At 40.4% G+C, this 72,089-nt stretch overlaps 1 protein-coding gene across 1 annotated transcript; it reads right to left on the bottom strand.

Annotated features, from left to right (window-relative positions):
• Positions 1–21,638: 21,638 nt before the first annotated feature.
• Positions 21,639–60,424, bottom strand: GUCA1C (guanylate cyclase activator 1C). Its single transcript, XM_040265678.1, is given in 9 exon segments — positions 21,639–21,773; positions 21,776–21,897; positions 25,489–25,540; positions 36,145–36,199; positions 36,201–36,239; positions 36,241–36,257; positions 60,227–60,311; positions 60,313–60,367; positions 60,370–60,424. Coding segments are annotated over 9 exon segments (615 nt in total).
• Between the last annotated feature and the right edge of the window lie 11,665 nt (positions 60,425–72,089).

The raw sequence follows: 72,089 nt of genomic DNA, 5'->3' as shown, positions 1-72,089 counted from the left end.
AATCCCAGGGACGGGGGAGCCTGGTGGGCTGCTGTCTATGGGGTCGCACAGAGTCGGGCACGACTGAAGTGATTTAGCATTAGCATTAGCAATGAATATCTCTTTCTGTTTCTGCCCACTTCATCAGTTCTACTCTTCTAGCAGCAAATAGCCTCATGGACTTATCTTCCTATCTGGAGAATTCACTGGGCAGTAGGCTCAGTGGGGTCTGTGGTTAGATAAATGTAGATGCAACTTTATTTCAGCGCATACATTTAAGGGATATCCAGCCCTACCTGGGATGGTGGCTGCTGCTCCTGCCTTCTAAAGAAGTGACTGAAAAAAATGAAACAAAGGGAATGTGTAGAAAAGAGAACCCTCATGCACTGTTAGTGGGATTGTAAATTAGTGCAGCCACTATGAGAAACAGTATAGAGGCTCCTCAAAAATTAAAAATACTATATGATTCAGCATTCAATTCTGTATGTTTGCTTATAATAAAAAACTCATTTGAAAAGATATATACACCCCAATGTTCATTGCTGTATTATTAATAACTAAGATAAGCAAGCAACCTGTATCCATTGATATTAATAAAAAAATGTGTATATATATACATATACATACATACACACACAGCTGATCCTAGAACAACATGAGGGTTAAGGGTGCTGACCCTAACTTCAGTTGTCCCTCAGTATTCTTGGTTCTATATCCACATATTTAGTCAACCATAGATTGTGTAGTACTGAAGTATGCATTTGGCAATGAAAAAAGTGTATAAGTGGATTTGCACAGTTCTAACCCATATTGTTCAAGGATCCATAGTACAATGGAGTATTACCCAGCCATTAAGAAAAGAAATCTTGCCATTTGTGACAACATGGTAGATCAAGGGGGTTTTATACTAAGTGAAATAAGTCAAAGACAAATACCATGTGATTTCACTTAAAGTGAAGTGGTTCAGTTGTGTCCGACTCTTTGCGACCCGTGGACTGTAGCCCACCAAGCTCCTCTATCCATGGGATTCTCCAGGCAAGAATACTGGAGTGGGTTGCCATTTCCTTCTCCAGGGGATCTTCCTGACCCAGGGATCAAACCCAGGTCTCCCACATTGTAGGCAGACGCTTTAACCTCTGCACCACCAAGGAAGCCCTTAAATATAAGAATACAGTCTCTCAGAAAACCTCTTATAGAGACACAGAACTTCAGATCCAAGTACTAACATCAAAGATTTCAAGGGAGGAAAGAAAGCCAGGTTGAAAGAAGGGGGAGGAGACAGGGTTGGAGGGGGGTGGCGAAAGGGGTGGCCTTACAGACGTCTCCTGCCACCTACAGATACCCAGGTGTTATGGGACTTTTCCCTGGGCCTCCAGAGAAGGGAGGACTGGAACTCGGCCCCACCAGAAATCAGACCAGACCAGAACCAGAATTCGAGTTCTCTGCCAAGAGGAGGTGATCAGTCTCCAATCCTCAGCTCAGGCTGAGGGCCCTTCGACCAGATTCCTGCATCCAGGTCCGGGGAACTAGAAAAACAGGGAAGGATAGGAAGGGTTAAGGAGAGGAAAGAGAGAGGGAAGGGGAGAGAGGTCAATAAAGTCTCTTGTTCCTTACCAGTCGGGGCACTCTGGCCAGTTGTCCGCATCAGGAGGAGACCAGGGACAAAAGGGTCCCAGTTGCAGTCACTGGGTCTGGTCCATTGGCAGGCAAGCTGGCCCCTGAGTACCCCAAGTGGTCAGGATGTCAATCTCAGTGAAGAAGAATCCCACCAGAGTCACCATTTGTTGCAGGAAGGTGGACCCCTTCCAGGGCCCAAAACGGCTCTTGTCTAACACTCGGAAATGAATTGTCCGAGGAGACAGGTGCTGACAAAGCAAGAGATTTTATTGGGAAAGGGCACCCGGGTGGAGAGCAGTAGGCTAAGGAAACAATGATTTCACTTAAGCAGAATCTAAAAAACAAAACAAAAAAACAGACTTACAGATACAGAGGACAAATAAGTGCTTCCCAGAGGGAAGGGTGGTGGGGGTTTGGGAGAAATAGGTGAAGGAGAGTAAGAGGCACAGACCTTCAGTTATAAAATAGCTAAGTCACGAGGATGCAATTATTAATGTAACAAGGAATGTGGTCAATAATACTGTAACAATTTCATGTGGAATAGATGTTTACTAGACTTGTGGTGATCATTTTGTAATGTGTGCAAATATATACAGCTATTTGACGTCTGAAATTAACATAATATTGTACATCAATTACATAATAAAGGAAAAAACCTTGGTTTTCACTCAGTTGAGAATAATATACTTGTGCATAATCACTTTGTGTCCTAGTTCATGTTAGATTTGGTTAGGAACTTTTTCTTTGAGCTACATGACCATTGGTCTGGTTTTCCTCATGCCTTCTTCAGTCAAAAGTTCATCCTAACAAATCCTAACAAATTGGAGAAAAATAATTGATTTTCTACTATAGTATCTGCATTTTAATGTTTCATGATCCAAAATAAATCACATATTTTTAAATTACTTGATGTGACCTTAATATTTAAATCTCTTCAGTCAGTATAAAAAGGTATAACTAGCTGTTATCACACTAGTTTTGTTGAAATATATTTCTGCCTTAGAAGAATGTAGTTGGAAAATACTGAATGATTTTCAAATTAGGAAACAAGCTGAGAGTGTGTATTTAATGGATAGTCTTAGCCTACATAGAAAAAAAATATATTTCCTAACTTGAATCAGAACAGAGGGCAATGTAGGGAGTTACTAATTTTCATTTGTATAGACACCAATTATTTTACACCAAGAGGTCACTGCATTATCCATGTTATGTTAATTATGTTGGACATTCAATGGTACTGCACGAATTTCACATTTTTCACAACAGGGACTCAGAAGGGTTGCCTAGAGAGAAACAGCAATTTAGAGCTTATGTAGGTATTGCATTTCCAATGCAACTATCTTGATTCTCTGTCTACTCTCCAGCTCCCTGTTTTCCCTTACTTCCAAAAACACACTTTCCTACTACTGGTTATAACTTTGCTCACCTTTCCTAGCCCATCTTATATTAAATTGGAGAATGGATTTCAAAATGATGCAATGCAGTTAAGTCCCCCAAATTCATGGCTGGATCACAGACTACCTTTATAGATTACTTCAGGAAAAATCCAAGTAACAATATTTTGAAATCCAACTATCTTATTTTCAATAGTGTCTTTTCACTGAAAAAATTGCCGTATCTTCTTTATGAAAATTTAATAAATTTTTTGCTAAGCATAAGTATAAACCAAAGAAGTCTCTCCCCCAAATGAACAGTACTGGAAAAAAATTAAAGTGGCCAGTGCTTCAGGTGGTGATTTTATGTCTTTAACTCTTTTTTGTGTAATTGAATTATTTGCAGAAAAGTTTTCCATATCTAAACTTGTATGGATTCTTGATAATGCAACTGATCTGCATGTCTGCATCTTACATAAAATATCTGCCTCATTTTTTGTTACTCAGTTCCAAATAAGCTACTTTTAACTTTCTTGAAGCCATCTTCCTGTAAACATATATCTTATTCCTGAGTTTATCAACTTTAATTATAACTGTAGAAAATGAAGTTTGGATTGGCTTGACAGTAAACTGTTCATATTCAAATTGCCATCACTTACCAGGCTTAATTTTTTGTGTAACCAATATACAAGATTATCATTCAAAATCATGCCAACAAAATGTCTACTATCATCTTTCTAAAGAAACAAATGGTCAGAATAATATTGCCTGAATATTGTGCCTGGTAGGTTTCTAAAACTGCTATTGGAAAGAAATCATACGGAGAAAGCATTACTAGTTATAAAGATGTAATCAAGAATTTGTTTAGGACTACTTTAAATGTTCAAATTAACATATCTGATTTCTGTGAAAAATGATATATTTCAGTAACATTTTGTGTAACCTGGTGGGCTACATCTGAAGGGAAATTATATGTCAAAGGATTTATAATGACATCCAAAGATATGTTACATTTTGGATAGGAAATATGAAAAAGAGTAGAGTTTTGTTCTATCAACTATGAGAGGATTCTGCCATTTCACCCTTTAATAGGCAGAATTCTTAACAAGATACACTGTAAATAATACAAAGCAACATAAATGACATTTGGAAATTTTTTTTCACCATTTTATTTTTCCAACCTCTCTGTAATATTCAACTCAAACCCTGGGAAAAACTGTTTACCTATAGATTCATGTTGTTCATTGAGTTAGGTCTTGGTGACTCCATAGGATAATCATCACCATAGCCTGTGATTAGCCTTAAGGAAAAAAAAAAAAAACTACACACATTTACCCATCTATTACGTTCTATTCCACTTCATTTTTCCAGCGAAACAGGCACTGCAGTCAAAGAGGGAAAGGAAACATTTAAAGATAAAAAGAGAGAGTGAAGAAAGACATACCGAGTCAGTGGCCTCAGGTTTAGCTTCACATATAAGTATGATCTTTTTGTTTATTAATTCAGGAACTATTTTGCAACTACTGCCATTTGCCAGCTGAATGATAACCCTGAGGGTAGAATGGGGGAAATCAATAATTATACAAACAAGTATAAATCAATGACTCTGAAAAAAGACAAACAAGGAATCTTGTTAGGGATTTTGGGGACATTTACTCAAGGATGTATCATTTGAAATGCTGAAGAATAGTACTGGATAAGTAGGAAAAGAAAAAAGAACAGCATCTTTTCTGAGAGAAGTCACAGCAAAGCAAAGGCTGTGTAAGTCAAGGGGAAGCATAGTCTGAAGAGAAGCTGAAACATGACCAAAGTCCCAGTATGGAGAAAGCACAGAGGCAGAACAGCGTGAACTGTGAACTGAGGCTCACAGACAAAGCCAGAAAAAGCAGAGCATCATAAAGCCTCATATGAATGACCCATGGAGCTTTTGAATTCCAATGATGGATAAATTACCTCCATTACACACTGGCCAACTGGGCTTGGAATTCTTTTCACTGGACAATAAGGAATACTGATAAAGAGCTGATCGCCCATACTGCTAATCAGGAAGCAGAGATCTGGAGCAAGAATTTAGATGGTAGAAAAGCCACACAAAACAGTGTGGTTCCAAAAAGTCAATTTTCCATCTCTGTGCTGGTGTTGGGATCTGCCCTTGGGTCATTAAAGTGATGAACAGAACTGATTATCTGAAGAGAAATCTAGAGAAAAGTGATAATACCAAAGTGACTGGTTGGTTTCTCCTAAATAATTTGGAAAGTTATATACAGACAGATTTCAGACCATTACAACAAATAACTCCCTAATAGAGTGACCCAAAGGCTGGGTGGGCTTTCAAGGAGGAAGCCTGTTGCCATGCCTGAGATGTAGAGACTTGACAGATGGATCGGGTGCTTGAAGCTGATATGGTGGGTTGGTATGCAGTAGCTGATCAGTTTTACCACTATGACTTTTTTTTTATTATGCTATGAACATTTATTCTGTTTAATGGACAACATTTGTTGTCTCAGTAGGTGGGAAATAGAATAGAAAAATGACCCTTGTTTGCCAAAAGTCAAGGCAAAGAACCATGAAGGACTCAGACCATAAAATTTTTGTCCTAAACAAACTTTTAGGTATATTTGAATATATATGAGGAGCCAGGCTACACTGTTTACTATTAAAGATTCTTTAGAAAGAACTTAATGTGAAACAAAGTTAGAAATTGAGGATTTCTAAAAATTATCTTTGCCCTATTTCAAATACCTGATCCCTGCCTCTAACCTGGTCCAAATACAACTCAAACCTTGTCAAGGAAGGGGACAGCAAGATCAGGGTAACTCTCTAACACCAAGCCTCCTCCTCCAATTCTTGAGGAGAATTCATGAAGATGCAAGACCCATAATTCCAAGGAGCAGTAAAGAAGACACTTTGTGTGGCTCAAAGTGAGATGGGTATAGTATAATACATTTACTGTTCCCATGAAGCAGTTGAGCATGGCACAGAATCTTCTATGGGGACAAAATGATGTGCTTGGGTGAACCAATAGTTGAAGACCAAAAAGGCAAGAGCACCAGTACACGCAGTTCATTTGTACTAATTAGTTACTACAGGCATCCATTTTGATCGTCTGTGCCTGTGACATTTTATTTTAAATGTTTCTAATGTATTTATAATTATCCTTGATCGCTACAGAAGTCAGCTGGACATATGGCAACACACACCAGATTCCACCCTCCAATATATCAGTGTCACCAGCAAAGCCCATTAACAAATCCTGAGAAATAAAAATAAAATCTGGGTGATAAAGTCTAACCTTTTTCTTTCCTTTGCGCTTAGTCTAGTTTCACTTGCTTATAGGGAGCCATGTGTAGAGGCCTCAAACCCAGCCCTTCAGATCAGGGTCCCTCCTGTAAAATGGCTGCTGTGCCCCACATAGCTCGCAGGGCAAGTGCAGATTCAAGATGGCAGCAGCCGGCCTTGTACACAGACGCTGTAATCACACTGCGACCTAGAGCCTGAGCAGCACAGCTGCGCCAGCCCCATGAGAACCCCATCCTCTCCTTCCCCACCGATGGGATCCCTGCTTTATCAAGTAGACCCCAAGGGCCTTTCTCTGGGTGAATGTGTACTCTGGAGCTTAAGTCTGTCCGTACCTCTCCAGTCTTTTATCAAACTTTGCTCCTGAACCAAACTTTTGTTTCACTTGCTTGAGTGATACTGCACAGAAGGATCCTTGTAGAAGACCAGCTGGAAAGGTTGGTGGTTAGTGTAAGTTCACCTACTACAGGTGAAAGAATGAAAGGGTCTTTAAATGGAGACTACATGTCCATTACTAAGAATGGTAATCTTAAGTCCAGTTACAGAAAATTTATTACATTCTCCACATATCTGACACTGTGGACAAAGTTCATGCATACATCAACACTGTCACAAACAGAAGAGTGTGCGTGTGTAATATCATGTTGCTATTTCATTAGTGACTTTTTTTGTGCAGATTCACTTTCTGAGACATCAATGAGATAGGCAGTGCTAATTCAGGACTCTGTGTACGATGTCCACTATCTAAAACAAAAATCTCTTTCCTCTTAGGAGAGGAAAAATTATCTGAGGGAAAAAAATTTCAAAATATAAACTTATATAAGCAAGAGACAACAAAAATGCTGAATCCAAATCAACTTAAGAATTCTCACTGTAAACTATTCAGGTGGCAAGACTCAGCAAGGATGTTGTTTTTTTACAAACTTTCCACCAACAGCTCAATTCTCATAGGCATCTCAAACCTAATAAACTGATCACTAGAGTAGAACAGCCTAACCATCATCCTTTCCAAAACTGACTGTAGTCACTGTAAGTCAGCCAGCATTGGCAAGTTGTTCCCTGCTTCTGAGCCTGGCTGTCAGAACCATTTCAACTAAAACACAAAGTAGGTACATGCATCTTTTTTGTCCACATCTGGTTGGTCCCTACTGCATACTTCCACAGTTTTTAACTTTGTCTTTCAGTTAAGTGCTAGGGAAGTAAGTGTGGAAACTGGCTGTAGAAGTCAAAATTGGTAGCTGTTTGGTGAGGTTGGTATTTTAGAAGTAAGGGTGGTAGGTGATCAGGGGAGGACAGAAAGTTGCATCCATCAATCCTGCTAATTTTATATCCATGACTTATTCCACCTTTGAAGCCACATTGTTGGGGGCAGAGCTAGGAATAGAATCCAAGTCTTTTGACATCAAATCAATGTTATTTCTATTGCACTAAACTGCCTTTAATCATGTTCAGCAATGTGGGATGTGGAAGTAGCTTTGGGAAGCCTAAGAGAACGGAATCCTCACTCTGCCTGGTACCTTTTTCACCAAATGAATTGAAAATGCAAGAACAGTGGGTAAGACTAACTCAGCTGGTGGCAGATCAGTAAACCTACAAGCAACAAATGCACAGTGAAGAACAGTTCTTATTACAGGGATTAATGTCCAAAGAGGCAGGGGAAGTTGAAAAAAAGCATGTTGTATGTCTGTTTTATTACTCTTACTTTATACCAAATTATCTCTCATGTTTAGTTTCCCTTTCTCCAGAATGCCTCTTTCATATAGATATATTTAAAACTTTAATAGAGATAATACATAATTACAGTCTCCTTTTTCAAAATCTGACACAATCTATCTCTTTCTAGTCTTGAATTTGAAATGAGTCAGGGATTGATGTCAGTATAACACAGAAACTGCTTTGCTTCCTACATGAAATCTTCCATCTTGTTAGTGTTTTGAAGTGATCGAGGCAAGTTTTTTCACAATTCAAGAAAAAACCTTAACAATATAAACCTTAACTGAAAAATAACTTCCCTGGTGGCTCAGACGGTAAAGCGTCTGTCTACAATGTGGGAGACCCGGATTCCATCCCTGGGTTGGGAAGATCCACTGGAGAAGGAAATGGCAATCCACTCTAGTACTATTGCCTGGAAAATCCCATGGACAGAGGAGCCTGGTAGGCTACAGTCCATGGGGTCGCAGAGTCGGACACGACTGAGCGACGTTCCTGTTCCTGTTCCTGTTAACTGAAAAAAAAAAAAAAATTAAACATCTTGTAAGAGTGTCTTCTTTTAGTCAAATAGTGGCTGAACTGCCTCAGTTTCCATACTGTTAAGCTATCTGGTGAGGCTGAGAGTGCAGATAAAGAATCTGTGAAAGATGTATTCTCTCCTTGGTTAAAAAAAGGTGATTGATAAAAGCTACCCTTTCATTTTAATTTTGATGAAGTTGGCCTCTGCCAGAAGCAAATGCTGTCAGGGTTGCACGTACTGATGGAGGAAACCTTAGCTGGGGTTTAAGGCCATTGGGGTCTACTGACTGTGATTGGAGATTTAACTGTTTAGTATTTTCTTACAATTTTTATTGGGTTTTGTACATGTGTGTGTTCTACTTATATACTAGCATTGTTTAATACTTTCCATCTAGCCCTATACTTTCCAAAAGCCTGGTAATTTTTCAAGCACAATTTTTGCAGAACATGTGGCTTTTCAAGAATATACTATTATATACTTTTATAATAGAAAGACTACACAGTCAAAGGCTTTGGTATAGTCTATAAAACAGAGGTAGATATTTTCTGAATTCCCTAGCTTATTCTATGATCCAGCAAATGTTGGTAATTTGATATTTGGTTCCTCTTCCTTTCCTAAATCCAGCTTGGACATCTGCAAGTTGTTGAGTCACAAAATGCTGAAGCCTAGCAAGCAAGATTTTAAGCATGACACTACTAGCATGGGAGATGAGTGCAAGAATCTAAGGCTGAGTGGACCATAATAAGCTGCGGAAAGCTCTTTAAAAGATGGGAATACCAGACCATCTTACCTGTCTCCTGAGAAACCTGTATACGGATCAGGAAGCAACAGTTAGAATCCTGTATGGAACAACTTATTGGTTCAAGATTGAGAAAAGAGTGTGACAGGACTGTCTGTTACCCTGTTAATTCAATCTATATGCTGAGCACATCATAAGAAATGCTGGGCTGGAATCACAATAGGTGGGAGTAACAACAACCTCGGATATGCAGAGGATACCACTTTAACAGCAAAGCAAAAAGAAGCTGGGCTTCTTGAGGGTGAAGGAGGAGAGTGAAAGAGCTGGCTTAAAACTAAATATTAAAAAAACTAAGATCATGGCATCCTGCCCCATTACTTCATGGCAAATAGAGGGGGAAAAGTGGAAGTAGTGACAGATTTCCTTTTCTTAGGCTCTAAAATCGCTGTGAATGGTGACTACAGCCATGAATCAGAAGACATTTGCTTCTTGGCAGGAAAGCTGTGATAAACCTAGACAGTGTGTTGAAAAGCAGATATATTACTCTGCCGATAAAGGTCCGTTATAGCCAAGGCTATGATTATCCCAGTGGTCACTAACAGTTGTGAGAGTTGGGCCGTAAGGAAGGTGGAGTGCTGAAGAATTGATTTCTTCGAAATATGTTGCTGGAGAAGACTCCTAAGAGTTCTTTTACAGCAAGATTATCAAACCAGTCAATCTTAAGGGAAATCAACCCTGAATACTCATTGGAAGGACTGATGCTGAAGCTGAAACTCCAGTATTTTGGTCATCTGATGTGAACAGCTGACTCACTGGAAAAAGTCCCTGATGCTGGGAAAGATTGATGGTAGAAGGAGAAGAGGGCATCAGAGGATGCAATGGCTGGATGGCATCACTGATGCAATGGATATGAACTTGGGCAAACTTCAGGAGATGGTGAGGGTCAAAGAGGCCTGACCTACTACAGTCCATGGGGTCGCAAAGAGTTGGAGACAACTGGGCCACTGAAAACAGTAGAAAGACCACTGTTGCAGGTTAGACTGTCTGGAAAGCAGACTCTGAGATGGGATAGTGTGCAGAATGTTTGTTATGGAGAACCTGTAAACAACACCTGTGGAAAGCAAGGGAAAAGTCAGCTGTGATGCAGGCTGAACAGCCTCGTCTGACCCCACTGAGTTGCTCTGGAGTGGAAGTGATCCTAGGATGCTTATTCCTGGTCTGAAATGGCTAGGGCTTTCTCCCCTGCCCTTTATCAGTTGTTCTGTGTGGGCCATCCCCTCCTACCACCAAAGGTATGACCTTGAATGAGACCACTCTCTGCAGCTGGCACAATTTCAGAAGAAGCTGACAGCTGGAGGTTGTCTAATGATAATATGCTCAGTGACTGGATCAGTAAGTCTTTCCTTGAGGAGGAACCTGGGCAACATCATCATGTCTACCACACCCTGAATTTTAAATAAAACTAGAGACTCCCACTCCCTATACCCCCTTAATTACTGATTCTTTGGAATTTTGTCTTGGTGGCAAAGCATTGAGCTCTGCGTCCACCTCTTTAATGGCTCTTTGATGGTCATGAAATTCGTGTTAAAGGCAAGATATCTCCAAGTACATACATGCATACAAGGTGTTTCAATGTTAGCATTTGGAGTTTAGGAAAGCTTTAGCGCTTCTAGGTGGCACTAGTGGTAAAGAACTCGCCTACCAATGCAAGAGATGTAAGAGACACGGGTTCAGTCCTTGGGTTGGGAAGATCCCCTGGAGGAGGGCATGGCAACCCACTCCAGTATTCTTGCCTGGAGAATCCCATGGACAGAGGAGCCTGGCGGGCCCCAGTTCATAGGGTTGCAAAGAGTCGGACATGACTGAAGTGACTTAGCACACACACAAGAACACGTGCATTGATATTTCTCTGTATATATGGAACCTAGCATATCTCTCGGAGAAGGCAATGGCACCCCACTCCAGTACTCTTGCCTGGAAAATCCCATGGATGGAGGAGCCTGGTAGGCTGCAGTCCATGGGGTTGCTAAGAGTCAGACACGACTGAAAGCGACTTCACTTTCACTTTTCACTTTCATGCATTGGAGAAGGAAATGGTAACCCACTCCAGTGTTCTTGCCTGGAGAATCCCAGGGATGGGGGAGTCTGGTGGGCTGCCGTCTATGGGGTCGCACAGAGCCAGACACAACTGAAGCGACTTAGCAGCAGCAGCAGCAGCGTATCTCTATGATCTATAAAACACACCTTGTTACTGTGAGGACTTTATTCCAGTGGGGAACCCAACTGTAGTGAGTTAGGTTGTCTTATATAAATAATTCCTTTTGCCCAGGTTATATAGGGAGGACTTAGCATCTAGAAGTGGCCCTGAACTTAAATGCGCAGAAAGGCAAAGCAGATCATTTTAACTTGTGAAGCTCTCTTTCTTTGGAATGGAGAGTTGTAAAAATAATTCAGATTAGGTTCATTTGTGGCCTGAGGGGAGAATGAGGCCAAGTACATAGACAATTGGACATGAGATCCAGAGAACTGATATGTTCTTCGAGCCTTGTATTTAGTTGTCTGAATGTTGCGTGAGTAGATTCCCTTTTCTATTAAACACTTGAGCTATTTTGAGCTAGGTTTCTGCTGTTGACTACTGCTTTGGAAATAATCAGCATCCTCTATTCCTAAAGTGGTACAAGTAGGGTCTTCTATTTACTCTAAACCATGATACACATACCTGCTAAAACAGGACTTAGTTTAGAAAACAGAAAGAATGTGCTTTATTTTCTATACCAGATTAAAATTTTGTCAGAAGGGAATAATCCAAGTGGAAAAATATACCCATCAGACCAGACAGTAAATCTGGAGAGATCTAAGCTCTGACCAGTCTTCCCCAATGGCTCAGTGGTAAAGAATCTGCCAGCAATGCGGGAGATCTGGGTTCAACCCCTGGGTTGGGAAGATCCCCTGGAGGGGAAAATGGCAGCCCACTCCAGTATTCTTACCTGGAGAATAACATGGACTGAGGAGCCTGGCAGGGTATAGTCTGAAGGGTCACGAAGAGTGGACATGACTAAAGCAACTGAGCAACGCATGCAAGCTCTGATCAGATGCAGTTTTATTCCACGTGCAGGACCTGGAAAGGAGCTCAGGGAGCATTGATAGAGGAAGACATACACATCTCCTATCTTGCAGCTCATTCTCCCCAGATTGACCTGTAAGTTCAATGTAATTCTAGTGGAAAATCCCAATAGTGATCTTACGCTGACCAGCTGATTTTGCACTGTATATGGGAAAGGGTAAAGAATGCTGAGACAACTGCAAAGAAGAAAGCAGGTACCACATAAAGACTTATTACAACATTGTAGTAATTGAGAGTAAATCATTGAAGGGATAGAGACAGAACAGAGCCATCTATTCTCTTTGTAAACTTTGAGCTAATTTTAGATTTACAGTAAAGTTGTAAAATAGTACAAAAGGAATTATCTTATATCTAGTAGCCCACATCCCCAAATATTACCATTTCATGATTGACTTTTAAAATAAACTTTAAATTTGACATGTTAAATTGTTTTGTTCAAATCTGTGGTGTTTTTTCCTATTATCTGTGACCTTAAAAGCTTTTCTTTGTGTCTGTTAATCAGTAATCAGTTGTATTTTCTCCTTTGCAGATTTTCTCTTGATAACTTTCAATTTTCAGAGTTTGTGTTTTACCTATAAATGTCTGAACTTTTACATTTTAAATACATTGTCACACTGGTACAAATATTTTAATTGTTTATTTTTTAATTTTTGGTCTAATAGTTTAAATTTTTAACTGTTTAAAAATCTGTTCACATTTTGAGAGCCATTTTGCTCTCAATGGTGACATATTCTACTTTTTGAGAATATATTTTTAATTCTAAAAAGAGCCAGAAACCATTCATAGCTAATTCAGGTAACCAGAGTATAGATACACAAATATCATTTTGGTAAGAAAATGAACAAATTGAAAAACAAAAGCATTAGCCAGCTGTGATAATATGATAACATTAAGATTTTCTTGTGTGATCAAGAACCTGCTTAAAAGCCTATTTCAAAAGCATTTTTTAAATGGCAGCATCAGTTGGATTATATGAGCTCATACGGAAGTTAATTTGAAGGATGAAGGAAGAAGTTATTCCCCATTTTGGCTTCCATGACATAATAAAAGGACACAGGGAGTGGAAGAAAGGCTCTGCAGAGAGATTCAGAAGAGCTCTGTTAGCACCAGTCACCATGAAGATGCATAATCATTGGCAAGTATCATATTCCTCCACTCATTCACAAATATTTGTTGAGTGGTTACTATGTGTTGGGCTATGTCTTAAGTGCTGGAGATATGTTAATAAACCAAACAACTGACAATCTCTGGCTTGCAGAATTTGTTTTAATGGGGAGAGGCCAAGAAACGAAATAACCAATGAAATAGTAGGTTAGAAGATAAATTTATTCCATGTACTAGTTAAGTAGACAAGGGGCCTCTGGAGTGTGGGAGTGGAGAGAAAAGATATTTGCAATTTTAGGTAGGTGATCAGAGAAGGCAATGGCACCCTACTCCAGTACTCTTGCCTGGAATTGCAGTCCATGGGGTCACTAAGAGTCAGACACAACTGAGCGACTTCACTTTCAACTTTCTCTTTCATGCGTTGGAGAAGGAAATGGCAACCCACTCCAGCGTTCTTGCCTGGAGAATCCCAGGGACGGGGGAGTCTGGTGGGCTGCCATCTGTGGGGTCGCACAGAGTCAGACACAACTGAAGCAACTTAGCAGTAGCAGCAGCAGGCAGGTGGTCAGGTGGTTATGGAGAAGGTGACAGTCAAGCCTAAAGTTTGAAGCAGGTGACAGAAAAAGCCCGGTTGCTATCTGGAGAAAAGCATACCAGTCAGAGAGAAGAAGAATGTCCCTGGGGAGGGCTGGTGCCTGAGATGTGTTAGGAAGAGAAAGTGGCTACTGTGGCTAAGCAGAGGATGAAAGAGAGAAAGAGCAACAGCAGAGAAGCTGAGAAAGGTGATGGGAGAGAGGAGGGCAGATTACATAAAGGCCTGAAGGCCACTCTGAGAAGAGAATTTTAACGTTCATTTTAAGAGAAAGTAAAGAATCTGCCTGCAATGCAGGAGTCACAGGTTCGATCCCTGAGTCAGGAAAAGATCCCCTGAAGGAGGGCATAGCAACCTACTCCAGTATTCTTACCTGGAGAATCCCATGGACAGAGGAGCCTGGTGGGCTACTGCTTATGGGGTCACAGAACTGGACATGACTGAAGTGGCCTAGCATGCAGCAGAGGCCACACAACATCTGGATTGACATGTTCTGTGTTTTGCTATAGTTGGAGCACTCTGGCTACTCTGTTAAGAAAAGATTTTGGAGGGTCAAGGGTGGGAGCAGAGAGTCTACTCAGGAGGTTGCTCTCATAATCCAGGGATGATGTAGCCTAGAGCAGTTGGTGGTATGGGAGGTGGGAGCTTGGTAGCAAAAGGGTCAAGTTCTGGACATTTTTACACAATATTCTCATACTATTGCCCATAAAATAATTGTAATATCTGAATTCTTAAACTGCTATTTATATTTCTTAAAATGTTCATAAAAGTATAGTGTTATAGAAATGTAAAGTGCATGATCAAAAGGAATGAACATATGTGCTGGAACAGGGACCAAGAGTACAGTCTAACTATAAGACTCTTGTCTGAAAATGTATATGAAGGTTCATTGTCATCTGAAGAGCTTGGACAAAATATTAAGGGTTTGCAGCTGACAGATAACCCATTCCATGTGGGTGTGTTAAAGGTTTTGCCTACCCAAATACTGAATAATTCATAGATGACGATTTTCTCAGACTTCACTAGAAGGGCCAATTAAATATAGCTAGAGGGAAAGCTTTCCTCATAGCTCAGTCAGTAAATAATCCACCTGCAATGCAGGAGATGTGGGTTCGATTCCTGGGTCAGGAAGATCCCCTGGAGAAGGAAATGGCAACCCACTCCAGTATTCTTGTCTGGAAAATCCCATGGACAGAGGAGCCTGGTGGGCTGTCAGCTGCATACCTTTAATAGCTAGAGAACCAAGGGATAAAAATGTCTGGGAAAAGCATATAGTGTCCCTTTTGGCCAGAATGGGATCTATTACCTAAAAAGTAGCCTTAACTCTATATATCTAAGGCCTTGAATATTCTAGAAGTTAGAGGAACAAGCACATACTAAGCATATAGTAGGCCAGGCACTTTGCTAGGTGCTTACATATGGCCTCTTGTGCCATCTTCATAACTCATTGGAGTGTTTTTAATCTCATTTCATGTGTGTGGAAACAGACTCACTGAGGGAAATACCCTGTATTGACAAGGGTAATACAGTTAGTGATGGAGGCAGTAGGTTTAAATTAGTCTGCATACATGCATACAAGACTGATCTTTTTTGCTGTATGTATCATATAAATGAATTATGCAGGACTCCTTGGCTCCAAAGGACTTAAAGGTCAATGCTGGGAGACAGTGTGGATGGATGACCCTGGGGTGGGTCTCTCAGATGTGAGCAGTTGTGGTTTCCATACCTGGTCATGCATTAGAATCACCAGGGATATCAGTGCAGTTCAGTCGCTCAGTCGTGTCCAACTCTTTGCGACCCCATGAACCATGCACGCCAGGCCTCCCTGTCCATCACCAACTCCTAGAGTCCACCCAAACCCATGTCCATTGAGTCGGTGATGCCATCCAACCATCTCATCTCTGTCGTCCCCTTCTCCTCCTGCCCTCAATCTTTCCCAGCATCAGGGTCTTTTCAAATGAGTCAGCTCTTCGCATCAGGTGGCCAAAGTATTAGAGTTTCAACTTCAACATCAGTCCTTCCAATGAACACCCAGGACTGATTTCCTTTAGGATGGACTGGTTGGATCTCCTTGCAGTCCAAGGGACTCTCAAGAGTCTTCAACACCACAGTTCAAAAGCATCAATTCTTCTGTGCACAGCTTTCTTTATAGTCCAACTCTCATATCCATACATGACTACTGGAAAAACTATAGCCCTGACCAGATGGACCTTTGTTGGCAAAGTAATATCTCTGCTTTTTAATATGCTGTCTAGGCTGGTCATAACTTTCTTTTCAAGGAGTAAGTGTCTTTTAATTTCATGGCTGCAATCACCATCTGCAGCAATTTTGGAGCCCAGAAAAATAAAGTCAGCCACTGTTTCCACTGTTTCCCCATCTGTTTGCCATGAAGTGATGGGACTGGATGCCATGATCTTCATTTTCTGAATGTTGAGCTTTAAGCCAACTTTTTCACTCTCCTCTTTCACTTTCATCAAGAGGCTCTTTATTTCTTCTTCACTTTCTGCCATAAGGCTGGTGTCATCTGCATATCTGAGGTTACTGATATTTCTTTCGGCAATCTTGATTTCAGCCTGTGCTTCCTCCAGCCCAGCGTTTCTCATGATGTACTCTGCATAGAAGTTAAATAAGCAGGGTGACAATATACAGCCTTGATGTACCCCTTTTCCTATTTGGAACCAGTCTGTTGTTCCTTGTCCACTTCTAACTGCTGCTTCCTGACCTGCATACAGATTTCTCAAGAGGCAGGTCAGATGGTCTGGTAGTCCCATCTCTTTCAGAATTTTCCACAGTTTATGGTGATCCACACAGTCAAAGGCTTTGGCATAGTCAATAAAGCAGAAATAGATGTGTTTGTGGAATGCAGGTGTCTGCGATGGTACACCAGGGATATAAAAGCATTTATTTTGGAAAAGATATGCAGGTGACTTCTATGTAGGCAGCATGTCACTGGCCCTCCCTTCCATTCGTGGAGAGGATCTCAGAATAAGAGATAGAACAAAAAGTACTTACTGGAAATAGAGCCCATGGGCAGCAACCTGAAATTCATTGGCCATTGAGCCTAAAATGATCTGGGCTTCCTGAGATTTGTGTCAAACAAGTCTTAAATTGTGTTTCTAAACAACGAATCATTTTGAAGGACTGGGGTGTCATTCCCTGCATTATGAAAACTTCATGGAATCATAGAAAACTAGAGTTGGGACTTCAGAGGTTTGCCCCCACCCACACCCCTTTGTGAGCAGAGGGGACTGAGACGCTGAGGAATAAACAACTTGTCCAATGTCATAAGAACCCAGGGCTGAGTCTTAGTCCAGTGCTCTTTCTGCCAAGCAATTCTGCCTCCCGAAATATTTTTCTCAATGCTGTCAGTCATCCTACTGATAAACTTAGCCTTCCCTGGGTTTCATATGAATGTCCAAGTTTTGCCTACCTATGACTGTCCTCACAGACTCTCAATATTGAGAAAGATATTCCCTGGCCACACTGTTTTAATGATTTAGGTTTTTGAAAGCATAAGACCCTAGCTTGGTTTAAATGTCAGGACTTTCCTGTATTTCATTTTCATTTTTAAAGGTTATTTTAATATGAATTTGTTGGGGGGGGGGGGCAGGAAGGGAGTAGAGAAAGCAGGCTCTTTCTTATTGGTTTCTTTAATGCAGCAAACCTTCCTTTAGGCCTCCTCATTTGCCTCTCAGACATAAATTTTAAACAAACCATATTTTCTCATTTAGTCCCCAGTTACATTTATTCCAAAACATTTTGGAAAGAAAAATGAAGGGAATATTTGCCACACCTAAAGGAGCCTGGTGGGCTACAGTCTAAGGGGTCACCAAGGAGTTGGTCACGACTTAGCAACTAAACAACAACCCACTCTCCTGAGCCCTCCACAGCCTACTCTTGTACTTTAAACCTCAGTTCCAGGTCAGTAGCTGCACCTCTAGGGAGATTATCCTCTCTCTGCCAGAAATAACCCAAACAAGGGACAGTAGACACAAGCCACTGACAAGGAGAAAGTAATTGCTCTAGAGCCTGTCATCGCCCTGGACCAGCTGCCACTCAATCTGTTTTCCCTTTTCACTTCCTTTCTTTGTTGATATTGAGCCAAAGAATCAGGCCATCTGCCTTCTGGTGAGTCTTCAACTATGTAGACAGATGTGAGTTATAGGATTTCAGCCTTCTTTAAGGGGAGGGGTCCTTTTTATAAGGTAAAAATTAGATCTTTTAATGCCTTTCATCTCTTAAAATAGTGTTCCTTTCCTTCAAAATGCCAAAAAATTATTTTTTTAAGAAGAAAACATATTGGAATATCTAGGATCTTGTTAGATGGCTGTAACTCTGGTTGGGCTACTGCCCTTTGATGATTTCTGAGGCTGTCACTCCCATTTAATTAAAAGGTACTGAGGTTCTTCACAAACCAGGCCCAACTTGTCATGGGATTCTTTGCTTGAAATTTTACTGTAAAAACCCCTGGGGGGTGGGGAGCAGGAACTGAGGAATTCTGATAAATACAATAAAAATTCAAAATTAAAAAAAATCTTTAGGCAGAAGTCTCTGATTAAAGCTTATCTAAAAGATGAATTTAAATTTAATGAAAGAGATATTTTAAAGTAAAGTAATATGACTTCATATCTCAGTTAGGGCTATTTCCTTGGACTCAGCATCACAATGCTAAGTTGCAGAAGAAATGATGAAGACTAGGACTTTGGAGGAATGTGGTATTAAGAGACAGAGTCCCAAAGAAATAATATGGTTCTGTTTTTCCAGCCTCTTTTTCTACCTCACCTATACATGATTTAATCTAAATCCTTGTATACCTAGATTTCATCTCATCTCCTTAGGACTACCCTCAGCAAACCTATGAAGTAGACATTACTTTATGATGTGTTCTCTTATGACAAGCAACTAGCTTTTTCACATCCTTCAACTGCACCCACAAACCCATTTTCCTAAGAATCTGGCAAGTGTGTGCTCTGTCTGCTCTTCTCACAGATGAGCAAAGCTATACTTTGGAAAGAGAATGGAGTACTGCTCTCACCGTCTCCATAAGCCGTGGGTCAACTTGAGAAGAGGCAGACCCGGAGTGAGTGTTGGGTGTAGTGATGGAACAGAGCTTAGAAATCTACCAGGCAGCATCCAAGGGAAAAACTGAAAGCAAGCCTGGTAAACTAGACAAAGCAGTCATGATTCCAAAGAGGGTGATGAGTGGAAGAGCATCATCCAGGTAGGAGGCAACAGGGAAGCTGGAGACTGGGAAGCCACCTGAGAACTATAGGGTTCAAAACATAAAGTGGGAGATGGGATAAAGCAGAGCACAGATGTTCTTAGGGTCTCTATGGGTAGGGAGGTGTCCTTAAGTGTCTACTTGGCTCACCCTATCTATTACATCTGTGTGGATAATTAAGCTATAAACCCTCAGCTCCAAAACCCATCTTTCCATATTTTACACTGTGATGCAAGGTTGGGGTCCTACTGACTACATTGCTCTCTTGCCAGTTGTTTCCCTGTTATGCTCAACCTGGATATGATATTACCAGGCAGCTATCTGGGAAAATGATACCACTTCTTTGAGTCTCAGCTACCAGGCATAAAGCAGGGATAACAGCCACATCACTGGGCCATCAGTATTAAATGAGCCCGCTCAGCCAATTCCATAGAAAGGACTTAAAACATAGAGAGAAAAGGGCTTCCCAAGTGGCACAGTGATAAAGAATCTACCTGGCAATGCAGGAGATGCAGGTTTGATTCCCTGGGTTGGGAAGATCCCCTGGAGGAGGAAATGGCAACCCACTCCTGTGTTCTTGCCTGGGAAATCCCATGGACAGAGGAGCCTGGCAAGCTGTAGTCAGTGGGGTCACAAAGAGTTGGACATGACTGAGCATGCATACACACAAAAAAAAATATTTTAAATTCTCTGTTTAATAGAAAGAATTGGTTAAGAGGACATTGGAGGACTGGAAAAGTCAAGCAAGACCCTGAAGTAACACAGAAATGGCAAGGAGCAGCTCCCATTCTAGGCAAGGGAAACAAAAGGAAGAGGCTGAGGTTATTAGAACTTAGAAACGTGGAAGCCGGGAACTAGCACCCAGTTTTATGTGGAAAGGTCATTGGGTGCCTCAGAGGAATGTGGTTGAAACAATGAAATCAACTGCCATTGCTGGGATGGGGCTGCTGCTGGGTAAGACTGTAATGATGTTTTCCTTTTCACTTCTACTGCTAGGAAGCTCAGAGTCCAGCAGGTAGCTCACCATCGGCAAATGAGCAGGATTTTGTGGCTTTACAGCTTCAGTGATTTTTCTTGCCTTTCTTTGTCCTTGATCATTCCACTTCAACATATTTCACATTACATTATGTATTTTGTAAACCTCAATCTTCTGAAGATCCTAGAAAATCCACTCCAGTATTCTTACCTGGAGAATTCCATGGACAGAGGAGCCTGATGGGCTACAGTCCCTGGGGTCAAAAAGAGTCAGACACAACTGAGCAACTAGCACTCACTCAGAATATTTCTACCTGCATCTTTATGAGCTTAAACTGCATCTTCATCAATTTGTTCACCTAAGTCTTCCTACCTCCATTTATACTTCATTTCTATTGCTGTGTGCGCCTCATCCATCCCTCTCTATACTTGATCCACATCTGTAACTACAGGGAGACAGGGACAGTCCACTCTTTGTGTGTTTTTAACCCAAATTTGAATATGAAAGCATAATTAGGAAGTTTTTAACGTAAAGACAGCTCACATCTGCTCTTCAGCCTCCACTGTTTGCATAGCCTGGCATTGCCAGAGGTACTAACAGGTCTGTGATATAGAACCCGAAGCTTTAAAAGTTCTAGCCCATCAAGAAATCTCATTCATCATTTCATTTTGGGGGAAAGGATATAAAAAATGAAATGTCAGAGCTATAATGTCAGGACCATTTAAAATGTCAAGTGCTTGTTGTTGCATAGCCTGGCTGTCTGCTGTTCTGATCAAACCTCCAACTGGCATAATAATTACAGATGATGCATCGAATTTTCATGCACAACTGGACCCAGATTTATAACAAATCAGATGGCAACATCCTCATTGCCCAGTCAGAAATTTTCTCCTTTTACTACATAGTTTAAGACTTTTCCTTTGGAGCAGAACATTATTACTGATTCAAGACAGCGTTCAGGGTAAGGAATAAGAAAGAAGGGCAGAAAAAAGAAGTTTTTCAACAGACCAGAACTCAGTCATTTATAATATACAGATGAAACAAGAACCAAGAGGCAGCAAATGCATTTGTCAAATGTGCGTTTAATCTAAGAATGTTAAATTGTTGAGACACTGTCTGAATAATCCAGTTCTGTAAGATGCAGACTAATTTAGGTGGGCAAGAAAACAGACATGCAAGCTCTAGTTTGCACTGATAGCCATGGAGGCAATCCTTCAGTTTAATCATGTTCTAACATGTGGACAGAGGACTGATGTATAAACAGAAGCAACAGTGCTTCTTTTTAGGATCTTTATGAGAGTTCTCTGTGGAACTTAAATGGGGTATTCATAAGCAGATACCAATGATAATAAAAACATATAATCAATAGCAGGTACATGCAGAAAATCACATTTCTTCTCCACTGAGAGTTTTCAATCCACCAAAAGCTGAGTGTTTTGCTTTGCATCCATTCCACAGCTTCTCAACTTTCACTGTCCCTACACCATTCTTGTCAGTTGGTTTAGAAGAAGCCTTTCTCCAGTGTCTGGTTATTTCCCACCACAGATTACTTTCAGTACATTGGAAAAGTCGAAGCTCTTGAAAACAATTTCCAGAAGGCCCTGATCTTTTTCCGTGCCATTGATAAATCCTTCTAAAGTCAATTCTCCCAGAAAATAAGAACAATTAGCAAAAGGCTTTGTCTACACCCCTCACTAACATACTATATATTCACTGGCATTTTTATTGGTATTGTTAGATCCTTTCATCTCAGACTCTTAATTCCTTGAATACCCTTCCATAGAAAGCATTGGATGCTAGGGTTGTTTGGTGAAAATACAGGTGATAATCTCTTTTCAAGTTGAGAACATCAGGTAATATATAATAACTATGTTCACATGTAAATTTTTAACATCTCTATACAGTATTAATTATTTGACCTTCAATACCAAAGAAAGGCAATACCAAAGAATGCTCAAACTACTGCACTACCACACAATTGCACTCATCTCACACACTAGCAAAGTAATGCTCAAAATTATCCAAGCAAGGCTTCAGCAATACGTGAACCATGAACATCCAGATGTTCAAGCTGGTTTTAGAAAAGGCAAAGATTAAATCGCCAACATCTGCTGGATCATCAAAAAAGCAAGAGAGTACCAGAAAAACATCTACTTCTGCTTTATTGACTATGCCAAAGCCTTAGACTGTGTGGATCACAATAAACTGTGGAAAATTCTTAAAGAGTTGGGAATACTAGACCATCTGACCTGCCTCTTGAAAAATCTGTATGCAGGTCAGGAAGCTACAGTTAGAACTGGACATGGAACAACAGACTGGTTCCAAATAGGAAAAGGAGTATGTCAAGGCTGTATATTGTCACCCTGCTTATTTAACTTATATGAAGGAGAAGGCGATGGCAGTACTCCAGTACTCTTGCCTGGAAAATTCTATGGATGGAGGAGCCTGGTAGGCTGCAGTCCATGGGGTCACAAAGAGTTGGACACGACTGAGTGACTTCACTCTCACTTTTCACTTTCATGCATTGGAGAAGGAAATGGCAACCCACTCCAGTGTTCTTGCCTGGAGAATCCCAGGGACGGCGGAGCCTGTTAGGCTGCCGTCTATGGGGTCGCACAGAGTCGGACACGACTGAAGCGACTTAGCAGCAGCAGCAGCAGCAGCAGCAGCAGCAGAATACATCATGAGAAATTCTGGGTTGGAAGAAGCACAAGCTGGAATCAAGATTGCTGGGAGAAATATCAATAACCTCAGATATGCAGATGACACCAGCCTTATGGCAGAAAGTGAAGAGGAACGAAAAAGCCTCTTGATGAAAGTGAAAGAGGAGAGTGAAAATGCTGGCTTCAAGCTCAACATTCAGAAAACTAAGATCTGGTATCCGGTCCCATCACTTCATGAGAAATAGATGGGGAAACGGTGGAAACAGTGTCAGACTTTATTTTTGGGGGCTCCAAAATCACTGCAGATGGTGATTGCAGCCATGAATTTAAAAGATGCTTACTCCTTGGAAGGAAAGTTATGACCAACCTAGACAGCATATTCAAAAGCAGAGACGTTACTTTGCCAACAAAGGTCCATCTAGTGGAGGCTATGGTTTTTCCAGTAGTCATGTATGGATATGAGAGTTGGACTGTAAAGAAAGCTGAAAGCCAAAGAATTGATGCTTTTGAACTGTGGTGTTGGAGAAAACTCTTGAGAGTCCCTTGGACTGCAAGGAGATCCAACCAGTCCATCCTAAAGGAGATCAGTCCTGGGTGCTCATTGGATGGACTGATGTTGAAGCTGAGACTCCAATATTTGGCCACCTGATGTGAAGAGCTGACTCATTGGAAAAGACCCTGATGCTGGGAAAGATTGAGGGTGGGAGTAGAAGGGGACGACAGAGGATGAGATGGTTGGATGGCATCACCGACTCAATGGACATGAGTTTGGGTAAACTCCGGGAGTTAGTGATGGACAGGGAGGTCTGGCATGCTGCAGTCCATGGGGTCGCAAGAGTCGGACACAACTGAGCAACTAAAGTGAACTGAACTGAATCTTGAAGATATGGTCAAGTCATAGGGGCATGAAAACTGCTGATTTCTAAGATCAGAGGGAAATGACTGTTTGCAAGGCTGTTTCTAACATTCTTCTCCCTGAGAAAATGACTTCAAGGACTATCCAAAGCTGTACAGAAGGGTAAACGTTTATTCATTCACTAGTTATGTAGTTCTCTCCTTTTCTGATTTTATATTTCTCATTGTGTCACCTTGACTTAAACCTTAGGTCTACACGGACCAGCTTTTCCAGTTTAGCTACAAAACTATTGACTTATACCCATGTGTACCAGCTGCTGTGTTTTCCACCACCCTCAGCCCACAAGACAGACTTTTCAACACTGGGTGGTGGGGGTGGAGGAGGGGCTCTCTGTCAACTTAAGTCATTTGGATTATACTAATGGGTATACTCAGGTTAAAAAGCACAGATGAATTTCCAAATCTCAAGGAGATTGTACTTAATAGAGTGTGTGTCTTGGTGGAGGTCAGTCAAAGTCAAGTGAAGTTACATTGAGTAACTTACTAGGGAATATGCGCCTGAGGCAGAAAGTCAGTAGGATATTGAAAGCAAGTGTTTAACTGTTCAGTTCAGTTGCTCAGTTGTGTCCGACTCTGTGCAACTCCATGGTCCACAGCACGCCAGGCCTCTCTGTCCATCACCAACTGTACCTGTCCTTTAATGGATGAAGACAAATATCTAACGACCACAATTGTGGCTCAAATACAAACAAGTATAAATCACATTTTTATAAGATCCTTTCCTTTTGGTTTCCATGGCAAAATAAGATTTCTTTAAAGAGAGAAATCTAATCTTTGTTCCTGTATGTTTTCTTATGCCAAAGAAGTCTGTGCAAAATCCCAGTAACAGCAGGTAGGATCAGAATTCCCTATGCATCCTAGGAAAGTGCAACTGTGGAACAAACCAAAGAAAAGGAAGGAAATCTGAAACTCGAAAGGAGAAGTAAGTGTGCAGTGGGGAAGGTCACATGATGTAGTGGTCATAGCGCAGGGGGCCATAAGTAAGAATGTCTCCTTTGCAAAGGGAAAACATAGCTGCTAGGTTTACAACCCAAAAGACTTTTCAGATTTCTAGGGGCTCAGTATGACCGCAAGAGAGGTGGGAGTGGAGATAAGGGAGCTGAAATCTGTTTTGACCACTCAACTGTAATAACACTTCTCCTTTATCACTGTAGGCAATAAGAAGAAGCCATGAGGTCGCAAAGTTGAACAAGACTGAGCAACTAAACACAGGATATAGTAGCATGTGTTAAAAGGCCAAGCAAGTTACTGATGTGGAAATGAGAAAAAAGATGAAATACTTATGGAATTTTAAAAATTTGCAATGTAACTGACATATTACCTTAAGGGGTGCAATATAACTTGATGTAACAAAGTAAGTTTAGCCAATATTTATCACCTTATGTAGTTACAATTTTTCTTGTCACAACTTTTAAGGTTTACTCTTAAGATGGAATTTTTCACTGCTCTTATGCTTTTCAAAATACCTATGAATTCTGCATATTTGCTTTTTTCATGTTATCTAACCCACTTACCAAAAACATTCTCCCTTCCAAATTAAGCCAACCTCTACCAAAAGCAACTTAAATGATATTTACTATTTCTAGCATACTTATTTTGAAGTTTTCCTCACTCTTTTCCTCCTAAAACTGAGCATTCAAACATTCATCAAGCCTTACTACAGTTGCCGTTTCCTCCACTGCATGCCTCTACCAGCATGGCCAGCCAGGGCTGCAAAGATGGAAGGTGCTCAGGAAACCTCAGCTGAGGAATTGCTTTCCTTTATCTGATATTCTCAAACATTACTTCCTGGTCCTCTTTGATTTGTCTGTGGATTTATGCCCAAACAAAGTAAAAGGATGGCTCTGTGTCTCCCTGGAAAGGATTGCCTGTGCAGGTCCAGAAATTTCCTGTCAAAAGATCAACTAGTCAAGAGTCTAAGTTGATGAGAAATGACCAAGCCAGAGCTCATGGGACTCAGGACCTAAAATAAAGCTTTGAGCTTTTACTTTTTGTTTTCTATTTAGAAACACATTAATCTTTGTGGTGCATAATTCAGAAATTGCACAATTTTTATATATTGAAATATACATAATACACAGAATGTATAGCCACATTATATAGGGCTGTTTGAGACCCTGAAGGTGAGTGTTACGGGTGCTTTTCCATCATCACTCATGACCAGGTTCAGTGGTTTTATTGGCAATAGGACAGTGTCCTGTGAATATTTAGTCTTGTTTCTGGAATCTGGTTGTTTTGCTGGTATTTCTGGATCTTGTCTTTCTTCCCATGAATGTCTTAAGCCCCAAACTGCCTCTTCCTTCCAAAATATAAAAATGTACTGAGTATGCCCCTGTTAGCATTTTTTTTCCTCTAAAGAAGTCAGGTTGGTTAGAAAAGAAACCAACCAGTGTCAAGGAATTGCTTTCCAATTCTTTCTAATAAGAACATGAAATTTTGTGCTGGGGCTGGGAAATTAGCAAAGATGGAATTACAGTTTCAGGAGCTGAGAAAAAGTGACACAAGTTCTGTATTCGTTAGCAAGGTGGCACTAGAAGCATTTAGTAGTATTTTATAGCTGAGTGTTATAAAAAAAGCTGCAATTTTTTGTCTCATATAAAGAAACTTGATTTTCCTATTATTTCCTGGTAGTTCCCAGTTTCCCAGTTTGATTCCAGTGTTCCAGTCTAGAAACTGGTCTTTCTGGTGAATCACTCAATAAAAAGTGATTCTTCATGTTCTGTCCCTGTTTTCATTTACCCCAAATTACCTCCTTAATAATGACCCTCTCATTTTCTCTTTGGCTTCATTCTGTTTCTTTTCACTTTCACAGTTTACTATTAGCCTCTTAAGTCTCCTTTATCCCTGGGCTATTTGGTACTTTGTTGTCTGGACAGTTTCTGCACTTGTGGTTGTGAACAAGTGTCTATAAATCTTCCTAAATCGCGTCAAGAATGAGCCCTAAGAGGCACATAGTAGCATGCCGATTGCTATTCTTCCCGAAGTAAAGGCTGCAGAATTCCATGCTTGATCATTTATCCTGACTTGTCTTGCTGTCCCTTGTGTTTTCATTCTTCAGTGATATTGAATGTTGAGCTTCAATTTTCTGTCTTTGTGATTCTCTTCAAAATCTCCTTTCTTAGATGCTTTTGTTCATAATATAAGAATAAGCTAACTTGTTGAGTAATAGCAATGATACATACTCATGGTAAAAAAAAAAAACACTACAGGAAAGTGTAATGAAAGAATCCACCTTTAACCTCTCTCTGTGCCTCATGTCTATTAGTACTTTCCATTGGCAATTAAATTCTGCTAATAGATCTGTATTTATATCTTATGACATCTGTAATGCATATTTGGGCTTCCCAGGTGGCTCAACTATAAAGAATCTGCCTGCCATGCAGGAGACTCTGGTTCAATCCCTGGGTTGGGAAGATCCCCCAGAGAAGAAAATGGCAACCCATTCCAATATTCTTGCCTGGAGAATTCCATGGACAGAGGAGCCTGATGGGCTACAGTTCATGGAGTTGCAAAAGAGTTGGATACAACTTAGTGACTAAACAAACCCATTTTCATATATGTTCATTTCTAAACTTGTCTCTTAGATGCCTTTCTTCCTACAGATAGCAATGTATACTGTGCTTACTCGTTCTTTATTTCCTTTGTTTTCCATGACATCTTATCAGATACTCATTATACAACTATTTATGGAGAACCTATTATGTGCCAGAAAGTGTGAGAGCACAAGAAACACCAAAGTAGATAAAAACCCAGAAATACCTCTTGCCCTCATGGAGCTTATAGCTCTTTGTTGCTTTATTTTCTTAGCACTAAAACTATACCTCTCTTTTGATCTAACTTTGATTTGCTAACTCCCATGATAATTATGTCTGGAATTAAAAATATCTATTCTGTATTTTTCTGTTCCAGCAGAATTGATGTTGGTCATCCTTCTGCAATTTTCAGTTAAATTGGGATTTTTTATATACATCCCTGAAGTTTTCTTTTTCTTTTTTTTGGTTGTATCTGAGTGTGCTGGAGTCTTCTTATCTTTGGCCTCAATATACATTGGATCAGATACAAATGCTGTGTTTGTTGCTTTTTATTTTGAGAAATCAGAAAAAGATATGTTGGCACATGGTCAACACTATTCTGCTACATTTAAACATTTCCATTTCTACCAACACCAATGTTTTTATAACAATGATAACAATACAAGTCTTATTTGAGGTATGTATAACTTATAAAAATGCAAATAGATATTTTCATCTGTGACACTCATTTCCCCTTTAAGTGTGAGTGAAGCCCTGTACCTTCCTCTGTCAAATTCAGGCAAAATCCTTTTATACTTCAAATATCAACCATCTATGTCTTCATTGCTTTCTCTTCCTTGTCCTTTGGTGCACTGGGCTGTCATTGTACAACAATTTTAGCACTTTTATCTTGATGCATGGAATGGCCCAGCTGTCCCTTGAGATGATACAACCACCTCCAATAATTTCCAAATAAGAGCAAATTCTATCAGTTTTAATTCTGTATATGCATTTGCCAAGAAAGAGTGGTTCATTGTTATTACAAAGTGCGACTAGATTGGTATCTTCATTTTATAAAAGCCAATGATATTTAAGATATGAGGTTTTATATTGGAGTAAATGATGTTATTAATTCTGTATGCTGTTCCAGAAACCATAAAGTATCCCCTTTCTTCTGAGTTATTACTATAGGTCAAAAATCCCAGTTCCCTAATTGCCCATGAACTCAGTTATTCCCTGAGCCCAACATCTTCTCTCTTCTAGATTTACACTGTTTTCCAACTCAACTCCATTTCTAGGCCCTTTCCAACCACACTCACCATTTTACCAGTTTCTTTGTTCTTGAGGAGATTACATAAATGTAAATGACTGCTGCATAATTTTCTGTTTTCTGGAACATGTTATCTGTCTCTTCAAACTGAGCCTCTTAAGGATACCACCATCCTCTCATACTTCTTTATGGGAAGTCACTTTTTCCTATACCCCCTCCATCCCTCACCAGCACTACAAGCAGGAGTCATAGATATTTTCAAACATTCTTGACTTGTCCGTTTGAAATTCACTTATGATGCTAAGTCTTAAAGTATTCATGATGTTCCATCTACTTTCAGAACACTCACCCTCTGATCAACTATTTTGACCCTGAGTTGAATGGTTTATCCCTCGCTACTCCAATCCTTGCCACCCTGCAGCACCTCTAGGATTAAAGTCTACAACAAAGAAACAATCTCCAGCATTTCTCCTGCTTGATGATTACCATTTCAGGTACATATTTCAAATCAAGTTTTTCACTGGCCTCATCAGGTCCTCCACTTTCCATTTTTTCTGGTTCTTTTCTAACTTCACTATTCAGAAAACGAAGATCATGGCATTTGGTCCCATCACTTCATGGGAAATAGATGGGGAAACAGTGGAAACAGTGTCAGACTTCATTCTGGGGGGCTCCAAAATCACTGCAGATGGTGACTGCAGCCATGAAATTAAAAGACTCTTACTCCTTGGAAGAAAAGTTATGACCAACCTAGATAGTATATTCAAAAGCAGAGACATTACTTTGCCAACAAAGGTCCATCTAGTCAAGGCTATGGTTTTTCCAGTGGTCATGTATGGATGTGAGAGTTGGACTGTGAAGAAGGCTGAACGCCGAAGAATTGATGCTGGTGAATTGTGGTGTTGAAGACTCTTGAGAGTCCTTTGGCCTGCAAGGAGATCCAACCAGTCCATTCTGAAGGAGATCGGCCCTGGGATTTCTTTGGAGGGAATGATGCTAAAGCTGAAACTCCAGTACTTTGGCCACCTCATGCGAAGAATTGACTCATTGGAAAAGACTCTGATGCTGGGAGGGATTGGGGCAGGAGGAGAAGGGGACGACTGAGGATGAGATGACTGGATGGCATCACGGACTCGATGGACATGAGTCTGCGTGAACTCTGGGAGTTGGTGATGGACAGGGAGGCCTGGCGTGCTGCAATTCATGGGGTGGGAAAGAGTCGGACATGACTGAGTGACTGAACTGAACTGCACTGAAGCTTCCTTAGCAACTCTGGGCAATCTGAATCTGTTCCTTGCAGCTTTCACATGTACTGACTTACTTTATTCTCCATCCATGTAGACTTATATAAAGTGATGACACCAAGTGGCTTTGATCTTAGTAAACCAGTAAGTCAGCATATTCACTTGAGACTAAGAGGTAGATGCAGGACTGGGTCCTTAGAGGAAACTCTTTGCTCTTGATACATTTTCAAGTTGTTTTTCTGAGAATTTTTATACTCTTGCCCAAATGTTTGGATTGCTCATGGCGGTGCTTTCATTTGGCGGTGCTTTCATTTGAACTCTCTCCCAGCCTCCTCCTCTTCATGTCCTGCAGAGTAAGCAGCCGCGTCTAAGCAAACTGCTACGTTCAACATGAGCCTCTACTGCCCTCTAGTGTTCACTACAAGTGATCCGTGGTGGGTAGGTTGATTCTGTGGAATGATGACAAACATAGTTCTCAATCCCTTATATCTATTCCCTCCCCTGATCCCCTTTTAACATCTCTTACTAACATATTTTCCACAATTCCAAACTTACTTTTTCAAGATCATTCCTTTTGGGGATTTGGTGTAATCCCCCTCCCTTCTCTTGGAATGTCTGTGTTGTGTCTTCTTGTTCCTGCCTCTGAAGAAATGCAACTTTTCTGAGATAAAGAGGAAACCAGGTTTTAGGGTAGAAAGAACAGATGAACAAGTGAGCAGCCAGTATAAATACGGAAAGAGCAGAAATGGAGGCAAGTGTGGACAACTCTTTCCAGAAGTGTATGGTCAAGGAGAAGGTATGGATAGAAGATGGCATAATTGAAGTTAGGAGGGAAAACTTAAGTTTATTCATAATTTGATGAGAAGCCTCCAGTAGAAAGAAATTCAGCCCTAAAACATATCCAAAAACAAACAGCAGAGAGTCCTTCATCCCCTACTCTCCCACTTTTTCCCCTTTTTATCTCCCTTCACCCTTTGTATTTACAAAGTATCAGTCACTGTGCATTGACTATAAATATGGTCAATATGGGCTTCCCTGGCAGCTTAGATGGTAAAGAATCTGCCTGCAAAGTGGGACACCCAGGTTCAATCCTTGGGTTGGGAAGATTCCCTGGAGAGGACCTTGGCAACTCACTCCAGTATTCTTGCCTGGAGAATCTCATGGATAGAGGAGCCTGGCGAGCTACAGTCCATGGGGTCAGTATGCTGCTGCTAAGTCGCTTCAGTCGTGTCCAACTCTGTGTGACCCCATAGATGGCAGCCCACCAGGCTCCCCTGTCCCTGGGATTCTCCAGGCAAGAACACTGGAGTGGGTTGCCATTTCCTTTTCCAATGCATGTAAGTGAAAAGTGAAAGTGAAGTCGCTCAGTCGTGTCCAACTCTTGGTGAACCCATGAACTGCAGCCCACCAGGCTCCTCTATCCATGAGATTTTCCAGGCAAGAGTACTGGTTGGGGTGCCATTGCCTTCTCCGTGGGGTCAGTATATATTCAGTCAAATTGTATCAGCTGCAAAACATTGCGCTGGTCAAATTATGAAGCCCAATGTTGAAGCTGAAACTCCAATACTTTGGCCCCCAGATGTGAAAAGCGGACTCATTTGAAAAGACCCAGATGCTAGGAAAGATTGAGGGCAGGAAAAGGGGACAACAGAGGATGAGATGGTGGATGGCATCAACGACTCAATGGACATGGGTTTGGGTAGACTGCGGCAGTTGGTGATGGATAGGGAGGCCTGGCGTGCTGTGGTTCATGAGGTTGCAAAGAGTCAGACACGACTGAGTGACTGAACTGAACTGAAGTGATATCATAAGTACGTTTTCCTGAAAGGTTCATGGTTTTGTCTCAATCATCTGTCTCCTACTCAATAAGGAAAGTGAGCCTGAGGTGAAGGGCTATTTTATCACTGTTTACATCTTTTACATAACACCAATGTGTTAAACTCTTCAGGACTCAAAGTTTGCTGGCGGTTGAAGACTTGCACTTTCTGCAAACTAAATCTAAGTTCAACTCTTCTGGAAGCAAATTCATTTTGCAACATTTCTTACCTCAGTGTGACAAAATTGAGGGAATTGTTTATTTCAGGTTTGCCATCCAACCTGTTTTCAGTTCAAAAACAAATAAAAAGATTGCATGTCAGTTCTGGGTAATGAGACTTGGAAATTAAATGAACTGAGTTTAGTCTAAGGTATTATTTTACACAGAACAAAGGGATCCACTCAACATACTAAGTAACAAAAGATACTAACAGCCCAGTGGAGAAAATATCACAGTGGTTTTGGATCCAGAAAAGACAGTTTTCTCAAGTTTTAGACTTATCTTTGATCTTATGATGAACATAAAAGGGTGTTCTATAAGCATCTAATGCTTTCTCACTGGCTTCTACCACTGGTATGTTTGTTTTTTTGTGTGTGTGCCTTTTGCAGAGCTATCAACTGGGAAGACAGATATGCATGCCTTGGAAGGATCTTGAATTCCTCTCAGTCTGCCAGCATCTTTTCATCATAAAAGCTGTCAGGGGACATAAGGAAAAAGACATATCCAGATTTCCTAGAGGGATGATTTAACCACTCTCCCTCCCCCGACTCTTGCCCCAGGTGACTAAATTAAATGACCCATGTTGGATGTAGAAATTAATAAAATTAGAGAATGGATTAGTCATCTGGGAATTCGAATGTAACTATCTTGATTGAACAGGAGAATCTTTAGAAAAACTGTTGGCAACATTTCAGTTAGAGGTATGTCAAATAGGACTGTCTCTTGCTGCTTCCCAAACATTACTAATCTCAGATCCTAGGAATAATCACAGTTAACAGTGGCGGAGCACCACTCTTGGCCTTAGCAAGCCGAGATCTCAGTTAAATAATACTTAGTGCAATGATTAAGATACATGTAGCCAGTCTCCTATTAGATGAACATTTAGGATTTCTCAGTTGTCTTGACAGAGACCCCAGAAGCCTCAAAACTTTGGCGAGGCATCCAGTATTCCCACATCCTGAAGTGATATTCGACTGCATGTGTAAGTCACAGTAAGAGATGATGAGATTTTTAGAATTTGTCCATCACCCAACTCCAGGCAACATAAGTGGGAATGAAGGTTTGACTGGAAGATTAAGGCCTAAGGGGATAATAATTTGGAAGTTGTCAGATGCCTCCTGTTTTCCCTCTTCTTCGAGGAGAAGCAAGGAAGTGGGGGGGGGGCGGCAAAGAGGCATGGTTTGTTTTCTTTCCTTCCTCCTTTAGTACATCTGTTTCTCCCCCACCTTGCTAAGCCCTTTCTCTGACCTCTCTGTGAGCTGGAGGGAGGAAGAGATAAAAGGAGAGCAAGAGAGCTTTGACTTGGCAGATACCATCATGTTTACAGTTGCAGAGTTCTCTGGATAGCAGACGTTTAAAGCCCATTCCTTCTCTGAAGCCTCCCACCCCCTGTTCATTACTGAGACTCTCCTGCAACTCCCTAGACATGAATTCATGTACTTTGATTCTAGCCCTTGAGGCTCCTTCTTTAGAAACCCAGTTCTAAACATCTGCACCACTGACATTTTGGACTCGAGGATTCTTTCTTGTCCTGTGTCATCCTATGCCTGGGTAGAATGTCTAACATCATCCCTGGTCTCTAAACAATAGACAGTAGCAGCACCACACCCTCCCCCATTCTCCAGTTGAGAATCAATTGTCTCCAGACTTTGCCAGCTGTCCCCTGAGGGAGGAGAGTAAAATCCACTCCTGGCTGAGAACCACTCTCCACCTCTCTTCTCCTGAGGATTCCTCGCTTCTCCAAGTGACTCAGCTGGACAAGATCCAAGAAAGCTCTCTACCAGCTTCCCCTCTCAGTGACCGATATCTGATCCAAGGAAAAACACAAGCATTTTTGGTCCCAGCAGATTGCAGGAATGCAGACATATTCTGAACTTTACCCCAGTACTCTGTTGCCATGGAATGCTTCTTTAGATTTCTCAGTTATGACTGGAACAGTGTGTTCCCTAAACTCCAGGGCACATCCACATCTTACCTGGTCTCCTTAAAACCTCATGCAATTGACATGAGGGCTCTTACATGAGAAATCCTCTCCAATAATCCTCCCAAGCCCTCACCTTGACCATTTTATACACTTGAAGTGTGATTAAGATGTAACTACTTCCTTAACTACTAGTAAATTCTGCCTATACTAGTACTTCCTTCAAATCTTAATGCTACCTGGGCTGAATTTCATTTTAACATCCTGCTATGTATTGGCAAAAATTACGCAGTATGTATTACTTCTTACCTTTGTGTTTTTCTTCACTTATAATTATGTAGAATGTATGTTTGTAGACCACTGATTTTTTATAATTATATATTTCATTGCATTAAAAGTTTTCCTCCTTTAGATTTTTTTAATGTGTACTATTTTAAATGATTCTGGGATGTAAATCAGAACTTTATCTTTGGCAAAATTGTTTTTCCTGATGAAAAGTAACTGACTCTAAAACTGAAGAGAAATTTTAGTCTGTTATGCAGACCACATTTTCAGGAATGTTCTATCAATTTATGCTCCCTCCACAGTGCCTTTACCAGAATTATATCTTACTATTTTTAACACTTTATTAATCAGAGACAAATAGCATCTAATTATTAATTTCTCCTCTTGCTAATTATTTCAGTTTGCCTATTTTCATTTTGTTCTTTCTAAACATTTTAGGGAAAAACTCAAATTAGCTATTTTTCTTTCCTTGGCTCACTAACTTAAGTTATACATTTCAACTAATGAAAATCTATGTAAACTTTACTGTAAGATTTAGAACAACAACAACAAAAAGTTAATCCTTTTGCTCTTCCTAGTTCTTTTGCAAATCTGACCCCCTACCTCCCCTGGGGAAAAAAAAAAGTGGATCATGTGCAAAATTTTGTGCTTGATTCTAAGAGGGGCCAAGGATTCCCAAAGGCCATAGATCCATAGACCCCAGGATACAAACGTCATGACTGGAGCATTGCTTTGAGGCACCCCTAGTATTTGTATGCCATATTATATACTTAGTCTTTTTTAAAATAGGTATATTTAAGATGTTATTTAAAAATTTATACTGGGTTGGGCACTTTATAGAACATTTTAGATTCCCAGTTTTGTATTGCAACATGTAAAAAGTATGCAGAATTTCTGAATTTTAACATTACAAAGTTCAATTACAAAATATCTTGGTACTCTTTTTGATGAGATTCAAGTAGAAGCAATATTAGTATTATCATACTCTTGAATTCTTCCCATGTGTTAATATTTACTAAATAGTGTAACAGCTTTGTTGAAATAGTCATTATAGTTCTACCCAATGATTTTTCCTCACAATTTTCCTTATACCATGCATTATGTGACTCAGCTTCATCTATAAATGGGAGAATTTGGACCATATCATCTCTGTGACATCTGATCCTAGTTCCGACATTCACAAATTCAGTGTATAATATTCATAATGTTTATTTTGCTTCATATCTTTATTCAGGCACAATGCCCCACTCAGTCACTTTTACTTGGGATACATTTCATCTCATACCATTATAATCACTATCCTCACTCCATTAGCAGAGAGTGGGGGTTAAGACTTACAAAGGGAGTCCTTGAATTTCAGAAATGGAAAGATCTGAGTTCCCTGAGCGATCTATTAGAAAACACTTTAGTCAAGTTTCAGAAAGATTCATTCCTTAGGACATTTATTCTTCATCCATGTCTCTTGCTATATAAACCACCTTATATTTCAGCTGCTCCCCATGAGACTTTCTGCACCGAGGCAGAGAAAAAGGTAAGTTGTTGTCATTCAGTCACTAAATTGTGTCCGACTCTCTGTGACTACATGGACTGCAACACCCCAGGCTCCCTTGTCCTTCATTATCTTCCAGAGTTTGCTCAAATTCATGTTCATTGAGTCAGTGATGCCATCTAACCATTTTATCTCTCTGCTGCCCCCTTCTATTGCCTTCAATCTTTCCCAGTGTCATTTCCCAAAGACAAGTTGGCCCTTTGCATCAGGTAGCCAACCTACGTTTATTTTTCATTCTCAATACCCTTCTAAATTTGTAAACTTCAGAGTGGACTGCACCTAGAAGAAAATGCTGATATGCAGTTGCACATTCAGTAACCAACAGGATAGAGACTGACATTGCTTCAGCCATTCTAAATACATGTCCCAAGAATAGCCAACCACATAGGGAACCGTCACTGACTCCACTGGGAGGAAGATGGTGCTAACTTTAGAATGTCCTCCTGCAAAGGATGCCTTACTACTTCACTTACCACACAGATGTTCCCTTTAGTCAACAGAACCATTTCCAACTACATCATATTGCTCAAAATACCACTTAATTTTTGCTTCATTTTTCTTGTACTACTGGATTTACAGCAGCAATAAACTCTTAAGTCAATAAATCCATCCTATGGAAAGCAAGGTAGAAAGGGAAATAAATATTTAAGAAGACCAATTATTTTTTATTTGGGAAGTCATCATTCATGAGCAGGGCCTTCAGTACAATAGAATACAACTCATGAGATTTTGGCATGAAACTATTCCCTGGCACTTCATTAAAAAGAACTGGTGTAAGGTGTATAGAGATAAGTAATTATAAATAAGTGGGTACATTTTCAGAGAAAAGGTACACTTTTTCTTTTCTTTGGCCAAGCGCAGCAGGTGGGATCTTAGTTCCCTAACCAGAGATTGGACCTGTACCCTGCTGCAGTGGATGCATGGAGTCTTAACCACTGGAACACCAGGAAAGTTCTGAAAATGTTTACTTCCTAAGACAAAAGAGAGTCTGAAATGCCATGATGGAAGGCTGAGTTCTCACAGAGAACACCCTACCTTGGTTTATTCTGAATACCTTCAGGTTTTTGCCTCCACTCAGGGAGAAGACCAGGTACCAATTTTCAATTACAGGGAAACATCCAGTACGTAGCTAAATTCCATACTGTTTTAGAGAAACTGGTTGAAGTTTTTTGAACTGCTAATCTGCAGGATTCCTTTTAATCCCATCATTTTCAGTATGAATCAAAATTAATTTTTTTTAGATTTTGTTGTGTTCAATCTTAGAAAAGATTAAGGGTTGCAAGTTTAGGTTGTTCCCCTCATCCTGTTTTAAATTGATAAAAACATTCTCAGTTGAAAAACAGCCTGTGCCATTCTTAGAATCATATACTTCAAACCTTGCTCAGCCAAATGCTCAACTATTTTAAGAAAGGTGGCCAGCTCTAGGGGAGCTGTCTGACCATTCTGCTTTCCCATGTGCTTTCAGCTGCTGATGGGCAGCATCTTCAGCCCAGGAAAAGATGCTATCTGCTGATTTTCTTTGGAATATTTGGGATGTCAAATTCTATCTACAAAAACAGGATGTTGCAAAGTATCCTTTTTCCTTGGAAATAAGGGACTTTAGGGTTACTAGTCTATAAAGTGATATGTTTTGAGTCTTTAAGGCTTGAGACATAATTCTACCAAGTTTCAGAAAAGTGAGAACCCACCAGCGTTTATGGATGTAAAGCAAAGCCTGTTTGGCTGGTTAATGGCTTTTTTGAGATTCCCACATTAAAAAAAATTTTTTTTTCAAGTTAATTCAGTCATTTTTATTATTGATTTTACAATGTTGTTTTATTTTCTGCTGTACAACAAGTTGAATCGACCATAAGTATACATATATCCCCTCCCACTTGGGCCTCCCTTCCACCTCCCATCTTACCTCACCAGGTTGTCACAGAGTGCCAGGTTGGGCACCCTATGTTATTTAGCAGCTTCCCACTAGGAAAAAAAAATGGTATTGATGCATCCATTTTCAGGCAAGGAATGGAGAGAACAGACTTAGGAACATAGGGAAGGAAAGGACAGGACAAACTGAGAAAGGAGCAGTGACATATATACAATATCATGGTTGGAGGCTTTTAAGTTTTGGGTTTTTTTAAAGACAACATCTCAGATATTGTAAGCTAGTATGTTAATCACTATAGCATTTCTTCAAAATGTATTATACTTTAAAGTTTTACTGTGGATAGTCAGAAAAAGAAAATATTTAAAAATCATTTCACTACCTTTAGGTTATTAGATTTTTTTTTTTTAATGGCAGGCATCTTTATCCCATCAGTAGTGAATGTCTATAAGAGAGAATACTTCTGCTAACAGATGGGTGTGGTAGAAGTGTCCTAAAAGAAGTCAGCTCAAATGTACCCAAAACATTAAGTGGTTTTACCTTTCCTCCACCTGCTTTTCCTACTGCTCACTTCCACTTCACTTGTTAATCCCTAGCAGAGCTATGGCCGAGACAAGGGAAATTATTAGAGAGTTGAAATGTAAGGTGACATCAAGGTATCATCTCCAGATTTGGTGGCACACAACCGTTATTTTTCAGAAGCAGGACTGGCAGGTGTGGAGGATAGAAGGTGGGTGATACAGTGTCTAACCACAGGTGCATCTGCTTCTAAGTCTTGTTCCTGTGTCTCCAGGGCTGACCAATCGATACAGCCATTTCCTGGGTAGTTATTGTGTATATTTACCAAAAGGTCACAGAAGCATCTTCCCTGTGAAGACAGAGCTGGTTTGTTATAAGGTGGATACTCCAGTATTTCCATAAAACTTTATATTTTATATTTTGTGATGACTCGTTTTACGAGTTTTGCTTCAGTGATCATAATTTTCAGTGTCAACTGGGCATGATGGATGACAACAAGGTAGACTGAACAGTGTTGTCTTTAGAACATTTGGTATTTTATGATAAGGCACAGTGGGTAGCTGGTCCTAACACATTTTCTTATTCAGGCTTCTAAAGCTCTAGGCAACCTCTACCAGGAGACAAGCAAAAGTATTTTCACTGTGTGGTTTTAAAATGGGCAGTTTTGCTCATCTACGGCCAAAGTCGATGGTTATGGGTGAGGAGACCTTTTACTTAAACAAGTGCAGCCTCTTTCAAAGGCTCCTGCAAGCAAAACATTTCCTGTTTTCATTGGAGCATTCTGTTATGTAGTTAGGCAAATTAATCCTCACAACCTGCAGTCAGATATCCCTTTCCAATTTTCATCCCATTAAGATTTTGTATAAATTTGCATTGGTGAGACAATTCTGGAGAATGTAATTTAATAGTTTGTGTTCATCTTGGAGATGGCTTTAAGTAAAATGCTTGTTCTGTAAAAAAGAACAAAACTTGTCTTCAATTGATCTATAGATTTAGGATGGGTGAGAGGGGAAAAAGGACCTACAGAAAAGGCAAGATATTTCTCCAAATGTGACTAGGAGTCATGCAATAGAGAATGTCCAAACCAGCTTTTCTTTTGGGCAATCCAAAGGAAAAGTTGTATTTCTGTGGTTGAACTATGGGAGCCCCCATGGCACATAGAACTGTATGAAGAAGTCTGACATTGGCCTTGAACCAGAATGGGGTTCATAAATTCTATGTCAGAATCAAGTATGGACCTCAAAATACAGATTCCTAGACACTAACATGACCAACAGCATCAAAACCACTTGGGATGGAGTCCAAGAACCTGCAGTTTAAGATGTTCTACAGGTGATATCTTACATATCTTAAGATTTGGGAATTACAGACCTACGCTGTTTTTCTTATCCATGTCTATCTTTGTAGACAATATTACTATCTAACAGTTTTCCAAGTGGCTCTGTAATGGTGGCTTACTCTCACACGAATTTATAAACCTTTATTCAGACTAATTAGAAAAATTATGACCCACAAGGTGCAGCCTCAGAATGAGTCATGAGTACAGTCTAGCCAAAAATTAATTTCAAAATAACAGCAAGCCTTTCATTTCTGGAACGTGACTTGCAAGACATTTATAGGTTTCTGCCCAACACCCCCTTCCTTGCCCATCTGCTCCTCCACGTGTATACTGATGCTCCATCTTCAGCGGTCTCCACTGCCCCATTCCTTCACATGCCTGCCCTACCATGAGAACATTTCATTCTTTTATTCCAATTTCTCATAATTCTGAATCACAAAACTCTAAAAAGTGAGTTTGGTAAGGGAAGGATCTTCTTTTGAGGTTGAAGGGTGGGTTGGAAATTGGATGAAGACAAAGCCATCTGGTGAGCCTCAGGAGAGTTTGAGAGCCTGTACAGTTTTACTCCACAAACATTTATAGATTTATACATCATCTTCTTAGGATGGAGCAGATTACAGGGAAGAGTTAAATGGGGGTCAAGATATGGAAGCATAAATTTCTGTTTCTTAAGGGAGTTTGGTTCCATTACTATGTTGTTTTGTAGAGGGTATTCAAATGAGGGGAAGAGAAATACATGGAAACTTAAGCTTTCTCATGGTCTCTCTAAAATGTGTGTGCCTCAGAAACTAAGGCACAGTTTTTACATCTATAAAGAAAGTTTAAGAAAAAGATTTTCCCCCAGGAGGTGAAATTTTAGAAGTATATGATAAAAACAAGGGAAACAAAGTCATGTAGTACAACTTCTGCTCAACAGAAAATACTCAGGTGGACTATGATCTCCAGGTGGTATTCACGACTTGCCATAAATCAGTTGTTTTAAAAGTAGGATCAATTTGAAATGAAGGTAGAAAGTTAAAGCTGATTCGCACATGAAAATAACTGATTTATTATTAAGTAAAAGAACAGCCATTAGTATATTTTAGGAAACAGTACGGGGGAGGCCCACATCCCAAGCCCCGTGCTGGTCTCTCTCCATGCATTCTCTCTCATTCTAACAGCAGCCTTCCAGGTAGCATTATTCTTATTTTACAGAAGAGAAAACTGATTTTCAGAGTTTAAATAAAGCAGCAAAACTGGGATGTGGGTGGATCAAAGATTTAAGATCTAGTCAGCCTTACTTGGATTTCCCCAGTGGCTCAGTGGTAAAGAATCCACTGCAATGTAGGAAACGCAGGAGATGTGGGTTTGATCCCTGCACTGGGAAGATCCCCTGGAAAAGGAAATGGCAACCCACTCCAGTATTCTTGCCTGGAGAATCCCATGGACAGAGGAGCCTGGTGGGCTACAGCTGTGGACTCACAGAGTCAGACACGACTGAAGCAACCAAGCACGAGCTTACTCTAAGACTTTCTTTCATATCATGCAATATTGCCCTCAATTTATTAAAACTGAATTCTCTTTCTGGAATAGATGGGACAGGTTCAATGCAGTGGGTTGTTGTGGACTTCTATATGTGAACAACTTGGTTGTGCAAGTGTATAAGGTAAGGTAACTCAGTGTCTGAAGATGCTGTTTCCTTCAGACCTGGTACTGCCCAAGGTAAAGCTGGCCATGTCTTCTAAGCCATTTAACCTCAGGGAGACTTGAGCCTCTACTGTGGGCCCTCCCTCACTCTGCCACTATAGCCACCTGGCTAAGCAGGATAGGCGGTGTTCATCCTCCTTTCAGCCCCTTCCTGCATCCAGGTCTGATGAACACTTCTGTCCATTTTGGAATTCTTGGCTCCTCCCTCCTGGCCTACAGTTTAGCCTCCAGTACCCTACAGACAACAGGGCCTTCCCAGGTGGCTCAGTGTAAAGAATCTGCCTGCCAGTGCAGGAGACACAGGTTCAATCCCTGGGTCGGGAAGATCTCTGGAGAAAGAAATGGCAACTCACTCCAGTATTCTTGCCTGGAGAATTCCATGGACAGAAGAGCCTGGCAGGCTACAGTCTATGGTGTCACAGAGAATCGCACATGACTGAGTGAGCACGCACATATATGTACCCCCATAGACGACAGCCTCTCATTGCTTATGGCTTCCCCCAGGGATATTCTCCCTCCAGGAGTGCCAATGAGTTGAATCAGTACACGCATTAGTTCTCTTCCAGCTGACCCTGTTTAGTCCTCACCCCTGCTCTTGCCTAGGAAACTAGAGCCTTCCTTTATGACTGTGGAGTTGCTCCTTGCTTTTGCTCATCATTTCCCCCTGTTTGGGGCCTCCCACCTGCATTAAAACTCTCACTCCTCCATTCTCCCCACCTTCTAAAGTGAAAGTGAAGTCGCTCAGTCACGTACGACTCTTTGTGACCCCATGGACTGTAGCCTGCACCAGGCTTCTCCATCCATGGGGTTTTCCAGGCAAGAGTACTGGAGTGGATTGCCATTTCCTTCTCCAGAGTATCTTCCTGACCCAGGGATCGAACCCAGGTCTTCTGCCTTGCAGGCAGATGCTTTACTCTCTGAGCCAGCAGGGAAACTTCTGAAGCTTTTGGGTAAAATCTCACTGTCCGTATCATCTGAGAGGTTCAATATGGTCCCGTCACTCTCTTTGCTTCAGTGATCTTGAGATACAGATATTGAAATTTATCTTACTGTATTTCAGAGACATTCTCTTCAGGGTTTTGTCCCAATGACAGAACCATGAATTTATGAGCTGGATAATATTACAAAAATTTGGCTTCATTTCATTGATTCAAAATCATGAAATTTCAGCTCTGGAAACAGTCCTTCATTTCAGATGATAAATGAGCTGGACTAGTAATAACAATCATGACAGCAGTGACAGTTGTTGGTGTGATGTAATCCTTGTTATACATTTAGGACTAGGATTGTGCTTTACACATATGGGCTCATTTAACCCTAACAAGGCCCTAACAGTATTAACCAAGAAGTACAACATCTGAGTTCCAGTAACATTACATGGAAATATAAATGACTTATTATAACTAGCTATATAGCCACAGCTGAGTGGGCTTCCCAGATGGCACCAGTGGTAAAGAACCTGCTTACCAAAGCACAAGATGCAAGAGATAGAGGTTCAATCCCTGGGTCAGGAAGTTCCCCTGGAGAAGGGCATGGCAACCCACTCCAGTATTCTTGCCTGGAGAATCCCATGTAGCCTGGCAGGTACGGTTCATGGGGTCGCAAAAAGTCAGACCCAACTGAAGCAACTCAGCATGCGCACATACACCCTCGTAGTCAGGAAAATAATCCAAATCCAGCAAAAATCCAAACTTTTAGCCCAGATTAAGACTCATTTCCTCCCACAGCATTGACTTTCTACTATTTTTCACAGAATCACTATCTAAGAAATTCGTGAATCGTCACAGTCCCTAACCTGGAGACATTGAGATGTTTTCATTCTTTTACATGTGACACTTCAGTGACATTTTGCCAGCTGTGGCAGGTCAGTAGCAGCATATAAATTGAAATTTCTGCTTGAAAATGGTTCCTCAGATGGTCAGAAGGAAACCCAGAGAGCAAGTGATAAGCACATTACATAGTGAATCAACAACTGTCAGTGATACTTAATTGGCATTTTAGGAACTGAAAAGAAAGTAGGTAATAAGCGCTATACCTGTGAATGCTTTAAAAAATACTTTTGTGAATTTTTTAAATCTGTAAGAGAAACCTGATGTTCAGCATTTATGACCTAGCTCATTTTCACCTACTGACTTCTAACAGCAAACAAAACCTCTTTCAGCCATGGAATTAATTGCTGGAACATCCTGAGGAGGCTCACCTCTCTAAAATGAAAATATGCTGGCCTGGGAAATGGATTCTATAATGTGATTGTTACACAAATCAGACTCAGTTGTTCTTGACTTGGCCATGACTGTACAAGATTCAAAGATTCTGGGACAAAGGTCTTCTCAAACTAGCTCCTTGTGTTCATTCTCTTCCTGGATATTCAGGAGCTGACCATCTGCCCCTAGAAAGCCACCAACTCAGTGTGCCCTGCCCACCATATCTTGGAAGCTGGTCTCATATGCACTTCATGGAAGGCAAGACCATTGTCCAGGTTTGATCACTCCTGGAGCTAAGTATGGAAGACCCATGACAGACTATAATAGCTGCCTTTTGCAAGGAACTTCAAGTAGCTAATGTGAGTTTCTTATCAGCATCAGTCTCCTTAAACCATATTAAAATAGATAAAATCTAGGCTCACCCTAATTCAGTCAGCCTGTCTCCCAAGACTGCATTATTTCTCCTGGAAGAGAAATATGCCAGCAAATGTGGAAAACTCAGCAGTGGCCACAGGACTGGAAAAGATCAGTTTTCATTCCAATCCCAAAGAAAGGCAATGTCAAAGAATGCTCAAACTACCACACAATTGCACTCATCTCACATGCTAGTAAAGGAATGTTCAAAATTCTCCAAGCCAGGCTTCAGCAATACGTGAACCATGAACACCCAGATGTTCAAGCTGGATTTACAAAAGGCAGAGGAACCAGAGATCAAATTGCCAACATCTGCTGGATCATGGAAAAAGCAAGAGAGTTCCAGAAAAACATCTATTTCTGCTTTCTTGACTATGCCAAAGCCTTTGACTGTGTGGATCACAATAAACTGTGGAAAATTCTCAAAAAGATGGGAATACCAGACCACCTGACCTGCCTCTTGAGAAACCTATATACAGGTCAGGAAGCAACATTTAGAACTGGACATGATACAGACTGGTTCCAAATAGGAAAAGGAGTACATCAAAGCTGTATATTGTCACCCTGCTTATTTAACTTCTATGCAGAGTACATCATGAGAAACGCTAGGCTGGAAGAAGCACAAGCTGGAATCAAGATTGCCAGGAGAAATATCAATAACCTCAGATATGCAGATGATACCACCCTTATGGCAGAAAATGAAGAGGAACTAAAAAGCCTCTTGATGAAAGTGAAAGAGGAGAGTGAAAAAGCTGGCCTAAAGCTCAACATTCAGAAAATGAAGATCATGGAATCTGGTCCCATCACTTCATAGGAATTAGATGGAGAAACAGTGGAAACAGTGTCAGACTTTATTTTTTGGGCTCCCAAATCACTGCAGATGGTGATTGCAGCCATGAAATTAAAAGACACTTACTCCTTGGAAGGAAAGTTATGACCAACCTAGATAGCATACTCAAAAGCAGAGACATTACTTTGCCAACAAAGGTCCATCTAGTCAAGCCTATGCTTTTTCCAGTAGTTATGTATGGATGTGAGAGTTGGACTGTGAAGAAAGCTGAGCGCTGAAGAATTGATGCTTTTGAACTGTGGTGTTGAAGAAGACTCTTGAGAGTCCCTTGGACTGCAAGGAGATCCAACCAGTCTATTCTAAGGGAGATCAGTCCTGGGTGTTCTTTGGAAGGAATGATGCTAAAGCTGAAACTCCAGTACTGTGGCCACCTCATGTGAAGAGTTGACTCATTGGAAAATACTCTGATGCTGGGAGGGATTGGGGGCAGGAGGAGAAGGGGACAACAGAGGATGAGATGGCTGGATGGCATCACTGACTCAATGCATGTGAGTTTGAGTGAACTCCGGGAGTTTTGATGAACAGGGAGGCCTGGCGTGCTGCAATTCATGGGGTCGCACAGAGTCGGACACGACTGAGCGACTGAACTGAACTGAAGTCACTTCAGTCGTGTCCGACTCTGTGCGACCCCATAAACAGCAGCTCACCAGGCCCCCCTGTCCCTGGGATCCTCCAGGCAAGAACACTGGAGTTGGTTGCCATTTCCTTCTCCAATGCATGAAAGTGAAGAGTGAAAGTGAATTCACCCAGTCTTGTCCTATTCTTAGCGACCCCATGGACTGTAGCCTACCAGGCTCCTCCATCCATGGATTTTCCAGGCAAGAGTACTGGAGTGGGGTGCCATTGCCTTCTCCTCGTTAATGACTAGGCGAGGCAATAGGGGATGCACACAATGGCAGACTAGATGGTGAAAGTATGTAGTATATTCCAGGCATTTTTTATTCTTACTGTAATTGTAACTAAAAGGTCAGGGGAATTGCTTCTGAATTATTAGTTTGGGACCCAGAATCCCCCATTTGTATGTATCTATGGTACACGGTTCTTTGGTGGGGGCAGAAATTGGCTGAGAAACCAGTTTTCTGTCACTTTGTGTTTTTTTTGGTATAACAGTGCTGGCTACACATTTGAATCATCTAACAGCATAAACAATTTTGATTTAGTTGGACTGAGGTGGAGACTCAGTCCCTGGTATTAACATCCCCAGGTGCTTCTGTTCAGAATCAAACTTGTGTCTACTCGCCTGCACACAGTAGAGCTGATCTACTGATGCCGGGTTGTGGTGAAGGAAAGTGCAGAGTTTGTTTGCAAGGCTGATCAGGGAGTATTAGCCTCTAACACTCAAAAGACCCCAACTCCCCAGTGGTTTCACGGAAAGGTTTACTAAAGACAGGGTGAGCGAGAGGTAGCCAGGAGTCAGCATCAACTTTCTGGTTCCAACCAATTTGGGATCTAAGGGCTTGTGGTCAGCATGCAGTTTAACTTCTTCCACCTGCTGGGGGTTTCAGTATCTGCAAACAGCTCAAGGGTATGGAGACTCAGGAAGAACTAAAGATCCTTGATTGTGTTTAATGGCTAAGCTATTGTTACTGTCTTTCTTGGTTGTTTTCCTTTGTTTCTGCATTTTCTCACTTTTCTGATTAAATTTGCTCTTTGGAATTTGGGGAAGGCCTCAGAAGCTAAGTTTTCTATAAGCAGAGGCCATGAGGTGCTCTTTCCTGGGAAGGTCCCATAGGGTCCTACTCAGTTGCACTTTAGTCATTTAGCCAGAATTGAGATCCAGCAGGTTTTGTTAAAATATGAGTTACAACAGCTTAAATCTACTTCAGCAGGTATAGTTTAATGGGTGAAAGTCTGAGAGGCTCAGCCAAAATGTTGACAATTGGTATATATGAAAATGCTTTGTAAATTATGAAGTGCTAAACAAATGAGAGTGTTTATTAATCCCCAGCAAATGCTTCCTAAGAATGCCTATGTCGTAGTTCTGAAGTCAGTAGCCTTGGTCTTTTCACCCTTAAGAGATTGTGGCCTAATTGTTTACAGTCTAATAAATGGTCATGTTTCAAGTAAGTATGTCTTATGAATAGTGGCAGTAATTGCGGTCACCTTATTATAGGCCAGACAACCAGATACAGTGTTATAGGTTGCAGGTCAGCCAGGGGAGTAATGATCAGCAGCAATTATGACAACAGTTAAAAGCCAGGTTGCTTGCTGCAATTTTTAAGAGCTCTCGCATGAAGAGAGACTAAGAACTCAGCCGGCCAAAGGTCACTTCTGAATTTAGAGTAGAGCTAGGGCTTCCTTTCAGGTATCCTGGGTTAGACAAGACAGTAAAACCGCAGATGATTCCCATGTAATTAATTGCATTCTGTGACTGGCTATCATTGCATGGAGACAGTGTTGCCCCAAACAGCACAAATGAATGTCTGATGCACTCAGATCAATAAAAGACAAGAAATTGCAGGAAAGCAACCTCTGTACCTCTAGGCATATCTCATTTGGGAATATAATTTGAGCTCTATAACAAGAAGAGAATCTCTGTGGAGGCTGAGGTCAGTGTTAACTGCATTTTACCGGCTTCCCAGGTGGTGCTACTGGTAAAGAACCCACCTGCCAATGCAAGAGATGCGGGATACTCAGCTTTGATCCCTGGGTCAGGAATATCCCCTTCAAGGCGACATGGTAACCCACACCAGTATTCTTGCCTGGAAAACCCCACGGACAGAGGAGCCTGGCAGACTATAGTCCATGGAGTCGCAAAGAGTAAGACAATGCTAAAGTGACTTAGCATGCACACCTGCATTTTATAGATAAGCATACCCTCCTTTGTAAGCTGTATTACATGTTTTTTCAAAGTTTTCTCCCACATTATCACATAAGCACAGTGATAATATAGGCAGGATAGGTTTTGTCTGTTTGGGAATTTAACACTAACACAGGTCATGAGCCTAGTCCAAGAGTCACACAGCAGTAAGGGTCAGAGTGGGGTCAGAGTCCTGCAATCCCACCCCCTCCCCGGTGCTGCTGATGGAAGAGATTCACAGAAGGGCTCACTGAGCATAGTCAGGACTTTTGATATTAAAGCAAAGATTTGAATTGTATACATATTATTGGTAAACTCTCACATTGTGATCATTCAGCCCCACAGCTTGCCCTTTGTCCTGTTTTCTTCCTGTAGACAGGTTAATCACCCAGGTTTCTCAGAATTCCTCACTATTCCCTCACTCTTGAATCCCAGGATTTGTTTGAGGTTGCATAATCTGAGAACTTGTGTTGGCTGTTTTATCCTAGTGTTCTGATTATCTTTACTGATGACTGTTGATCTGGCTCAAACCACCACTCTATAGTTTTAGAACAGAGACAAAACAGAATACACACCACATTGAAATGGTTTCCCTCATTCTTTAGCTTATGGATTTGACTACTTTAGCCCTGCATATCAGGAGTTAGGCATTAGAGAAAAGATGTTTTCCTGTGCCCAAATAGCTCATTAAGTTCCCTTAAGAAAGTTCCCATCCCATGATCCTTACTTGTAAGATAGATTCACTGCTAGCCTAGAAAGTTTTCATGTAAACAGAGATGAGAGGTAAAGTAAAAGTAACTGCTAACAACTTGAATTTTTGCCGGAGCTCTGTGATCCAGCTCTTCTGAGTAAGAGGGAAAAGGTGATGCTTTCCTTTGAGGAGGGGGTGGTGCTCCAAGAGGTCTGCAATCCCCTTCCTCCTTTTACTAGAAGGCCTTCCCACTCCCCCTTTTTCCTTAGAAGAGAAGCCTGAATTAGGATAGTTCTTTAGGATGTTAGCCCACCCTTTTCTTCAACTGTTGACTTTTTGAAAACTCACCATTCCTTGCCTCAACATCTTATCTCCTAACTTCTTGCAGTGGGAAAGGCCTACGAACTTTGACTCGGTAACAGTTTAAATTCCAAATTCAAAGAAACTCTTCTACCTCCCTTGTAAGACCTTGGTCTTACAGGAGACAAAGCTTCTAACAAGTCTTTTAGGCTCATTTCCCACTCCCCCCACATTCCTTCTGTCCCAGCAGTCAGGCTTCTGTTAGCTCACTTCCATTACCCTACTAGATAACAGCTCCGTCCCTGCCCTTAAGAAGGTATCTGACAAAAGATCTCTTTCAGAGAAACTTAGATTCAGTTTAAGAGCTGAAAATGGCACTCTGCTTGGAGGGCACCACTATGGTTTATTTTGCCCTAAGCACAGCAAGCCATGATGCCTAGATTTGAGGCAAACAGAATTATTTGCAGCAAGAGAGCAGAACAAAGAGACAGAAACACAGAGCTCAAATCTTTCTTTCGAAGGCCAGAGAAGCACGTCATTGGTCTGGGATGTGAGGAGTGTGGGAAAGTAGGGACAGGTGAGTGGGAAAAAGTGCGTCATCATCGTTCTGTACAGGCGTAACTAGGCTCGGGCCTCTACACCTTCAAAAGGTCACTGAGCGGATACTTACACATGCCAAGTTGGAGGGTCAGTGGTCCTCGCTAGTCTTAATGGCTCAGCTTGAACCAGGCACATCTGACTCCAAGAACCTGGACAACAACTCAGGCAAACATCTTATTGTTGAGGCTACATGCGCCTCGGAGGACATGCAAGTTTTAAAATGATCTTGATTAGAGAAGGCAGGTGAAGTGGATTTAGCCTAAGCTTTCATACCCAGGTGCCTAGGTGTGGCCCTGAGGGCTATGCATTGCCCTTCACACGTGTTACAGCAGCAACAAGAATGCAGACCAGGAGCCACAGGGATTGAGGGCTGGCTTTCTGCTTTGAGTTTCTCCAGGCAAATCACCCCTGGCATTTAGGTGCTTTGCGTGCCTCATTTCTCAGCCATGATGTTAGAATCAGTGTAGTCCCAGAAATTGACTGGCTGTCTGCACGGAGCACAAGGTGGAGGTGAGGTGCCTGGAGGGTGTGCTCCCCAGTCATGCTCCCACAGTAACCCTCTACTTTAGCGAGGTCCTCACTGACCCATCTCTCTTCTACCTTACACTTTAAGTTGAACTGTTTTCTTTGATGAAATACTCAACTATTTTGTAAGAGGTGGGAAATACCAGAGTAATTTAGAGGGCAACCTTTGGTGTCAGACTGTCAGCATTCCAATTCTGCTGTGTAGTTTTAGGCAAGTTACTTAGCCTCTCTGTGCTTCAGTGTCCTGATCTGTAAAATGGGAATGATAAAAATAGTACCTGCTCTTGTGTTACTGTTGTGAGAATTTTATAAAATAATAAAGTGTTTTAAGACAGTAACTTGTACAGAAATGTTCAGTAAGCATTAGCTTTTATTAGCATAATTCAATCTTTTCATTTCTTTGAAGATCTCAAAATGCCTCCACAAAATCTTTCCTAACTCTACAACTTGGTTTTCAATGCATTTTCTGATCTCAGTAAATGTACCTTGAATAGCACAGCCCTGCTATAGTTTACTGTATTATATTGACTTATTTTCATCTTAAGGCATTTCATTTTGACATGACTTTTATCCACTAGATTATCAACTCTTTCAGGGCACAGAAATCATGCCTTCTACCTACTTACTCACCCCCACCTCCACAACCCTCCAAAACTTGAGTGTGATTTTTCTCCTGTTAATTGAACTACTGGGAAAGAATTGAAGAGCTCTCTGGCCCTTCCGGTCAGGTTGCCTAAGAATAGGCTGGACAAGTTTTAAAAGCAGCCCTATAGTCCCAAGACCCATCATGAACCATGAAGCTAGAGAGTAAGTATAATGCTTTTCTTTCAATCTTTGATTCTTTATTCACTAACTTTTATTTTTATGAGGATGCATTTGTCATCTGGCTAGATTGTAAACGCCTTTGAGGACAGGGACCAATTACCACTCATCTTTGTGCCTATCTTCCTTACATCACGCCTCCCAGGAGGTCAATAAAATATTTGCAAATAGAGTGAGTTAATAATATGGTGTATTAAGGATGTGACTTTGCTCCAGGTAATCCCTTCCATCATTCAGCCCTCCCATGTTCAGTAAAGACATTCACTGCCTGAGAGATAAGACAGTGCAGCAGAAAAGCAGAAATCAAGAGGTCATTCTTAGCTCTTGAGTTTCAACTTTTAAGCCATTTGGGATTCAAAGCATAAAATTTATGCCATAAACAAAAGATTTGGAAGAACACATAATTAGAGTTAGTTTCTCTGGTTTCTCCTAGCTACTCTCAAGTTAAATAAGAATTCCATAGGCAGGGGAAGTGACAAATAGGGAAGGAAAGGAGAGTTGCAAGACAGTGGGAAGAAAGGCACTTCTCTGTGAGGGTGCAGATTAGTTGGAAGGGTAGAGGAGAGACACATCAGGTGCAGTTGGCAGAGGTAAGGGTAGAAGCAATAAGAATAAAGGAACAAAGTAGGTGATTAAATGTTGATGATTAATAGTTAAAATCATTAGGGGATTGTAAATAGAAAATGTATGAGTTGTTGTTCAGTTGCTCAGTTGTGTCCAACTCTTTGCAACGCCATGGGCTGCAGCATGCCAGGCTTCCCTGTTCACTATCTCTCTGAGTTTGCTCAAACTCATGTCTATTGAGTCAGTGATGCCATCTAACCATCTCATCCTCTGTCATTCCCTTCTCTTGCCCTCAGTCTTTCCCAGCATCAGGGTCTTTTCCAATGAGTTGGCTCTTTGCATCAGGGTGGCCAAAGCATTGGAGTTTCAGCTCTATCCCCAGTCCTTCCAATATCCAATAATCAATATTCAGGTTGATTTCTTTTAGGACTGACTAGTTTGATCTCCTTGCTATCCCAGGGACTCTCAAGAGTCTTCCCCAGCACCACAGTTTGAAAGCATCAATTCTTCAGTGCTTAGCCTTTTTTATGGTCCAACTCTCACATCCATACATAACTACTGGAAGGACCTTTGTCGGCAAAGTGATGTCTCTGTTTTTTAATACCTGTAAGTTAATGATCATTCAAGAAAGAAAGTTTGCTTAATCACAAAACCAAGCAGGCTTGCTCAGCAACAGAATCATGTAACCTAACCAAGAGACATGACCCCAAACAATAAAACAATTGTAGCATGAGGCCCAAACCCTGCCCAGTGAGCTCAGTAAATCAGGACATATTCTCAGCACACATAAAAACTCCTAGAGGAGAACATAGGCAAAACAGTCTCCGACATAAATCACAGCAGGGTCCTCTATGATCCACCTCCCAGAATACTGGAAATAAAAGCAAAAATAAACAAATGGGATCTAATTAAAATTAAAAGCTTCTGCACAACAAAGGAAACTATAAGTAAGGTGAAAAGACAGCCTTCTGAATGGGAGAAAACAATAGCAAATGAAGCAACTGACAAACAACTAATCTCAAAAATATACAAGCAACTTATGCAGCTCAACTCCAGAAAAATAAGCGACCCAATCAAAAAATGGGCCAAAGAACTAAATAGGCATTTCTCCAAAGAAGACTACGGATGGCTAACAAACACATGAAAAGATGCTCAACATCACTCATTATTAGAGAAATGCAAATCAAGACCACAATGAGGTACCATTTCACACCAGTCATAATGGCTGCGATCCAAAAGTCTACAAGCAATAAATGCTGGAGAGGATGTGGAGAAAAGGGAACCCTCCTACACTGTTGGTGGGAATGCAAACTAGTACAGCCACTATGGAAAACAGTGTGGAGATTCCTTAAAAAATTGCAAACAGAACTGCCTTATGATCCAGCAATCCCACTGCTGGGCATACACACCGAGGAAACCAGAATTGAAAAAGACACATGTACCCCAATGTTCATTGCAGCACTGTTTATAATAGCCAGGACGTGGAAACAACCTAGATGTCCATCAGCAGATGAATGGATAAGAAAGCTGTGGTACGTATACACAATGGAGTATTACTCAGCCATTAAAAAGAATACATTTGAATCAGTTCTAATGAGGTGGATGAAACTGGAGCCAATTATACAGAGTGAAGTAAACCAGAAAGAAAAACACCAATACAGTATCCTGACACATATATATGGAACTTAGAAAGATGGTAATGATGACCCTGTATGCGAGACAGCAAAAGAGACACAGATGTTTAGAACGGACTTTTGGACTGTGAGGGAGAGGGAGAGGGTGGGATGATTTGGGAGAATGGCATTGAAACATGTATACTATCATGTAAGAAACGAAGCGCCAGTCTATGTTCAATACAAGATACAGGATGCTTGGGGCTGGTGCATGGGGATGATCCAGAGAGATGATATGGGGTGGGAGGTGGGAGGGGGATTCAGGATTGGGAGCTCGTATACACCCGTGGTGGATTCATGTCAATGTATGGCAAAACCAATACAGTATTGTAAAGTAAAATAAAGTATAAATAAAATTAAAAAAAATAATAATTTGTGAACCTAGCTTGACCATATAGGGACAAGAAAACTCCCCTGCTCAGGAGGAGAAGCTGATGATGAAAGAGTAATGTCCACTCAAGAATGATGAAGAAGGTCTTCTCCCCTCCCCACTTTCTTTGATTACAAACATGTAAGTCATGAAGCACTCAAGACAGCACCCTCTCACTTTAGTCTAATAAATCACTTGTCTATGACTTTTCTTCCAGCTAAATTCTTTCTGTGCCGAAACACAAATGACCAGAGCTCTTCAGAGCCCCTGAAATGCTACCTAATAGTTTCAGAAGCACTTGTGATTTACTGGGTAGAACACATTGAGCTTGGGAGGAAGGGCTGTGAGGAGTGTTCGGCCAGACAATCCTGAGCCAGCCTAACAGGCCTCCGTGGCTAAGAGTAGAGACGAGCTAAGGGAGAGAATACGACACAGCAGGCCTAGCCGTGTGGAGACAGTGACCTTCTACGTGAAGCAGGAGATGAGGAGAGATTCTGTCTCAGCAAACACAAGGGTGGGACAGATGCTCCTCTGCCCTCTGTTAATTCCTTGAGTTTTAGAGGCACCCTTGGGGTTCATAGGCAACCCTGAAAAGTTGAGGGAGAAATCTCCTAGGTAAAACAGGGACTGAAAATAGAACTTAATTATGGAAAACTAAAGCAACATGTTTCAAATGCCTGAGTGTGTGAGCTGAAATTCTTACCAGCTACACAAATAAAAAATACATTTACAATTTGTGAGATAATTGAGATAATCACTCTAGTTGATCACTAGGTTAAAATTTGGAAGACACAGTAGCCCTCCTTGGTGTAAATATGGGGAAAAGAGGGGAAGGTGAAGGAGAGAGAGAGGAATGGAAAGAGGTCCATGTATAAAAGGCTACTAGAGTTGTCACTTCCCTTGTTATTTTATTCAGTGACTCAGTAAATGTTTGTTCAACATCCACTTTATGCCACTGTGCTTGGTGCTTCATCTCGGGAAATATGTGGGCCTTAAAGGGGATGATTCATTTTTCATTTTTATTCTTCATATTTCTGCACTTTTGTTTCATTAGGATGAATACATGCATCATTTGCATCTAAAAAGAGAACAGTGAAATGAAGTAGAGCAAACTGCCGCTGTAGCATGAAGAAAGCAGTGCAGCTGGAATGAAAGGAGCACAGGAGAATAGCAGTGCAAGCTCTCCTTCATTGCCAGGCTCTGCCTGGACCTCAGCAGAGCAGAAGTATTAAGAAGTTCAGTGTCACCCACGCTGGATGCTTAGATCCCAGGGTGCAGGTTCATGTCTAGTCTAGGAGGCAGTTTCCAGGGAACTGGGCATTTTGCATCCACCTCCAGGTGAAGCATGTGGATACTCAGGTAAGAACAGTGCAGCCGTGTCCACTTTCACAGCCTCTTAGGAACTGATAGCCAGCAATAACATTTTTCACGATGTTTTTGGAATACTGGTGCTGGCCTAGACCCAGCTCAAATGCTCATCAGCCTTCCATCATCTTTTGCTTTGGCAGGGAGTTGTTAGATAAACACTCATTCTCCCTAGCAAATCAGTGGTGTACATGTGGGGAAGGAGGTGGCCCTGGTCAGTCCTTGGAGCCCACTTAACTTCAAGTCCTGCTGTCTCACCCTATGTGGGTTTATTACATGATTTTACTGTGTTGTATATTTTAATGGAGACTTCATGTTTTGATGAAGTTACTCACTACCAAGTTTGGGTCAGGCTGAAGCTAAAGTTCTAGTAGTTTGGCCACCTGATGAGAAGAGCCAACTCATTGGAAAAGACCCTGATGCTAGAGAAAATTGAAGGCAAAAGGAGAAGGGGGAGGCAGAGGATAGATGGCTTGATAGTATCACTGACTCAATGGACATCAATTTGAGCAAACTCCAGGAGATAGTGAAGGATAGAGGAGCCTGGTGTGCTGCAGTCCATGGGGTTGCAAAGAGTCTGACATGACTTAGCAACTGAACACCACCACCCTCAGCTTCAAATCCACAGGATTTCCATAATGGAAGGGACAATTCCTAGTGGTAGAAATGAAGGCATCTATATCGTGCCTTGAGAAACAGACCTTAGTTTGGAGGAGAGCAATTTCTATCACTGACCTCACCTACAAAGATTGGCTAATATAATAATACCTTTATTCCATTTCTTTTTGTTATAAAATTTTAAAAATCTTTTAAAATTTTTATCATGTATATCATACATGTACATATCTAAAATTAAAAGCCTTATACTTTAAAACTTTGAACTTTTTGTTTTTTTCCTAGCCTTTTATTTACATGTTTACAATTGAGATACTTATTCTGCTTATGTCTTGATTTATCAGTGTTAGACTTTATTTACTTCCTGTTATAGAAAATGACAAGGATTTAACTCTATGACTCTTCTACCCATCCCAGTGGTGTGCTGGAGTACCTGCTGGTAGGGGCTGACAGTTAAATTTTCAGAAAATTTGCAAGCCAAGTATTAAATGATTGTTAGCTTGAAATTGGCCAGGGTGGGCATACTTATACCATGGAAACCAGCAAATGTTACCAGGGCTATTTCCCCTGAGAACACTAATTGTTAACATTTCCCAGTATACCACTAGTCTTCCTCATTACTCTCAACAATTGTAGATTAATATAAAAGTCAGAAGTTTCATTTTAGTGACTCTGGTAAATTTTGTTCTCTACATAGCCCATTGTTATACTAAAATTCAATCCCTGGGTTGGGAAAATCCCCTGGAGGAGGAAATGGCAACCCACTCCAGTATTCTTGCTGGGAAATCCCATGGACAGAGAAGCCTGGCGGGCTACAGTTCATGGGGCCGTAGAGTCAGACACAACTTAGCGACTGAACCGCAAAATTTTTACTGAGTGTCAAATATCAGCCTACAATGGAGTGTGATTAGCCAAAGGAATAAACTTAAAACTCTAAATTTCACAATCTATTTACTCTAAGCACTATTCTAATAGGCTTGAGTACAAGCCAAAGCCAGTCAGAAATGGCAGGGGAGAAAAATATTGGAAGCTTTTTAGTGTAACAATCAGAAAGCTGGGTATGGTATGTTTGACAGCAGGGAAAGGGGCAGAAAAGCAAACACAACAAAAGCATGTACTTTCAGGATTTCTGACATTATGAAACGTAGCCACAGCAACTTTAGTAGGCGTACGTACTTCTTGGCATTTCCTAAATGTAACATCAATGTTCATAATAATGGCTAATATCAAGAAAATGTTTACCAGCACTTTGAGGAAGTAGGAGTCTTCTAGAACGATTTCCATCCAGAATAGTAAAACTGCAGAGGAGCGCCATTGAAAGAGTAAATCCTCTGGGTTTCTGGACAGCTGATAGTTTTATTGATCTAATTAAATATATGGCTTTTTGTTTTCCTATGCATAACTGCATATCATTTCTTGCTATCACGTGATAATGAGCAATTCTTACTCTTCTCATTTTATGACTTGATATTATGTTGAGATCCCCACAACTTTTGTGGCATTAATCATCACTGAGTAGGTTTACTTGCTTCCTAAGCAAAATGGTATCGTTATGGTAAACCATAAAAAGAGAAAGAAATCATAAATATCTTTATGATAAATCAATAAAGGACAGAAATGGTACGGATCTAACAGAAGCAGAAGACATTAAGAAGAGGTGGCAAGAATACACAGAAGAACTATGCAAAAAAGATCTTCATGACCCAGATAATCACGATGGTGTGATCACTCATCTAGAGCCAGACATCCTGGAATGTGAAGTCAAGTGGGCCTTAGGAAGTATCACTACAAACAAAGCTAGTGGAGATGATGGAATTCCAGTTGAGCTATTTCAAATCGTAAAAGATGATGCTGTGAAAGTGCTGCACTCAATATGCCAGCAAATTTGGAAAACTCAGCAGTGGCCACAGGACTGGAAAAGATCAGTTTTCATTCCAATCCCAAAGAAAGGCAATGCCAAAGAACATTCAAACTACTGCACAATTGCACTCATCTCACATGCTAGCAAAGTAATGCTCAAAATTCTCCAAGACAGGCTTCAGCAATATGTGAACCAGGAACTTCCAGATGTTCAAGCTGGATTTAGAAAAGGCAGAGGAACCAGACATCAAATTGCCATCATCCATTGGATCAAAGAAAAAGCAAGAGAGTTCCAGAAAAACATCTACTTTTGCTTTATTGACTACACCAAAGCCTTTGGCTTTGTGGATCAAAACAAACTATGGGAAATTCTTCAAGAGATGGGAATACCAGACCACCTGACCTGCCTCTTGAGAAATCTGTATGCAGGTCAATAAGCCACAGTTAGAACTGGACATGGAACAACCTGGCTCCAAATTAGGAAAGGAGTACATCAATGCTTATTTAACTTGTCACCCTGCTTATTTAACTTATACACAGAGTACATCATGTGAAATGCTGGGCTGGCAAACTGGAATCAAGATTGCTGGGAGAAATATCAAACCTTAGATACGCAGATAGCACCACCCTTATGGCAGAAAGTGAAGAACTAAAGAGCCTCTTGATGAAAGTGAAAGAGGAGAGTGAAAAAGTTGGCTTCAAACTCAACATTCAGCAAACTAAGATCATGGGAATGATCATGGCATCTGGTCCCATCACTTCATGGCAAATGGGTGGGGAAACAATGGAAAGAGTGACAGACTTTATCTTTTTGGGCTCCAAAATCACTGTAGATGGTGACTACAGCCATGAAATTAAAAGAAGCTTACTCCTTGGAAGAAAAGTTATGACCAACCTAGATAGCATATTCAAAAGCAGAGACATTACTTTGCTGACTAAGGTCCATCTAGACAAGGCTATGTTTTTTCCTGTGGTCATGTATGGATGTGAGAGTTGGAATGTGAAGAAGGCTGAGCACCGAAGAATTGATGCTTTTGAACTGTGGTGCTGGAGAAGACTCTTGAGAGTCCCTTGGACTGCAAGGAGATCCAACCAGTCCATTCTGAAGGAGATCAGCCCTGGGATTTCTTTGGAAGGAATGATGCTAAAGCTGAAACTCCAGTACTTTGGCCACCTCAAGCGAAGAGTTGACTCATTGGAAAAGACTCTGATGCTGGGAGGGATTGGGGGCAGGAGGAGAAGGGGATGGCAGAGGATGAGATGGCTGGATGGCATCACCGACTTGTTGGATGTGAGTCTGAGTGAACTCCGGGAGTTGGTGATGGACAAGGAGGCCTGGCGTGCTGTGATTCATGGGGTAGCAAAGAGTCGGACACGACTGAGCGACTGAACTGAACTGAACTGAGCAACTGAACTGAACCGATGATAAATCATGAAGAGTAGAACTTCCAAGTCATTTCAGTTGAGCTCTGATATGGCTGTCCCACAACTGTCAGTGACAGGATTCTCACTCTAGTGGCACACACATCCCAGACACTTTGGCGACTGTCTGCCTCTGCTTCCTTGACACCATGTTCTTGTTCTTGCATAGAAACCTCTGACACCCACAGTCCTTTCACAAACACAGGGCTGACAGCAAAATTGCTGGTCTGGGACATAACATCAACACCTTTGAAAAATAACTAAAGTACTTGATACTTGATAGCTTATTTTCTAAACTCTCAGGAATACTCTCCACAGAGTCTGAAAAGCTAGTCTGTAGCAGTAGACTTCCATTGGGAAGCTCACAGCAGGCACAGGGAGTAGGTCAGCAACAGCCACATGAATTAGACACAGAGAATGATGGGGGGTGGGCGCATGAAGCAGCATGCAGAGAAAGGCATAACATAGGCAGAGGCAAAGAGACACAACATAACAGTGTGCACAACAGGCTGTTACAACAAAAATACCATAGACAGGAAGGTCTAAACAAAAATGTATTCCTCACAGTTCTTAGGCTGGAAAGTCCAAGATCAAAGGAATAGGCAGATTCAGTGTCTCCTGAGGGCCCATTTCCTGGTTTGTAGCCAACTGTCTTCTCACCACGTCCACCTATGGAGAAATGGGCTGAGAGCTCTCTGGGGCCTCTCTATAAGGGATCCCACTCATGAAGGCTCTGCCCTCATGATATAATCACCCCCAAGATCCCTCACCTCCAAATACCATCACACTGGGGTCTGGGGTTTCAATATAGGATTTGAGAAGGGATTATAAAATTCAGTCTATAGCATATCAAAACCCTTTTTCATAGTTAAGAACAAAAGCAGAATCTGCCTCATTTTCCTACTGATTTGTAAGCTCCTTGGGGGTAGAGCTCGGTTTGCTTCCATCTACACTAAATTAAATTAATGAGGAAGAAAACACTGTCATGATAAGCATGTCATGTCATTAATGCATATTTGAAAACAAAGAACAAAGGACAAAAATGTCCTAAAAAAAACTCTGTTTCTGACATTGCCACAAAAACTCCCAAATTCCTGGCTGTTACATCTAAGTCATCTGTTTTTTGTGTTTTTTTGGCTTAAAAGCTCTAAAAGCTGTATTTGATTCCATACATCCTAATGGACAGCCAGTAGCTTTAACTGTACTGAGTTAATTATCCCTTCTTTATCTTCTGTTATCATGCACAGTCTTCTAAAGTCATCTATTTTTCTATGAGTAGTATTTTCCCTTGCCTTTTATTCTAGATGGAATCAGTACATTTGAAATATACAAATCTATAGGCAAAACAACTGAAATGTACAAGTAAAAGCAGATAGGAAGAATTTAGCCCAGTATTTCAGATTGTTACTTTTTTGTCTTATTTTTCCTATCCTATGCTTTCCTCATTTTTCTATTTTTAAGACATATAATTAAATATGCAGTATCTCTTCAGGAATGCGTAAATTTGACACAATAGTTGAGTAACAATCTTTAGAAACTAACATTTATCTGAATTTAAAACTGTATTTTTTTTTTCTGGCTTTCCCCAAAGTAAATTGGTCAGACATGAAAAAAAGGAAAGGATTATGAAGCATTCTAACTTTTGATTTGAGTATGAACAACATGTTGGCTAATTTGTATTGATTTTATCTGCCAATCCAGATGCAATCACACTTTTAAAAGTAGGTTCCTGTAATTTGCTTTTCTATAAAATGTCACCAATGCATTAAATTCTTTGAAAACAGTCTTTGTAAATCAATCTGCACTTATTAGATTTGTTTAAACGATAGCATTAGAATTCCATGCCGAGATTTAATTTGGTTTTAAAATAATTCCCCACATGCAGAACATTTCCAAGGGCGGAGAGGCTAGTTCCCAATTATTTTCATGCCGGCAGTGCTAAATGTGTTTAATGACTCACTTGCCTATAAGCTGCGGGTTCTCTGAAGACCTCACAATTCGGTGGAACACACATATTTTGCCTCAGGCTATTTTATTTATTGAAAAAAGGAGGAAATGCAGAACCATACCCAAAGGATAAGCAAAAGTTCTTACCTTGTTCTAGTCCATGGTATTGCAGAATTGATCAGCATGTCGACTGACTTTTTGATTCAGACCTTGCAGACCCAAGCATGTCGAGCTCAGGCAGTGTTTGCAGACTGGATGGGTATTCCATTGTAAGTTTTCTGTACCACAGGTCTCATTAGCAGGAACTGCTGTCTCATCACCCACTACAGATTTGCTTGTCCCCATCCTGATTCACAGTCTATAGCTTTTTCTCTATTTTCATGTAAGGTCTTTCTGAATTTAGTCTCTCACACTTCACTAAAACTTGAGGTTAACATATGCTCCTAGAAAGCTCCTCTAAACCTCTTACAGCTATAGGCTAAATATGAATAGAAAGCCAGTGAGATTAATTCATCTGTACAATTTTAAGACCAAGGTCATCGGTTAGTATCTGATGGGATTGTTGCTTACTACCATTCAGATAAATACTTTTCTGTAAAGGACAGAGACAATATTTTAGAGGGTAATCCTTGCCATATTGTTAGCCATAAATTATACCTATATTTGGAGAAAGAAATGGCAACCTACTTCAGTATTCTAGCGTGGAAAATTCCATGGACAGAGGAGCCTAGAGGACACAGTCCACGGGGTCACAAAGAGTCAGACATGATTGAGCATGTATACACACACACACACACACCCCTACATTACTGAGTAGTGCAGTGGGGCTTAATGGAAGGAACTTACAATCAGGAAGTGTGGGTTCTAGGCTTTATTCACCACTTAGTAACTACATAGAACTATTACTTCGGTAAGACTCAAGTTTCTCATCAGTAAAATAGTATCAAGGGTATTCTCCTTCTCGACTGTGAGAGAGACTGCTGAGGGACGGCTGAGGCCTGGCACAGGCTGGGAAGTCACTTTCAGTTTTCTACCAGTGCTCAGGGAGCACGAGTGGTAAAAGGGCCCACCTGCCCAGGCAGGAGACGAAAGAGACTCGGGTTTGACCCCTGGGTCAGGCAGATCCCTTGGAGGAGAAAATAGCATCCCACTCCAGTATTCTTGTCTGGAGAATCTCATGGACAGAGGAATGTGGTGGGTTACAGTTCACGGGTGACAAAGAGTTGGACACAACTAAGCGACTTAGCACACAGCACGTTTTCCTTCTCATGTCTGAATATTGTGAAGATAAATTTAGATGAAGAATGTGTTTTAAGCCATGGAAAAATGAAACATTCTGGGTATTGTTAAAATGAAAGAAATTCTATGTACAAAAGAGGGAAATAAGTAAAGAATAAGTGGTAAGAGGAGTTGTAGGTGTGATAGCTGTAAAGTGTAGTCCGCAGAAAAAGGAAGATATTGAGCTGTGTCTTCCAGCATTGTACTTGCCACTGCCTCTACCCCCTTTTCTGTTCTTGTCTCTTTTGTCTCTCAAACCTGCATCTACCGTACTCTCTGCTGCTAGTTTTATCCCACTCTGGTCCCTGAGCTTATCTGGTCCCAGTCAAGCCCAAATTGCCAGTGGACTTCAAAGCTGAGCCAATGGGCCTAAAAACTGTACCCAAGGTCTAATAATGGAAGTGAATTGTCTCTGTGGTCCCCAAGCCATCTTGCTACAATCCGTATTTAAGAGTAACAGAATTACATTCTTTCCTCCTAGAGTCATCTGGTACCAAGATGAATCTCCTCCCCTAAACTTACTCCCCTTTATTTCCCCAGTCCCCATGCTGACTCAGTTCATAAGTCTAGTCACTGCTTTAGTCTCTATCCCTTAGTCTTCACTATAAAACCCCTCTGGAGCCTAAATGAACTGCCTTGACAGGAACAGGGAGGTTATGATTAATTTTCTTTCAAACACATCGATGTAGACTTTCAACAGAAAATTTCTAGTTTATAATTAGAGTTAGATAATAGGTGTTCAATAAAGTCATGGAAATTTAGGACTTATTCATTTGGAAGTATTACTTGAAACCATTAGAGTAGCTGAGATTTCTTATGCTGAGTAAAAAGAGAAGTTGAGATACTGAGGACTCAGCCCTGAGGATTATTCAGTTAGGAAATATGAGGAATACTCTGTTAAAATTTTCAAAAACCATTCTCTAAAGAAGTCCCCCACTTCAGACTCTTTCTAAATGTCTGCCAGAAAAATGCTCAGAGGCACTGACTTCTTCTCACCATTAACATTTATTAATCACCAATTCTTAGATCAAAGGAAGAATGGACACTGATGATGGCAGAGGAAGATAATGAAGTTTAAGGGGCCAAGAATATCCCTTATGGAAGGAAAACTTTGGATAGATCAAGAATGTAAGGACCTGAGATCCAGAAACTGTGCTTAGTCAGACCAATTATGCTTTTTAAAAAATCTGTATAATGATTACTTGAGATAAAAAGAATTATTACACTGGATATAACATTTATATCTAAAAATCTTGCTATATAAAACATTATCCAGTCAAAAGATAAAGGGGAAAAACATTTCATTTATAATGGGCCATATAATAAATCTAATTAATTACAATAAATATAACTATAATATGCTAGATGTAGTTGAAGAAAAATTTTAAATTCTAATATAGGTTACTAGTGAAGAAGACTTGAACATAACAGAAAAGCCTATTTGGTCTTGAGTAGAAAGATATTAACCTATAATGTTACTACAAATACAACAAAATACCAATAAAATTTGAGGGGTAGTGAATGAAAACCTAATTCTCATTCTAAGTTTGAATGAATGAGAATTGCACATGCAAGGATACAAAGGAATATTTCAAAGAATAAAATTATTAACTAGCCCTAGCAAAACAATGGAGAAGGCAATGGCACCCCACTCCAGTACTCTTGCCTGGAAAATCCCATGGACGGAGGAGCCTGGTGGGTTGCAGTCCATGGGGTCGCTAAGAGTCGGGCATGACTGAGCGACTTCACTTTCACTTTTCACTTTCATGCACTGGAGATGGAAATGGCAACCCACTCCAGTATTCTTGCCTGGAGAATCCCAGGGATGGGGGAGCCTGGTGGGCTGCCATCTATGGGGTCGCACAGAGTCGGACATGACTGAAGCGACTTAGCAGCAGCAGCAAAACAACATGGATCCAACAAGAAAATAAAAGATGAAATGATCAACAGAGAAAATAGAAAATTTTTGTTTTTTAGAACTCAGCTCAAATACAAATAGAAAATTAATGTGCAGTAATATGGTATTGCAGATCACTGGGGAAAAGATTGATTATTCATTTGTTAATTCTGGTTCATTATTATGGCTATCTTGAAACATACACAACAAAGTCAGATTTCTAACTTACCCCTTACATCAAAATAAATTCTAGATTAATCAAAGATTTAGCAATATGATTATCAAAGTTATTAGAGAAAGCAAGGTAAACTTTCTTTATAATGTTAGCATTGAAAAGTACTCTCTAAATATGACTAAAAACTCAGAAGCCATAAATGATATTAATCCAAAAATCTCACATGACTCACAACACCATAAAAAATGAAAAACTGAAAAACTGTGATATTTGTGATATACATCATATAAAAATATATAAAAATATAAAATATTTAATAGAAACATAAATATAGCTCCTATAGATTAGCAGGGAAATACAGCCAAGTTGAACAATGAACAAAGGCCAAATTCTAAAATTCAAATGAATTCTAACCACAAAAAAGTGCTCAGTTTTACTTATAAGAAATGTGTATTAAAGCTACAAGTATATATCACTTTCAGCTATTGATTAACAACATAAGAGAGTTTGATAATTCATGTGAAGATGGGAGGAAATAGGCATTCATATATTGTTGGGGGTGTTTATTAATACAATTTTTATGAAGTGCTATTAGGCAATATATAAAATTTACATATACTCTGACCCAACAATTCATCTTCTGAAATTTTATTTAACAAGTACAATTGTACACATGTGAAATGAACATATTTATAAGAATGTTCACTGTTGTGTGCATGTAAATCCAAAAGGATGAGAAAATATAAATGTGGAAAAAAGAGTGAATACTAACAATGAGATATCAGAAAGGGAATATAAAAAAAATCCCTTTTAAAATTGCATCAAAAAATATTTAGGAATAAACTTGATCAAGGAGGTGAAAGATTTATATGCTAAGAACTCTAAAATATTAATAAAGGAAACTAAAGATGATTCAAAGAAATGGAAAGATATTCCATGCACTTGGATTGGAAGAATTAACATTGTTAAAGTGGCTACACTACCCAAAGGAATGTACAGATTTAACACCATCCTTATCAAATTACCCATTACATTTTTCACAGAACTAGAATAATCCTAAAATTTATACGGAACAATAAAAGACCCAGAATTGGCAAAGCATTCCTAAAGAAAAAGAAGAAAGTAGGAGGCATAACCTCACAGATTCAGACAATACTACAAAGCTACAGTAATCAAAACAGTGTGGGACTGGCACAAAAACAGACATATGGATCAATGGAACAGAATAGACAGCCCAGAAATAAGCCCAACCATTTACAGTCAATTAACCTTTGACAAAGGAGGCAAGAATATACAATGGAGAAAAGACACTCTTCAGAAAGTGGTGCTGGGAAAGTTGAATGGCTACATGTCAATAAATGCAGTTAGAACACACCCTCACACCATACACAGAAATAAATTCAAAATGGCTTAAAGACTTAAATATAAGACATGAGACAATACAACTTCTAGAAGAAAACATAAGCAAAACATTCTCTGATACAAATCTTACCAATGTTTTCTGAGGTCAGAATCCAGATGCAGTAGAAATAAAAGCAAAAATAAACAAATGAGACCTAATCATAGTTATAAGCTTTTGCAGAGCAAAGTGAAGTCACTCAGTTGTGTTTGACTCTGCAACTCCATGGACTGTAGCCCACCACACTCCTCCATTCATGGGATTTTCCCGGCAAGAGTACTGGAGTGAGTTGCCATTTCTTTCTCCAGAGGATCCTCCTGACCCAGGGATTGAACCCAGGTCTCCCGCATTGCAGGCAGACGCTTTACTGTCTGAGCCATCAGGGAGTTCTTTGCAGAGGAAAGGAAATCATAAACAAAACAAAAAGAAAACCTACGGACTGGGAGAAAATATCTGCAAATTATGTGACCAACAATGGCTTAATTTCCAAAATATACAAACAGCTCATACAACTCAACAACAGCAAAAAAATTAACCAATCAAAAAATGGGCAGAAGACCTAAAGAGACATTTATCCAAAGAAGAAATACAGATAGCAGTAGGCATATGAAAAGATACTTAATATCACTGATTATTAGAGATATGCAAATCAAAACTACAATGAAGTACCACCTCACACCAGTCAGAACAGCCCACTACTAAAGAACGAATGCTGGAGAGGGTGTGGAGAAAAGGGACTCCTCCTACACTGCTGGAGGGAATGTAAATTGGTGCAGCCATTATGGAAAACAGAATGGAGATTCCTTAAAAAAAACTAAAAATAGAATTGCCATATGATCCAACAATCCCATTCCTGGGCATATATTCGGACAAAACTATAATTCAAAAAGATACACACACCTTCGTGTTAACAGCAGCACTGTTTACAATAGCCAAGCCATGGAATCAACCTGTTTATCAACAGATGACTGGACAAAGAAGATGTGCTACAAATATACACAATATTACTCAGCCATAAAAGGATGCAACAAGGCCAACTGTAGCAACATGGATGGACCAAGAGACTATCATACTAAGCAAAGGAAGTGAGAAAGAGAAGGACAGATACCACGTATCCCTTATAGGTGGGATCTGAAATATGAATTTACCTATGAAATAGAAACAGACTTACAGACATACAGAACAGATTTATGGTTGCCAAGGGAGGAGAGGGGTGGGGAAGGAATGAACTGGGAGTTTGAGATTAACAAATGCTAACTATTATATATATGTATAACTGAATCACTTTGCTGTACACTAGAAACTAATAAAACATTGTATATCAACTATACTTTTAATAAAATTAATTGAAAAAGAATGAAAAGCACAAGCCTTATAAAAGAGAAAAAAAGAAAAATGTAAATGTCTCTCATAAAATGTATATTTACATAAAATAAATTTTGGTGTACCTATAGAATGGAATAATAAGGAGCAGTTTAAAGATGAGATAGTCCTACATGTACTAATTCTGATATGGAATGATCTTGAAGATAAATTAAGTGCCTCTCGTCTCTGCTCTATTCCATCGTAGTTGTTCAGGCGGAGGGAGTGAAAATGGCAACATAAATTAAGTGGGAAAAAAAGCAACAGCATTTTTGGATGCTATTACATCCGTATTTATATCCATATAATAATTTATAAAGTTTTATATACATTGACTGATTTTGGATGAATTCATAAGTAACTGTTAAAAGCTGCCTCTTAAGAAGAGTAATTAAGTAGCTACAGACAAGAATGTGGTAAAAACTTTCACCATATTCCATTTCACCTGTTTTCGGTTTTATACTAGTGGGCTTCCCTGGTGGCTCAGAGGGTAAAGCATCTGTCTGCAATGCAGGAGACCCGGGTTCAATCCCTGGGTTGAGAAGGTCCACTGGAGAAGGAAACGGCAGCCCACTCCAGTATTTTTGCCTGGAAAATCCCATGGACAGCGGAGCCTGGTAGGCTACCATCCGTGGAGTCACAAAGAGTCGGACGCGACTGAGCAATTGTACTATATATGTGTACATAAAAATAAAATTATACAGTTACACAAACTATTAAATGTTTTATTGCTTTTATCCAAAGTTGCAAACATTTCTAAACAAAAGTTATCAAGGAACATGTACAATTCTTACATACATGTGTAATATGTATTCACATTATACCTAGAAGATTATTTCTTTCTGTAACTCAATAATAAAATTATCATATAAAATATATCTCAAAGTTGTTTTGGGAATGTATATTACCTGCTTTACTGAGTGCTGGCTGTAGTGGAGAAGGGGTATAATGTCTTTCTTTTTCAACTGAAGTTTCATAAGGAGGTGATTCTGTAGTCCTTTGAGTATTGCTCTTAAGAACCATGCTTTTTACAATCTTTTTAGTGGAAACAAAATATAAGCCTAAAAGACATATCTTTCTTAGTAGCTCACATGAGAATTAGAGAACTCTGGAAATGGTTTCTGAAAGAACAGGAATAGTTACAGAACAGAACTGGTAAGTATGCAAATTATAACTCAGTCTCCATTTTTAAAATACAAAATTTTCTTACCATTAAACAAGATGAACTTTACAATAACAAGAACAGAGGAGATTTCTCTTTTAAAAAAATCTTCCTTTTTTTCTTATTAGCATTTTTAAAAACGGAATGCCTTTTCTGACTTCTAATTTTGAGAAATATTTTTCTTTTTTTCTAAAAGGAGACGATGCCCTGTATCTGTAGTCACTTTATTTACAAAAGCCTTCTGAAAAAGGAGATTATCTTCTTTCAGCAAAGCTTCTAAATAAGCATCAATCTGCTCCAGGTCTCCGGGTGGACCACCCTGGAAAAGAGAAGCAGCAGTCACAACTGGGGAAGAAGCTACAGGGTTGAGCCCGGTCGTCTGGGTGACCTTGGACCAGTCTTCCCTACAAATCATGTAGTAACAAAACCCAGTTTGCATCTGAATAATGCTTTTAACCTTTTGAAATGATTTTGCATTTAATCTCATTTTATGTTCACAAGTGGTTAGGACCTTGGATCTTTTTCTTCTTCTTCTTCTGTAGTGGAGGTTGTTTAACTGTGGTCTTTTTTTTTCCCCCTTTGATTTAATTACTTGTCATATTCCTAAAGCCCCTACTCATCTCATTTTTGTCTGTGTGTGTGTGTTATAGGCTCTCCTCTTCCATCTTAAAATTCATGAATTTTGAGCCTTAGAGGCAAAACAGATGGGTAGGCAAACTCTGACTTCTCTGTTTCTCCTTTTTTCTCTGCAGCATCTTTCCCCATAGCCTTGGGCTTACTGCCCTGATCTGTCCCCCTTTCCCTTTCTCTGCCTCTTTCTCTCAGTACTCTATTGGGGTAATCTCAAGCTCTCCTTTCCTGAGTTTCTTGATCCATGAACAGTTGGACAAATGCTCCCTCTTTCCCTAAATCTTAGTCCCCCAGGCCCAACCATGGGATCAACTTGCTCTCCAACTGAGCTCATGGATAGGAGAATTTTTAGGAAGGACTTTTCAGAAATAATCCTGATGTTATCACTGTTTCCAAGTATCTGGCACTACGGTAGTTTCTCCATCCCTCATCTGGTTCCATTAAATGTGTTGTTTGCTTTGTTCCTTTTGCCCTAGATTTGTTCAGTCCTCTAACAGTCTGCACTTTACTGCATTCCAGCTTTGTAACTAGGACCTTGTTTCTGCAGATGGGTTTCCATGATGCTGATATTCACTAGGATTTCAAAATATTCACAGACCCTGAGGCAAGCCCTGTGTGACCCTTTCTGACACTAACAGCTCTCAACCTGTTCAGTCTGGTCTAATTCCCCGGCTCCTGCTTTCTACCCAGCAGGCCAGACTTCCTCCTAGGACTCCAGGTTGGTTCTTGTCCTCAGCTTCTTCATGAGTAGCCCCAACAGACTGCTCCAGGTCCATTTAACCTCTCGTCTCTGCTCTATTCCATCGTAGTTGCTCAGGCAGAGGCAGTGAAAATGGCAATTTCAGCTAGGGAAAGCAGGAGTCCTTTGAGTACCTCTCCAATGATACTGGATAAAGCATTTCACATTATGTGGCTAAAGCCCTTCACCTCTTTACTAAAGTTTGTGAATAAAACAAATTAAGTTAGAGATGATATAATTACTTTGGTTACTTTGAGGAAACCCAGGGTCTGACACAGAAAGAAGAGTAAACTACTATTCTTTCATTAATTTTTCCTAGCTGAACAGATTTGCTATTATGAGACCCAATAGTTTTTATGAACTTTCTTGATAGAGAGCCATATTCTATTACTGTGATGAAGAACTTTGGTCTCTATAGTTTTTCTTGTTAGTGAAACAACAGGCATCACTGAACCCTACCATGTGTGGACCTGGTTCACCAGCAAGGCCGTGCTCCAGGCCGAACTCTCTGTGGGAGACAGCTCCTGCCTTCTCACCCTGCATGGCCCAGGAAGGACTTCATCTCCTGTCCCAGACTCAGGGCCGATGTCAGAATTTTCTGTGCAGCCCAGGACAATTTTCTCCCCCTTCAGACCCTGTTCCGTATATTTTTAAAGCAGGTTTTATGATATCTAAGGATCTTCCAGGTTACCATAACAATGATCTGAGCCAGAGGCTGGCTGTGAAGCAGCCCCGAGAGCGTGCCGGTGTCTACCCACAGTGTTGGGGAAGCAACATGATCTGCGGTGCTGAGTGTGCGATGCCAAGTTGCTCCAGACACAGACCTGCCCCAAGGGCTTCCACAAAGCTCTCTGAGCCCCTCTTAGGGATCTTTCCTAGGAGTCCCACTCAACAACCTTTGTTTACACCCCAAGAAAAGCTGAGCAACACAGACATAGTTCCTGGGCTCACTGCTGATTTCGCAATTTATTTTTTTAGCATCTACAGAGAGACTTTTTCAACATTGGCTATATATATTTGAATTTTTGATAGATTCTCCCCAGCATTTCTGTATACTGTAATCAAAGACAGACTGTTCCTTACTGACCCAATCTATCACAGAAGCCCAATTCTTTATGTATTTAAATATATAAAAAACAAGAGGAACAGTAATTCATACTTACATGATATTTCCTGATTTCTCTAACCTTGCTTCTAACATTAGAAAAGTCTATTTTTTAACCTATATATTAGGATAAAAATTAAAATCTTTTGTTGCCTGAAAAAATTTTTTTTAATTCCTACTAGAAATATGCTATTGAGAAGACAGAATAATTGAAATATATCAACAGTCCAAAGCTTCTGATTTTTTTTTTAAGGGAAAAAATAATAGGCCTTTTAACAATGTTCTAACTTATATTTTTAAGGCTTGTTTATTTGTGATTTCCAGGTCTTAGGGAGAGTCAGGGCTACAGTAAGTGACCCGTCCACTCAGTAAGTGGACGACAATGTCAGGAGAGGAAGTCAGCCCAGGGCTCTCTCCACAGCATGTGTTCCTACTAATCAAACAACACTTCACTACTTACCAGCTGAAGCTTCTGCAATAATACTGCCAGTTTTGCACGAAGCTTATTCAGTTTATCTTCAGTAAGTTTTCTTTTTTTTTCACATTGTCCGAGAGATACTTCATTAACCATTTCTCTTTGGTTTGCGTCGCAGGTAACAGACTGAATTTTGGTCTTTAGTTTTTTTTCATATTGGACCATGTAAACATCACGGATCTGGGAAAGTTTTTAAAACAGTTTTAGCATATTTTAAAAATATTACTTTCCCCTTCATATCACAATTCTACACATCTGTCCCTATATGTATGTACTCTGGGTAGTCTACTTTTAAGATACACTGATCCCTTAAGGAACTGACAATCTGATGGAAGAGGAAGAGAAAGGAGGAAAAATGTACAACAGTCTAGTAACTATAATATGAGCGGGCACACCAAGGTCGGCTCAGAAACCCTTGCTTTGAAATGAAGAAGAAACTGAGGAATGGTTGGATTTGTTCTCCAAACAGGGCCACCATATTCTTCAGGGCACAAAGGGACAGGTGCCTGTGCCCCCTCTCCACAGCACCAGGTGACAACAGAATAGCCAGCAACTTGGGGTTTCTAGACAGATTATGTATTGTCTATGACTCAAATCTGTAGCATCTGAAAAACACAAACGCTACAATAAGAGGAATTCCTAGTTTGTCACTCTCCTTGGGTTGTTTAATATGACATAAAGACTATGGTTATCTACTAACATGTATGACCTTTGCTGATTCAAGAGCCTTGGTGATTTTCCAGGAGCTCATATTTACTATGCCTGAGACACTTACAGGGCAGAGAGAAGGCATGGAGTAGCAAATGCTTCAATTTCAAAATGACATTAATTGCCTGTATCAACATTCTGAGGAGGCCAGGGGGTATTCTGAGAAAAGAGATATAGGGCAAATTCTGTTTTGACAAACATTTGAATGTTTCTGCAATAAGGAGATTTCTGTGTTCTAACATGCTGGGTTGCCAGGAAAATTGTAAGGTAGCCGTGTTTGTTTTCCACCACACTCGCTGCACATGCAGGCTCTTTCCCAGCGCTGTCCGAGTTATCTCCTTTCAGTACTCCTTGACCTCACACACAATTCTCCTTTTCCTATAAAATTCTTTAAACAAACAAACATCCCTAAGTACACTGAATTCTGTTTAATAGTCACTGACTACTTCCTAAATTCAAGGCACTGAATTTTATAATAGTGATGAAGAGATATACAAGGTTCAGTCTTTGCCCTCAACAACCTTCTAGTCTATAGAATAGGAGAATACAAGTATGTGAATATTATATCTTATGGGAGAAAATGTACTGTGCCCCAAGTAAGGCACAGATATTACTAAAGTTGAGAGGAGGGTGAGGAGTCTCCATTAAATTGAAGAGCATTAAAGTCCTGACTTAAGGTATTTGAGTTAGGTGGACATCAGTAATTTATCCCCAAAGGTAAACTTCCATGTGCTATTAACTGAGGGGATATTTGGGAGTGGGGATCCAAACACCACTCCAAAGTGGCAAACATTGGCCATATATACACGTGTTTACACACATACATACACTCACATATATCATGTGTGGTATTAAAGGCAAGACTTCATTTTGAGATCAATAGATTGCCATGTAAGGAAATCTTAGATGTTTTAGAGACTTACATTGCCTGGATGTTTGTGTGAGGGCATGAGGAATTAGACTCTGAAATCCTTGACCTGGCTTTTCCTCTTCTTACCTTACTTCCTAAATTCTAGCCCTCGATCTTCCTGGTATACACCAAGCTCTCTCTTGTCACAGGCCCTCTTGCACTTGCTGCTT

The sequence above is a fragment of the Oryx dammah genome, unplaced genomic scaffold, assembly GCF_014754425.2.
Source record: "Oryx dammah isolate SB20612 unplaced genomic scaffold, SCBI_Odam_1.1 HiC_scaffold_2, whole genome shotgun sequence".
Classification (NCBI taxonomy): domain Eukaryota; kingdom Metazoa; phylum Chordata; class Mammalia; order Artiodactyla; family Bovidae; genus Oryx; species Oryx dammah.
This window is presented reverse-complemented; position numbering and strand designations above follow the sequence as displayed.